This window comes from Cricetulus griseus (genome assembly GCF_003668045.3).
Source record: "Cricetulus griseus strain 17A/GY chromosome 1 unlocalized genomic scaffold, alternate assembly CriGri-PICRH-1.0 chr1_1, whole genome shotgun sequence".
NCBI lineage: Eukaryota > Metazoa > Chordata > Mammalia > Rodentia > Cricetidae > Cricetulus > Cricetulus griseus.
In genome coordinates, this window is record NW_023276807.1 from 131,559,514 (window position 1) to 131,631,602 (window position 72,089).

General features: G+C 42.9%; 2 long non-coding RNA genes across 3 annotated transcripts; one reads left to right on the top strand and one right to left on the bottom strand.

Moving 5' to 3' along the window:
• Nucleotides 1–2,172: 2,172 nt before the first annotated feature.
• Nucleotides 2,173–41,390, bottom strand: LOC107977499. Of its 2 annotated transcripts, XR_004772501.1 has the most exons (7): nt 41,030–41,390; nt 40,145–40,438; nt 39,069–39,972; nt 32,211–32,307; nt 11,286–11,411; nt 9,166–9,282; nt 2,173–3,493 (listed from the first exon to the last, which is right to left on the bottom strand). It is a non-coding gene; the product is annotated as an uncharacterized LOC107977499 (long non-coding RNA). The 2 variants fall into 2 exon arrangements; XR_004772500.1 differs by lacking the exon at nt 2,173–3,493 and having other exon boundaries at nt 8,796–9,282.
• LOC103158735 lies at nt 39,150–45,904 on the top strand. The gene is made up of 4 exons (XR_003480196.2): nt 39,150–39,259; nt 39,345–39,484; nt 40,833–40,940; nt 44,265–45,904. It is a non-coding gene; the product is annotated as an uncharacterized LOC103158735 (long non-coding RNA).
• The last annotated feature ends 26,185 nt before the right edge of the window (nt 45,905–72,089 follow it).

Here is a 72,089-nt window from a genome sequence, read left to right on the forward strand (position 1 = left end):
TGTTGGAGGAAGTATCTCTCCTGTCTGTAGAACAAGATGTAGAACTCTTAGCTCCTTCTCCAGCACCACATCTGCCTGCACACCACCATGATAATGGACTAAACCTCTGAAACTGTAAGCCAATCCCAATTAAATGTTTTCCTTGATAAGAGTTGCCATGGTCATGGTGTCTCTTCACAGCAGTAGAAACCTAAACTAGGACCACTTGGAACATCTATCTACTTCACAGACTCCTAGAATACCTTTATCAGGTCCAACACGGAGAGCTCTGAGCCTGAAACCAGAAAGCCCCCCAAATTTCCCGTTCTCCTGCTTTGCCTTACCAGAGAAGGGTCTGCTTATAGGCTCTACTCAGACAACTAACGACTCTACTGGCTTTGTGCGAGTGAGTAGCTTGATCACCTCATCTTTGGAAGACCCAGGACACTCTTTTGCATGGTTTCCATTGGGATCGCAAACTCTGGGAAAGGTGTCTGTGATTGTCTAGAAGCCAGGAAACCTATGCTGTTCATGAGCGTGTTAAGAGAAACACAACCAGGCTAGTCTCCCTTCCTAGCTGAGGAAAGCCATACATGTGCCCAGCACCTACTGAATCTGGATTCTACATGGCTGATGCCACAAACCCCCAGTTCTGCAGATGCTCTGAAGAAGGCATGGCAGAAGAGTGAATGAGAGTGACTCTTTTTTCTGGATGAACGTATTCCTTCTCATTCCAAAATGACTAAAAAAAATTTTTTTAAGCTGAGTGTGGTGGTGAATACCTGTAATAATTCATTTGGAAGGCTGAGGCAGAGGAATCATGAGTTCAAGGCCAGCCTAGGCTATGTACTAAGACTCTGCCTAACTGAATAAATTAAAATAACAAAACAAAATGGGTATCCAACCTTTTGGGTTCTTTTAACCCAGTGAGCTGCTGCAATTATCTTCAGTACTTTTTCCCACTCAACAGTGGGAAATACAATATATTCTTCTTCAACGGTAAGATACATAAGACCTGGGCTTGGACTTAGAAGCCGGCAATATTACAATGGCTGTGCCATTATAATACTCTCATTATGACTGGGAATGCATGGCATCAGACATATAGAATCCAGATTCAGTAGGTGCTGGGTACATGTGTAGCTTTCCCCAGTTAGGAAGAGAAGCCTAGCTTGGTTCTTTTTCTCTTGGCACTCTCACAACTGCTGCAAGCCCATCTTTATCACCAGCAAATTAAGGCTCAGAGAAAGCAGGTGGCAGATTCCAAGAGGCAGAATAGGAATGTAGGTCTGAGGGCTGCTGGTACTCACTGTCTCCAGTTCCTTCATAGTGATGCTATCAAACAGTGCCCTGCCAGAAAAGTCATTCACCAGGCACCGGGGAGGACATGAAGAAAGTCTTTAAAATACTATGCAAGCAGCCAGGCGGTGGTGGCTCATGCCTTTAATCCTAGCACTCGGGAGGCAGAGGCAGGCAGATCTCTGTGAGTTCGAGACCAGCCTGGTCTACAAGAGCTAGTTCCAGGACAGCCTCCAAAGCCACAGAGAAACCCTGTCTTGAACCGCCCCCCCCCCAAAGATACTATGCAGGTAACCGCAGACAGCAACTACTCCCCAGAGAACTGAGGAAACAACCAAAAGCATCGCAATGATCATGGCTTAGAGGATGGCCCTGCAGAGGTGAAACATGGACCTCTGAAGAACGAGTGGCTACTGTTTGTTGGAGCTGGTGTCCCGTGTTATGATAAATCTTTCTGCCAAAGCCGCTGGAGACCTACCATCACGTGTGCGCTTTACGCCAGCCGCCTGCCTGGTTAGGGCCCAAATTAATACACAGAAACTTGTATTAGGTTTAAATGCTGCTTGGCCAATGACTAGGATTCCTCATCTGTTAGCTCAGTCTTAATTATTATAAACATATATATTTTATTATTATAGATAAATATTATTATCTTATAGAGGATGCCTTTCACTGGCACCCTCTCTTGCCAGTGGCTCACATGGTGCCACTGGAGGAGGAAGGGGAAAAAGGGAACCCTTCCTGTTTCCTTTGCTTAAATATGAGTCTCCTTGCTATGTCACTTCCTGCCTGGATCACCACTTCTCTACTACATTTCCCAGAATCCTCTTTGACTCCTAGTCCCATCTAACTTGCTGTCTCATTGGCCAAACAGTATTTTATTTAACAATCAATAAGATAAACATACACAGAAGTACTTCCCCCATCATCCCCGGGCTCAAAAAGTACCCGGGTCTGGACTCCCAAGAAGCGTGGTGCAGGTGATGTAATACAGCAGGTCTAAGCTGGATTTGGCTTTGGGTATGGGAATGAGCTCCCCGCACCAGGTGATGTAATACTGCAGATCTAAGCTGGATTTGGCTTTGGGTATGGAATGAGCTCCCAGTGCAGAGGTGAGGAAGCATTGTGAGCACGATATCTACAGCAAAGGAAGTCAACAACTAGAAGGGGTCTGCTTCTTCCCTCAGCTGTGTGGCCACCCTCTAGTCCTTGTTGGCACAGCTGAACACAGTGCTAGCTGGCAAAACAGAGATATGGTATGCAGGCTCCTAATTTCAGTCTTATAAAACTGAACAGACAGGAGTAGCCATAAAGTTCAAAGCAGCTATGGAGTAGGAAGTCTAGGAAGCAGGATATAAAAATAAAACAATATAACACAGGTTCTGAGACATCTAACCTGTGGTGACCAGACTATAGGCACTATGAGTGAGAAATTAGTTCTTGAAAACACGTAAACCACTCACTACTGGGTTTGGGCACTGTTGGTGGACAAAGTCGCTTTTATGCCCTAAGTCTTCCTGTAGAGAGAGGAACCATTAAAGAGATGACTTGACTGTGATACACTGGGTAAGGCGCATGCATTTTTGCTGGCAGGTTTGTTGGAAGCTGTTCTCTTGCTCATTTACTGAGCCTCAGAAGGGTAGAGGATCAGAGGGACCATCCTATGTAGTTAGGGATGGGTAGAGTGGGCTAAGGGATGACAATACAGGTCAGCCCAGGTGGGGATCTTCCAGCTCAGTGTTATTGAAGATAGTTGCTGTGCTATGCTGTTCTCCATAGGGCGTGATGTTGGGCCTGCCTATGGCACTAGAACCACCTTTTCCTCTCTGGTTCCTGCGTCCCTTCTGGGCCTACTGTGACTAATGCTTGGAAGGTGTGTGCACTCAGAGTCTCGGCACAGATTCTTCCACAGCTAGAACACTTGCTCAGAGTAGACAAAAGTCTGGGCCCTGATGTCTGCAGTAGCCATCATGGATGCTCTCTGGGTTGCAAGGAATAAGGCACATCAATTCTTCTGAGCCCTGGAAGGTGACTTAGTGGTCTCAGGGACTTGGGTTTACAGACACAGAGACTGAGGCTTAGAGCTGAAGAGAAACCATCTTCCCCCAACTGGTTGGCTGGGCACAGAATCTTGTACATCCACACTGGCTCCTTGCCCCTCCTTCCTGTATGTGTCAGGGCCATTCCTTGACTCAGGGCACATGGCTTTTGTGTACTGTCAAGGAACCAATTGAGTTAAATTGCATACCTGCTTTGGAAAACATTTAGGTATTCTAGATTAGTTTCTTCTTCATTTAGAATAACATATAACAACATAATATAGTATAGTAATACAGCAGTAGTGGATTTTAAATGTTCAACAGTGCACGCATATATATAAATATATATTTATAATATATAATAATATAAACATACAAAATAGAAAACCTTTGAAAGCCAGCTTTCCTGGTTAATGTTTCCAATAAGTTGTTAGTAAAAAGTGACCTAGTAAGGGTTTTTCTTTAGTACTCAGCATAGATCAACAGTGAACTGACACTCAGTCATTCCCATGTCTTTAATCAGTGATTCTAACAGTCTCATGACACCTGGCATTGAAGCAAGCAGAAGTGATTGGCAGCAGGGTGAGGTCATCGGAAGTCTCCCAAGGCCTTGAGAACAGCTGGTCAGCATCACATTGGCAGTCTTATACCCACCCAGTACTCAGGAACCTCCTCAGCAGTCTCCTGACCTTGCCCAGATGAACACTGAGAGTGTGAGGCTCACAGCAGCTCATGGAGAAGTCCTGCACGATCAGGAAATCTCCTCTTGCTTAAGAAAGTTCCAAAATTTGAACCAGAATACACACACACACACACACACACAAATAGTTTGGATATATATCCAAAATATATATAGTTTGTTTGTTGTTTTTTGTGAGACCAGGCTGGCCTTGAACTAGCTAGGTAGCTGAGGCTGTCCTTAAATTTTTTATCTGCTTACCTCTACCACCATCCCTGGTGCTGGATGACATTGTGAGCCACCACATACCTTTTATGCATCAATGAAGACCGAATCCATGCAAACTTCATGCAAACACTCACCAACTGAGCCACATCTCCAGCCCAAGGGGGTAAAATGTTCATCTAAGAGTTTTAAATTATTAAAAAGTGACATATAAGCCTCACAAAGTAAGAAAAGAGTAACCGTTCAAAGTCAATGTAAGATAAGGTGACACTGGCAAAATGAGAAGAGCTTCTTATGCCCCCTGTGCTCTTACCTTCCCTTGGTGGTCTTCAGAGCTTCCCACCCATGAGAACAAGTACATATGTGGCTAACTCATGGTTTGTGGAATGGGGAGGCTACAAGTTTTCTTCTCATCACAAAAGCAATAAAACCTGGCTGTTAACATCTCAGAGTACTGAAAACATCATAAAGGGAACAAATCAATTATTATTTTGTTATTTTGTTTTGTAGATCATGTATTTTTCTTTGTAGATCATGTAGAATATACTATTTTCTACACAAAATATTACTTATCAATACCCTTTGGAAATCCTGCATTTTATTCTGTGTTAGGGAAGTCTCATAGTTTTCTTCATTATTTTCATTACTGCCTACCTCATCTTTGTTTTAAATACCTCTCTCTCTCTCTCTCTTCTCTCTCTCTCTCTCTCTCTCTCTCTCTCTCTCTCTCTCTCTCTCTGTGTGTGTGTGTGTGTGTGTGTGTGTGTGTGTGTGTGCTCGCGAACATGCACAAACAGGAGTTCATGTGCCCCAAGAGGCCAGAAGAGGACTTTGGACCACTGAAGGTGAAGTTACCTGCCACAGTGTAGATGCTGGGAACCGACCTTGGGTCCTCCCGAGATCAGCAAGTGCTGCTATCAGCTGAGTGCCTCTGCAGTGTTCCCTTTTTTTATTTTTAAGAAAAGAATAAAGAACTCCGACATGAACAGCTTTTCCTCTGTGAGGAAAGGTTCCAACAATCGAGACTTTTAAATGAATGCACATTTCTAACTCTCCACTTAGAGTCTTTCTCCGGAGTTCCAGCATTAAAGGTGTGTGCCACCAACACCCAGCCCAATATACAGTTTTTAAAATGGAAAATTTAAATGAATTTTAAAAATGTGTCCTCTGTTTATCTATTAGGAACTGAAGACTTAATGACCTAAAAGCCTCTTCAATGTAAAGATCATTACAAACAATAGAACCAGGCTGGCCAAATAGATCAATGAGTAGAGGCCTTACTAGCAAGCCAGTTAACCTGAGCTGGATCCCTGGGACCCACTGGAAGGAGAGAACCAACTACTGTGAGTTGTCCTCTGACCTCCTCACATGCACGGTGCCACATGTACCCATATAGACCCAAGATTTAAAAAGTAAAACTTTTACAAACAATAGAGCATATACTGGGAAGATGGAGAATTTATAAACACACTGACAAGAAATTACAGTCAAAGTAACTTCTATATCCACTAATTTGCTTGCCTGGGAAGTGTATATTCAAGGATTGAATCTAAAAAGAACTTATCACACTGAGTTTGAACCCCACCTGGATGGAGGCTTAACTACATGACAGGGTGGTAGACTGGCCCACAACTGTTTATACACATACTAGCACACTTTTGTAGGTACTGTAAAGTTTTCCTGCCTCATCTGAAAATCAATAATGAATCAAAGATATCAAACATGTACACTTTAATCTTCTGAAACTCTTAGAGTAATGCTATGACATAATTCTAGATATTGGTTAAAGATAAAAAGCTTTGGAATGTGAAGTCATATTGGAAACCAGGTACCAGGTATCAGCATTTCACTCCAAGAGTTTCTATTCCAGGTCTTGTGTTCCTCATTTGCAAAAGAAGGCTTGGATGAGAAAGTTACCTACTGAGTAATTCATACACAATAGATACTGGCTGGTTAATTTTCTTCTAAAATTGCTTTGATTCTGTGATTTGAAATGCCCATTATATGGAAGAGAAAATAAAGTGGTTCAGAAAGTAAGGAAAGAAAGGAAAGTAACTATGGCTCAAGTATTTGATATGAAATATCAAATTTGCTTACAAAGAAGAATTTCAGAATAAAGTTTTCCTTTGGACTTTCTTCCCAAAGAAAAACTTCAATAACTCCCCAAAGGAGGAGGACACTTAATTCAGACAGTGAAATCCTTATTTGTAAGAAGCAAAAGCAACCCAAATTCTTAACCACAGAAGACTGGGTGCCACTCTGAACTCACTTTAACATGGAGAATGCCACACAGCCCAGCCCAAGATGGCTGACTTATTGTCCATGCCACTGTGTGGAAATGTACATAGAAAGTGGTAGCAAGGGAGGAGCAGACACAGAACCACACACAGATGACAACCACAGAGAAGCACAGGAACAAGAATTTTCAAAGGTGGGAAAAGGACTCCTAGTCGGGGAAACAAGGAGATGTGCATACTTATTAACCTCATTTTCCTCAAATAAAATCCCCAGCTGTGCCTCTCCAGGAAAATAAAAAAAATTCCCATGAGTTCGAAGCTTTGTCCTAACTCAGGATGGTGTCAAATGTGAGTGGTTACATAAATAGATCGAGGGTCTCTACAGGAGACATCTTCAGTCCAGGCTTGCCCATGCTTGGCTCTTCCTCTGACTAAATAATGATTAATAGGCTGTAGAAATAGCATGCCAGGTACCTGTATTTGGTTATGGATAAATTATTTATAGTTGCCTGAAGCCAGTGTGGCTGTCTGGTACTTCTATGGCATTATCTTACAAAAAACAATATATATTAGAAAGATTATATATATGAAGGCATTTATTAAGATTCTGATGGGTGTTGCCATTACCAGCTTCCATAAGGTAAAAGAAAGAAACTACTGTGCAAGTAGCCTAGAAAAAAAGGCAGAAAACAAAGCTCTTTGCAAGATGAATTTCTGAACTTTGTGAGAGGAATCTTCATACAAACCACAAAATGTTGGCTTTTGACTAAGGTCCCAAAAGAAAAAGTCAGTTTCCTGTTTGCTTGGGGTTGTATTTTAATTTCTTTTTGGTCGTGGTTAGATATTTTTCAAGAACATATGGAAAAGGTCTTGGCAGGCTCCCTTGTCCCCACAGCATTGCAAAAGAAGTGTGCAAATGGAAATGAGACGGACACCACTTCATGACATGACAGAGGCCTCTCAGTGCCAACAGCTTCTCTGGGGGTAATTTACAGGGTACAACTCTAGAACTAGGAAAACAATGCTAAGGGACATTTTACAAAGCCAAGGGCCGAAAGCAAAGACCCGAGACAGCATCACACACACACACACACACAACACACACACACACACACACACACACACACACACACACACACACACAGTTACTTAAGATTAAATCTGACCAGGCTACTTACAGTGGTAGAGATAATAGCCCTAAGTTTTACAGTACACATCAATAGTTGCACTTAGCACTTTAAAGGGATCCTCTTATTTAACTCTAACAATGTTAGATGCTTAGAAAAATAAGGCATTGTTTAAAATCCCTAGCTAGCAGGCACTCTTACATTTTACACAACTCTGTCCATAGCCTAGAGCTGCGAGAATGTATTGTTTAACACTGATATTGTAATGATGGATGTTGGTTAAACGGATTGTGTTTTTTTTTTTTACCGCATAACCTATGCGTTCATCACGTAAGTTTACTTTATGAATAGTAAATGAGCATCCCATGAAATAATGAAACAGTAATATGATTTTACACTCAGTAAATATTTCACTACATGTCCTCTAGTAGAAATCCTGCCAGCATTTTATGCACAAGTAATTAAAGGTTTTGTAAATAATGTATTATTTACCTTCTTAGCCTTCTGTAACTGATAAAACCATAGGTAGAGTGGGCAAGAATGAAAGAGAGAGAACATGAATCATGAATATCAAGAACTAAAGTTGCAATAGCAGTCAAGTCTATGGCCACACAAACGTTTTAGAGGGTTTTTTTTTTCCAAAATAAATTTACAAACTTATAGTACAATTTTTTTTAAACTGACACAAGATAAAATGGAAAATACAAATAGCCATATGTCTATTAAAGGAATTAAATTTGGGGATAGTGAGGTGTCTCAACAGGTGAAGGTAGGTACTTGATGGCAAGCTGGATGCCCTGAGTTCAGTCCCTGCACCTCACATGGTAGTAGAGCAGAACTGACTCCCAGTTTCCCTCTGACCTCCACATGGGCACTATGACAATCACCAAGAAAAATAGAGAGGGAAGGAGGGAGTGAGAGAGAGAGAGAGAAATTGAATTTGCATTTAATTTTTTTTCTACAAAGGAAACTCCGGGTCCAAATAATTTGCTGATGGATTCTATCAAATATTTATTATAATTGAATCAAGGAATGAACAATGCCAACCTTAGATAAATTCTTTCCAAACATTTATTTTAGGAAGTCAACATATTTTAATTAAAAAGAATCAGAAACAGAATGGACATGGAGGCACACACCATTAATTTTAGCACTTTGGAGGCAGAGGCAAGCAGAACTCTGAGTTTGAGGATGGACTAGTCTATATAATGAGTTTCAGGCCAGCCAGAAATGTATATTGAAACTCTATCTCAAACAAAGGCACAAACAAAAATATGAGGGGGCCACTAGTATCTTTTATAAACTTAGGGGTCAGAGGGAATCTGAGGCAAGGTTTTGCTACATAGTTTAAGCTGACCTCAAACTTCTGACCCTCTAGACTCAGTCCAGAGTGTTGGAATTGCAAGCATGTACTACTATGCCCAACGGTCATAAACATTCTTAACAGCATACTGGCAAAAGTTAACTCAGCAATGCATAAAAAAAGCATCCACTGTGGTCAAGTTGAGTTAATCTCAGGAACTCAAAATGGTTTTAACCATAAAAAGTCAACACAGGAGCTGGAAAGATAGATGGCTTACTTGTTGTTCCTGTAGAGGACTGGAGTTGGGTTCTCAGCACCCATTCTAGGCAGCTGACAGTTGCTTGTAACTCCAGCTCCAGGGGATCTGATGCCTTCTTGTGACCTCCAAGGGTACCTACATTCATGTATACACATGACACATATATAAACAAAAATAAACCTTTAGAAAATCAATATAAGTCACTGTATTAAACAGAGTAAATGAGAACAATCACCAATACACGCAGACAAAAACATCTTGCGAATATGTCACACTCATTCATGAACAGCAACAAAGAGAAACTCTGAAGTTTAGTGCTAGAAGGGAATCTATTAAACCCCAAAAGACACAAACAGAATAACCTGCAAGTCTGTTATACTACAGACAGAATCCCAAGGCCTTGTTCCCCACATCACCAACAAGGCAAGAATACTTGGTCTTAAAAATGAATGTGTGTTAGTAGAGGCTGAAGACAGCACAATAAGACATGGAAAGAAAGAAAATACCTCAGAATCAGAAAACAAAAAGTAAAGTATCATCAGATACACAGATGATTTGAATGTTTGCAATCAAATCCCCGGGAAGGATGGTTGGAAGTTTAAGGCCAGCCTTGGTCACAGAGCAAAGTCAACCTAGGCTACATGAGATAGTGTCTCAAAACACCAAAATGACCAAATAAATAAATAAATAAATAAATAAATAAATAAATAAATAAATGTGTTAACTCATAGTTAGATTTTTCACTGGGACCATTGACTCCTCAATAAATGACACGGAGACTTATTACTAGTTATGAAAGCTCAGCAGACAGCTTGGGCTTGTCTTTAACTAGATCATATAACTTAAATTAACCCATTTCTATTAATTTACTTTCTGCCTCATGGCTTTATTACCTCATCTCCATAGTGTGCATTCTGCTTGCTCTGCATCTCCTGGCATCTCTCTCTTCTCCTTCCCAGCATCCTCTCTGCCCGAAAATTCTGCCTAGCTATTGGTCATTCAGATTTTTATTAAACCAATCAGAGTGACACATCTTCACAATGTACAAAAAGGTTATTCCACAACAATAACATTTAAGAACTTTCAAAACTGTAACGTGTGTGTGTGTGTGTGTGTGTGTGTGTGTGTGTGTGTGTGTGTGTATGCGCAAGTGTGCGCGCTTTGGACTGTGCAGGAATTTGTGGAGATCAGAGGCTGACAGTCTTGATGTTTTCCTTAATCACTTCTCTGCCTTAGGGTTTTTGAGACAGGGTCTCTTGTTGAGCCTGGGGCTTGCCATTTCAGAGAAGCTGGCAAGCAAGCCAGCAATTTCCAAGGATCTGCCTGTCACAGTCCCTGATGTTCTGGGATTACAGATATGTATTTTTTACTTAAGTGCTGGGAATCCAAATTCAGGTCCTTTTATTTGTACAGCAACCACTTTACCTAGTGAGCCAACTCCAACAGATTGGTATACTGTGTATGCTGTGTGTTTTGTATGTACATTATACTTACAGGGATGAATGCTGCTCTTGCCTTTATGCTTAATTTTTGACTGATTAGAAATAAGTAATGAGGCAAGTTGTGTAGAAACTACATGATGAATAAACTCTGCAGCACTGCTGTGATGTTCAGTGTGGCAATTCTTTTAGCACCGAATTGCTTTGGTTTGATTAAAAGCCATGTATAATTCTCATTACCCCCAAATGAAGTCATTCTCCTTACAAAGTGAAAATGCTTTAAGATAAAAAGTGATAACATTTGTGAAGCGCTTTACCAGCTGGGAGACATAAATGGCTATTAATTAGGGAAGTCATTGTCTGACACCTTCTTTACTCTTCTCCATTTAGATCTTTAAATTCATTGCTTTCTAATTATATAATTTATAGGAGAGTGTGCAATTTAGCTTTTTTTTCTGCTAAAATATCCAATGTGGTTTGAAAGGCAGAAGAGACCTGATGGACTAATAGGTCACATTATCTTTTTACAAATACAAGATCTGTGTGAAACTAATCATGTTTGAAGGGATACCCCATAGCACATTGCAAATTAATTTTTCCTAACCTTTGCTCCCTTCTTCCTGATGGGCAAGACCATCAAAGAGACATCACAGCATCATAATGTCTTCTGACAGGTCTGTTCCTCATAAAAATACTCACCCTGTCCATCCTGGCAGTGAAGAGCCTTTCCATGAATTTCATCTGTCCGTGTAATTTTGCACTGATTCTAATGAGGACAAATGCTGGGCTTTCCATGGAAAATGAATGGAGTGAAAACAAAAGACTCTAGGGAAAGAGGTAGAGAGTTTAAATAAATCAGGATCCCAAGGATAGGTAAAGGAAAGCTGTGGTTTTTCTTCCTTGTCCCCTCTAGAGTAAGTAAGATGCTTGTATGCGTCCAGTGGGATCCAATGGGCCCCTGCCTCTACTCCCTTAGCCAGCAGGAACCTACTGTATGGGTATGTGTACTAATGAGGGGGAAGGAGAATGTAAACTCAGAATGCTCAAATTGTTGTTTATACTAAGTCGTCATCCAATATTGTCTGCGCATTTTCTCTGAGCAGGTGGGAAACTGACAACCACAAAGAGGGAGAAGCACAAGGTGGACTTCTTCCCCTAGGAATTTGCACTCTGAGAGCTTGGACAGAGTACACACATGGCCTCCAGTCTGACAGTTTGGGTACCTGGATATCTCACTTGACAAATGTCTCCTCACAGAAAATAATGTTGGGACAAAGTTAATTGAGCTGCTGTGACTCTAGGTTATGGTATTCTTTCCACAAAGTAGTTCATTCTATTAATATTAAAATAAAGCTTTGAACACAGATTGATCCAAGGGAGGTCAATAACAGACTCTGGAACTGGGACGAGTATCGCCTTCTCTAGTCAATCCTCGACTCCCAGGATTTCACTGTTGCTGCATCTGGAGACTTGGGAAGATTTGGGTTCAGGATCCTGCTTCTTCAGGAATCCTTCCTGGTAGGCATTAGGTACTACATTATATTACCAGCGGAGACACATGTCACTGCTGCCTCCTTTTAGTCGGGGCAAAGATTACTTGGTGGGTTCTGCCCATAGCTTTTAAAAGCATGTTTCTAATTTATCCACTTCTGAGGGCTACAGTGAAGTCAGAACGCTGACCTAAGTGAAGATTCTGTTCCTGGAAAGGCAACATGGAAACATTCTACCCATTGAGATTCCAGAGACAGTTTGCTAGGAAGTTTTTAGGAAACTCTTCTTTGCCTTCACGGTGGCATACAGAGAGGATATTATCTCCTGAACTTGGGGTGTTGTTGCCTGAAGGTGCAATGTTTGAGCTGCTGCAACCATCATACATGCATTAGGAGACACACTATAAACAAAGGCCAAAGTTCAGAGGAGAACAGTCGAAGATGGGAAGGATGGTGGGCGCTCAATGATGTCATTAAGCCGCTTAGGATCCATGCCTACCTGTGGGATGACCCACTGCTGTACTTCTATGGTTCTCACTCGATTTTCATGACACTGTGCATGTGGGCAATGTTCGTTAGGACGTTATTTGCAGGTCGGGCTGATGAGGGAGTTTGGGGGCGGCTCACAGTATGTAATGATGACACAGAAAATGAAAGTCGATAACTCAGCACGGCACAGACTCCAGAATTATGTAACATTCTCAACAAAACACCTTGAACATGTTAATGAGGTCCTGGTCTTGTTTTTGTGAACTTAGTAGAGACGCCGTTGGCAGACATTTCTGCACATAGGGCTGCATGATGTTGCAGGTCGAAACTGTAATGGCAACCTCTTCAAATTTGTGATGTGACTTTTGGCAAGACACTTTGCAGTGAATGAAGAGTAAAACCTTAAGAACCTGTTTAAAAACTATTTTTTAAAATTACAATTGAAATTATATTTGACAAGTATAATAACTCGTTTTCACTCATCATCAATTCAATGCTGAAATTTCTTGTTCATGAAAATAGAATGTTCATTTAGTGTAATTTTCATATAAAATCATTCAAAACAATGAAAAGCTCTAAAATGTATTTGCACTGGTAGTGTCGGGACCTGGCGGTTAGCTTAGATGCCACTAAATTGTAATGTCAACTACAAATGGAGGCAAGTGTCTAGCATATATGAAGACAAATGTCAGCATCACCATCTGGGCTATGCTTGCTTGCCTCAATCCTTCCTAAATCTTGTATTCTATACTATCGTCTTTGACTATCTAGAACAGGACCATTTCCAGCACTTTCTCTGGGGAAGTCCATGTTCAGTGGTAGAATACCACCTTGGTTGCACTTGATGTGTCTCGCTAGAAGCCACAGGTCACCTCTGCTCCTGCCACCTAGTCAGAATCCCTAAGAAGGCTGCCAATAGAAGGAGGCAGCCTGCCCAATGATTACAGCAGGCTACTGAAGCCAAGAGGATGCCATAGTAGACTCAAGCCTTTCCTCGATGAATTTTTTGATGCTATAGATGTGACATAAATTATCTCAATTATAAATTCCTCAATTGTGTTTTTTTATAAACACACAGTATTCCATTCTTAATCCATAGGACATTTAAATTTCAGATAATGACAAGAAATGAAGATTATATTGTCTGTTAAAAAAAAAAACAAAGGAATTCAGGGATGGGGAGATGGCTCACAAGCATGAGGACCTGAGTTCAAATCCCCAGCATGCCCATGTGCATCTATTACCCCACCCACTGTGGGGGCTAGAGGTAGGAAGATTGCATGGGGCTTGGTGGTTGCCAGCAAAGTTCAAGGTTCAGTAACTGACAGACGTTGACAGACATTGTCTCAGGGGAATACAGTGAAGAATGAGAGCAGGCTACCCACTCCTTCCTCTGACCTATACAGGTGTGTACAAGCACTCTTACTAGGTGCCCCCCACACACACAGATGGGGGGGAAGAATCCTAATGTAACAGATGCCCTTGGTATCTGTCTCCTTCCCTCAGCCCAGATCTGACAGAGCTGCACAGGTGGGGCTGCTTCCTGGAGAGTTAAGTCTTAGGTGGTGCTAAAGATGAGTTGTAAGAATGGTCTGAGAGAGATATTCCAAATGGACACAGCCTGGAGAGTATGAGCCCCCTTCCCTCCCTTACACGTGGGAGGCAACTAGAAGAATTTAAAACCCTCACCTGCTCAAGAGGACAACTCAGGGAAAGTTTCCTCTACAATTTCCCAAGTTTGTAGCACCAACAGCCCACTGCCTTTAGCAGTGGCCTTGGCCTTGACTGCACAGCCCCATTTTTTTCTCTGCCATTTCCTCTCATTCTCAATACCAACTCCTACTTCCTGAGATTACCTCCCAATTAAACCCCCTGGACCTGAGACCTTGTCCCAGCCTCTAATGAAGAATGCATACTAAGAAAATTAATGTTCAAATTATTTTTATGTTGCAGTCTTACCGAGTCTAGGAAGTGGACTTACATGCATCTGCCAAAAATAAAAAATAAGCTCTTGTTGGCTGATACTTATTTATTAAAGAAGAAGAAGAAGAAGAAGAAGACAGCATTATCTGGATAGGCAGCAGTAATGCAGGCTTCCCGCTGTGCCTCTGATGACAGCTTCAGCCCCGCATGATGTCTCATCAACAATGCAGGCATCCTGGAACACAGCGCCAACAGCGTTCCGAAAATACTTCGTAAATTGCCTGTTTGGAACTTGAAATGTATTTTCTGAGTGAAAATATTACATTACTCTATAGAAAATGTCCCAAATGGCAAAGTATAGCCCCATGCAGAGAATTATTCACTAGCATCCTGATTTTCAAGATAAAATAAAATAAAAAACCATGAAGGCCTGGGCTCCCAAAGATTCATCCCTTGCAGGTAGCTGGGCCTTGAGGCTCCTGGGTACAGGAAGGACAAAAGCCATTGTCAGGACAAATCAGTACATATCAATCATGGCCTGATACTACTGTGGGGAAATAGATCTGTAAATAACTATATTGGGTTAGACGGGGTTCCCGAAACCAAAGCTTGATCACTAAGAACCTTAGACCATGACCTTATCCAGAAAGAGGGATTTTACATAAGTAGGTGTGAATTAGGATGAGGTCATGCTGGCTTAGAGTGGACTCCAATTCCAATGAAGACAGACAGAAACACACACACACACACACACACACACACACACACACACACACACAGAGAGAGAGAGAGAGAGAGAGAGAGAGAGAGAGAGAGAGAGAGAGAGAGAGAGAGAGAGAGAGAGAGAGAGAAACACGATGAAGACAGAAGTCAGAGTGGTGCAGCTACAAGCCGTGGAAACAGAAAGATTGCTAGGAGCTAACAGCCTGGCCAGAGACAAGGGAAGGATTCATACCCACAAACTGAAGGGTAGGCAGGGCCCAGCCAATGCTTGATTTTAGGTTCTAGCGCCTGGAACTACAAGGAGACAAATTTCTGTGACGTTATGTTTCTGGTGGTTTCTTGTCCTGCCAGGCCCTGCCACTCTTCTCAGCCCCAAATAAACACACAAAGACTTACATTAATTACTAAACTGTTGGCCTATGGTTAGGGTTTCTTATTGGCTAGCTCTGTCTTAATTATTAACCCATAACTACTAATCTATGTATTTCTACATGGCCTTATCTTACCAGAGAATGCCTGGTGCATCCTATCCTCCTGGTCCCTCCATGGTGTCTCTGGTGGTCTCTCTCTGCCTACCTTTCCCAGAATTCTCCTTGTCTCCTAGCCCCACCTGTTTTCTTGCTTCTTGTTGGCCAGACAGTGTTTTATTCATCAACCAATAAGAGAAACATATATACAGAAGGACATCCCCCATCAGTATTAAGTCATCAACACCATGGGACAATTTCTTATGGCAGCCTAGGAAGCTCAGAAAAATTCTGGAAGCTAAGCTGGGGCTTTGGTTGGATCAAATAATAAATCATTCTCAAATATAAGGACCCTCTCCTATTTTCCTGTTTTCAGGGTTGCATAGTCAGTTCCTTGGTTCTGGAAGCTGTCAAGAGGCTGGATCAGAAGAGAATTCCTCATCTTACTTTGAAATGTAATATGATATGTTAAATAAGATCTAATGTAAGCCATATTGAAAACCAGGGATCCATTCTAAACACTTGTGGAAATGGGAATGATGCTGACATACTGAAAGCCTGGTGAGTGACTGACCTTGAGTTCCTGCCTTAACTTCCCTTGATGACGGACTGTGATGTGGAAGTGTAGGCCAAATAAAACTTTTTCTTCTGTGATACTTTGAATGTAATTGCCCCCACAAGCTCATAGGGAGTGGCGTTATTAGGAGGTGTGGCTTGTTGGAGTAGGTGTAGCCTTGTTGAAAGAAGTGTGTCACTGTGTGGATGGTCTTGAGGTTTCATGTATGCTGAAGATATACCCGGGTCTCAGTTTACTTCCTGTTGCCTGAAAATTAAGATGCAAGACTCTCAGCTTCTTCTCCAGTACCATGTCTGCCTGCATACCACCAAATCCTGCTATGGAACAAATCTCTGATACTGAAAGCAACCACAATTAAATGATTTCCTTTATAAGAGTTGTCGTGGTCATGGTGTCTCTTCATAGCAATAGAAACCCTGACTAAGACACCTTCCTAAATTGCTTTTGGTCAGTCTTTTCTATCAGCAACAGAAAAGCAAACCAGAATAAACTTCATTAAGAAATGTGCACCTTATCCTTCACAAGACACTCATGCATGTAGAGGGATGCATGTGTGCACCCCTCCCATACAAGGGAATACCACCACTAGAACCTAAAGCTTGTGGGTTAAAAGTTCATATTCTGAAATTTCAATTTAAAAGTCCACTAAAGGGGTACCCACATTGCTCTGCTGGGACCGATTTACCTAAATAATATTTGCAAAATAAATTCCTTCTCATACCACTTAGCTGTGTCTCTCCAGGTATCACAAACCCATTCACACACAATAATTTAGTGTCTAAATCTCTTCCTGCTTCCTTTCAGTCCATTTTCCAGACTTGGATATACACCAGGGTCCTACACCATCAGTGTTCGAGACATGCACAGCATTCTAGAACTCTTGACTTCTTGCATAACACCTGTAAAGTGCTATAAATGAGGGGGAGGATAGGTACTCAATTCAAAATAATTCATCTGTTCCCAAGGATCTACTATGATTAGATTAGCCATGTAGTGTGACCCACTCCAGGGAAGATTTTGTCTGTTCTGTATCTGTTACCATTTTTTTTTTAACCATTAAGGAAATATGGATCAGGCCCCACCCCTCACCTGGGCAGTGCTAGAGAGCTTGTATGGGTGAGGGAGAGTTGTCCCCAATGGTGTGAACATGGGAGAGTCAGTCCTACCTCTCACCTGGGCAAAGTGGGAGAGCTGGCCCTGCCCCTCACCTGGGCAGTGATGGAGGACTGGCGCTGGCAGTGTAGGTGAGAGAGAGTTGGCTCAGAAGGCATGAGCACAGTAGAGCTGGTCCCACCCCTTTCCAGTTACCATGGGCAGGAGAGCTGATCCTGCCCCTTACTTGGGCAAAGCCAGAGAGCTGGCTCTGGTGTCATGGGTATAGGAGAGTGAGTGGGCTGAACAATTCAGCTACCACCCAGGCCCCCATCCAGAGCTTTGAGCTGGCCCACTCCAATGCCTGCCCTAGCTCTGAACTACTGGAGCTTGTGAAGGGGCTGGTCATGCAGAACTAAAGCTGCAGGATCTCCATGACACAGGGCACCAACAGTATTGATAATGTGGCAGAAGCCAGAGGCCTCGAATCAGACCAATGATTCATTGCAATGGACATTTGCAAGTAAAGATATTTAGGCAAAGGGGTATACTGTGTGACACACAGCAACTTCCATGGGAGGTTTTGTTTTGTTTTGTTTTGTTTTGTTTCATTTGTTCTGTTTGGGGAGAGGGTAGGAAGGGTTGAGGGCAGATATGGAGGGAGGGGGAAATAAGTGGGATTGGGGTGCATGATGTGAAATTCACAAAGGATCAATACAAAGTTAAAACAAAGAAAATCTGGATCAATGCATTCTTTCTCCTGCAAGTGAGAAATGGTAGTCCTATAATGACCTGGGTAAGCTTGGTTCCTTGTAATTGAACTAGGTACTGGAAGCAATTGCAGCCATCTCATGTAATTTTTGCAGCTGAAGAAACAGTATTGAAACACAGAGGTACAAATCTCCTTGTTCCTCTATACACAGTTCCAATCCAACTTTCATGAGGGTCTCATACTCCCAAACTCTAAAGGAGTCCAGACAGTTAATATCTCCAGAGGGCTATTTAAAATTGGACTATAGAAACATCCTTTGTTAGTACTTGGGTGCCCTCAACCTAACCCCATGAACCCTGCCTGACTCCCAAGCCCCTGATCTCTCCTCTTTGACAGACAACAAGACGTGGCATGTACAGTACGGGCTCCTACTCCTCTCATCAGATCCTGAGCAAGGCAAAGAGAAGCAGTTACAAAACAGAAAATTGACTGTGATGAATACTCTTCGGCACTACATCTGATATGATTAACAATTTATTTTGGCAACACCCAGGATAGATTTCATATGGTTTTCCTGAATTCAGTAGGATTCCTGCCAGCAGAACCAGGAACACTAAGAAATAATCCAGGCTGAGGCAGGGGGTAAAAAAGCCATCTTGCTGTGTTTCACAGCCGTTGCTCAACCCCTCCATTTCCAACTGCTCTTCCACTGTTGTCTTACGAGGCTGGAGTTGATGGATGGATTTATAATGAGCAATGTAGATAGCCCTGAGGACATCGCTTTGCAAGAAGAGAGAGGAAACATGTGGCAGCCAAATATTTTGCAATATACAAGTATTCTTAAAATATGAATGTTCCATCCCACTTGTCAGCCTTAAGGAGCACAAATGCTACATGCCGTGGACTTCCAAAGTTAACTGTCTAACCAAAATCCACTTTCAAGATGAAAGAAAGGTTCTCTCTGTCTGAAGACTCCTTTGACAGAGCAGTTGGTCCCTTCTATTAGGGACCTTCACGGACATGACATTCTTTTTATTGTTCTTGTTTTCAGCCTTCTAGCCTCGATTCCTCCTCAGGGTGAATTTAAAAGGAGGAGCTGGGCAGGCATCCCCAAGTTCGTCTCCTCTCTCTCTATTTTCTTGGCAATTTGTTCACTCACAGAGAACAGAGGTCCCCATACGTCTTTAACATGTGGGAAGTCAGCAGAAGCATCCTGGCTGAATGTGTCTTGTCTACTTGCTTGGGCATGTAAGGTACAAGAGTTAGACACTCTTAGGAAGACACTCATAGCTGTCAGCTCCCTCTTCATCTCTCTCCTCCTCTCTTCCTTTGTCTCCTTCTCCTTTTGAGATGAGAGGGGAAGTCTCACTATGTTACCTCGGCTGGTTTTGAACTTTTGGACTCAAACAATTCCTTGTCCTCAGCTTCCCAAGTCAGAATACGGACATATGGAGTGCACCCAGCAGCCATGTGTTTAATATTAACATCATCAGTGATAAAGACCCTCTACCTGCCTTCCTCTCGTCTTTTCTCTCTCAGCTACTTCTCAAGGAAGTAGGAAGTGAGGAAGAGTGGTGTTAAATGTGGCAGATTCCATCCCATACGATAGGGGTTTTGTTGGAGTTGAGTGTTTCCTCCCCATGAGTTGCACTAAATGAAAATAACGTCTTTGTATTGAGCTTAGACTGGTAAACAGCCTTCCAAGTTGGAGGGCTGATGTGGAAAAGCAGTTGGTCTCCATGCTTCATGCTAGCTGTTACACACTCCCTTCAGTAACACAGAGGAGCCAAACCAGACGATATTTCTTTCACCCAGCCTGTGGCATGGATTCTAGGGGTCGTATTAGCATATATAAAAGCTTACCTAACCAGACAGCAGTTAGATGGAGTTGAAATTGGCACATGACTCTGTTTTGATCTTTAATTGGGAGGTTAGCCAAGAAGGGCATGGCCACTATTAAATTCAATGTTCATGTTAGTGAGGAGGGGGATGAAAGCCAAAAAAACAAAACATGTCTCCCAACCCTGCTTGACCTACGGCAAAGACTTTCATCAGTCAGTATTTGAGCTAAGAGTGTAGTCAAGATGTTCTATTTTCAATGAGATGCCAATAAATAAGGACATGTATCCACATCTGTAAGACGAAATCGATAGAGTAAGGCCCTGCCATTAATCTTTCTAAAGCTTTCTTGTCATGCATTATCTTTAATCTTTGGTGTTTGCCTTGTGAAGTAGATGTTATCTCCATTTTAAGACCTTGGCAAACTGAGGCCTCAGAAGATAGAATAAAACTTGTTCAAACTTAGCCCAGCTAGTATGTGCTAAGATTTGGTTCAAACCTATGTTCTATGTCTCTCTTTTTGACTGACAGCTATCACCTCTAAGTCTATATACTTTAAAATGCAATGAAACTCTGACATTTCTGTAAGAAGTAAGGAAAAGAGATGGGCTTGACACATGGGTTTATTATCATGACTTTCTTTATTTGTACATGAGATGGAACCAGGGCCTCATACATGTTATACAGGTAGCCTACCACATTCATTCCACTATCTTAAATATTACTATTTTTGAGTATATATATATATATATATATATATATATATATATAATGTGTGTGTGTGTGTGTGTGTGTGTGTGTGTGTGTGTGTGTGTGTGGTGATGCCTCACTACAACACAAGTGGGAAATCAGAAAATAGCTGTCTTTCTCTATTACTTAATTTGTGTGTGTGTGTGTGTGTGTGTGTAGGCTTGTGAGTGAGTATCTACATGTACATGGGCACACACAGTGGATGTTTTACTAGTCTGTTTTCTCCATTTACCATATGGGGTGTAAGGATTGAATTCAGGTTGCCAAATTAAGTGGCAAGCACCTTTACCAGATGAGCCATCCTACCAGCCCAAGAGGACAACTTTTGGAAACTGGTTCTCACCTTCTGCCTTGTTTGAGAAAGGGTCTCTCTAGTTGTTTGTGCCACTTTGTCATACTCCAGGCTAGGAACTTCCAGGCAATTCTCCCGTCTTCATCTCCCATGTAGCTATAGGAACACTGGGATTACAAGTGCATGCCACCATACCAGCTTTTTAGGACATTCCAGAGGTCCAAATTCTGAGTTGCTAGAGCAAGTGCCTTTCCCCACTGAACCATCTCTCCTGCCTGTGACTAATGCATTTATGGGCTATGATACACAGTAATGAAGACCGTTAACAGATAATATATTGGAATAATATGGCATTATGCAGAAAACACTGTGACCTACTTCATTAATCTTTGTCTTTCAAATTTAGAAACAACACAGTTAGGACATAGTTAACTGTGCTGTGTGTGGCCAGGGAAAACCTGGTATCAGTTGAGGTCCATTTCACCCACGTTCAAAGAATATTTATGTATTGACCCCAATAAATGGAATCTTAGCACTCCAAAGCACAGATATTCCAGAGCTTTGGTGTATGAAAGGCAAGGATTGTTTGAACTCTAATGAGAGTAACAATGCAGTTTCTGATGAGACTGAGTGGAGTCCTGGAAAACAACTTGGTAAAATGAAGAGGAGGCACAGATAGGATTGTCCGTAGAACAGGACTGACTAACTCCATCTCTGCCCTCTGTTGTTCCTGGTCATCTTCCCTCATTCCCCAGTCCCTGGGTGCTCATCTCTGCATATGCCCTACCTTCTTGCAAAGCCGTCTATCTGAACCATGTGTTCTTCACCATCCATATACCTCAAAAGCTGAGTCTATCCCTCTGTCTCTAAACTTTGCACACCAGTGCCATTTCCAGATGGGTGTGGTGACTAAGGTATTTACTGGAAGAGAAAAACCCAGAAACACACATAGTTCTATATGCTTGGTAAAGCCCTTTCACTGGGGGGGGGGTAATTTACTTGGTGTTCACAATTGCTTTGAGGCAAGGATGATCCTGGTCTCACCTTGTGGATAAGGAAATTGAGGCTCTTAGAATCAGGATATAATAATAAAGGTAAGACCAGCAAAACCATGGTCATCAACCACATGTGTACAGGCTTCCCTTCTTGATAGCATGTCCTAGGCTTCTGCACCAATGGCTGCTGAGGATCCATGAGAATAACTCAATAATGACAATAAAATAAATTCCCTTCATTGTAAAGCTATTTTTTTTAAAAAAAAACCATAAAATTATATTAAGTCTATTGAAGCTAATGTTGAATTCAAATGCAATAAAGTAACTGTGTAAATGCTTTGCTGAAGAGGACAGAACCCTAATTAAGAAAATTGTTAAAAGGATGGAGCACATGAATGTGTCTATTACACAGGATTTACTAGGACTCATTGTACCCACAACCATAAAGTGGGAGCAGCTGTTGTCTGCAAAGTGGGAGGTGCTTCCATGTTGCCTTAGTCCTTTCTTCCTTTGTGAAGCGTTTAACTGATGGCTTCATCACATTTTCTGGGTGTCAGATTCTATGCTTGCAGGTAGGTTGTCCAGTTTGAGCCTTCTTCTCTATAAATGACATCTTTGTTTGAAAAGCCTTTTGTGGGAAGGGGCATTTGGCTTATGATAGCAAGTTATAGTCTATCATTGTGGAGAACTACATGTAAGCACTTAAAACAGACCATCACATCTGCAGATGAACAAAGAGAATAAATGTGACTTTATTTATTTATTTATTTATTTATTTATTTGCTTGTTCTCAGCTAGCTTTCTCCTTTCTTAGAATGTTCAGGAGTCCCTGCCAAGGGAATGGTGCTGCCCTCAATGGGCTGGGTTTTCCCAGGTTAATTAATGATCATGATAATTATCCACAGACATGTCCACAAGCCAACCTCTCTCCTGTGTTTGGAGCATCATTGGAATACATTTGAGTGAGAGAACTTACCTCTCATCCTGGCTGACTTCCAGACCCTCCAAGAGAGCTTACATGAGGGCAGTCAGAGGTCCTTTCTGTAAGCAAGTGTCATGGTTCCTATTGTTTGTCAGCTTGACAGGATCACCTAGGAGACAGACTTCAGGGTGTGTTTGTGAGGGATGATGTAGATCATGTTAATTAAGGCAGGAAGACCCCAGTTAAATGTGGGTGGTGCAGACCCTGGGCTGGGCATTCAGACTGAATAACAAAAGAAAACAGTGAGTTGATCTCCATCATTCCTCTTTCCCCACTTTTTGACTGCAGATACCATGTGAGCAGCTCTGTAGGGCACAGGAGCCAGTCAAACATGGCACTGAGGGGAAGTGAGATGGGTGAGTCCTGAGATGTTTATATATATATAAAAAAAAAGTGATTGGTTGCCTAGATCAAATCAGATGAGGTCATTGCAAGAATGGCTCCTGGTCCCTAGGTAAAGCCTAGGGTGCCTAGGATAGGCTGACCTTCAAAACCATTGGCTGGCTGTTCCCCCGCCCTGCGTTTTTTTTTTTTTTTTCCTTTAAAAGATGCTTGCTGTGTAGTAATAAATGAGTTCCTGCTTCACTAGACTCCCTGCTGCGTCTGATTGTCTCCAGGATTCTGGGAGGCTGAGAAGGGGCAAGCAGCACACTTACTCTTCCTTGGACCCTGCTCAACCTTCCATGGTTGGGCTAAGACCCTGCACAGCTTCTTCAAGCTCCTGCAGCCATATCTTCCCCATCATGACCGGCTGTGCACTCACTGTGAGTCAAAACTGCTCCTTGCTTCCTTAAGCTACCCTTGCAAGTGTTTTGTCTCAGAAACAAGAAAGGTAACTAATATAACAAGTAATATCTGGCACCAGGCTTCATACACTGCTTGACGCCCACCACCGCTTTCCCCATCTTCACAAATGGCATCACTAAATGAACTTCATTGCCTCAAATTCTAGATAAATTGGATGAGCTGGTGTGCCTCAAAATTTTAAAACTGGCAGACCAAAGACTGGGAAGATGGTTTAGTTGGTAAAGTGGTTACTATTCAAGCACTCAGACCTGAGTTCAATTCTCAACAGCCATGTAAAAAGCTCAGGGGCAGCATGAATCTGTGAACAGTGAAGCAGTGAAGGGACCAGCTCCCCATTTCGGCAGTCATAACAGCCAAACACGTATTTGTCTGACCTTGTCTTAGTCACTGAGGTTAGATGCCTGTCCCTTTCGGCAGCCATGACAGTAACACATGCTCACCATGACCTTGCCTTGGTCACTGAGAGGTCAGATGCCTGCCTCGTGGCAAGGAACCAATCAGAAGTTAGCTGGTGGTGCTATGCTTTATGGCTCTGGGTGTGCTTTATGGACAAGCACACAGCAATGACTCGCAGAGCATAGCAACCACGCTAGGAGGGCCTATGGGCCATAACAACCAATTGGCCAATCAACACAGGGCAAGCCCTCCAAGCCTGACCCTGTGTGTACCCCTAGACACTCCCCTTATGATGCCCTACAAGATCTCTATGCAGCCGGTTCGAGCTGTCTTTGCTAGTCATCTGCCATGGCGGGTGGGTGAAAGACCCGAGCTAACATGGGGTTAGCTTGTTAAACAACAATAAAGCCTCATGCAGTTTGCAGCAAGTTTTCAAATCCGCCTGGTGATTAGGGTGACCTCGGTCCTGGGCTGAGACCCCCGGAGGCCTGAGTTTTCCAGGGGTCTAACACAGAAACAGAAGAATGTTAGGGGCTTCTGATCAGCTGGTCTTGACAAATTGTCATGCTCCAGGTTCTTCTGTGAGACCCTGTCTCAAAAAAATAAGGTGGAAAGCAATAGAGGAAGACACCAGATGTTGACCTCTGGCATGCTCACACATATGTACACACAAACATATGCATACATATTAGCAATACACATGTTAAAGAAGAAAGTGGGGGAAATAATAGAAAATAAAAAGAACAGGATAGCTTGTTTCTGCTGAAAATGGACATTTCCCCCTCTGTAATGATCCAATATGCTACAAAGAAACAAGATCTGGAGTGACAGACAATGGCTTGAGTTTCACCTCGACTTTTATGCTGGTTTAGTTAGTGTTTCTGAACCTTAATCTCTTATTCAAACTGTGAACTGGATCATACTGTTATCATATTGTAGAAGACTACAAACTGCAGTGTTTTTATATAGGTCAGGAAAACTAGTGCCTGACCACTTTTACCCACATCCGGGACCCGGAATCTTTCTCTGTTGTGGGGCGACGGATACAATGTAACCAGCTGCCAGAAGCTCTAGCCTCCTGAACATCCGCCTCCTGATGGAGCTTTCCCTCAAACTGAGCCAAGCAAACATTTTCTCTCTTAAGTTTCTTTGGTCATAGAAACAGGTAAAGTAAGTAAGACGGGAACTAAAAAGTTCTAAACCCCCTTGGTGCATTCAGGGCAATTCAGAGGAACCCCAAACTTGAGAGCTCCTGGGAGATCAGGTGAGGATCTCCTGGACTGTATCACAATTCAAGTCCTCCCTTTGCCCTGTCCTGCATTCTTCACTTTCACAGATGACCATCCCAAAGGAACTCCTCCAAAAAAGCAAAACAAAATAAATAAAATAAACAAATAAAAACTCCTAGACACAAATCTTTGTCTGGGAGACTGTTTTTCTGGGAAACTCAAACACCAACACTGGGTAAGCAGCAAAAGAATTTGCTTCAGCATAAGTGGCTCCCAGGAAGACTGTCAAGACTGGTGTGGAGAAGAGGTTGAGGAAGAAGGCCCAGATTGTCCTGGAGAATGGCTTCCTGGAGATGTACAAAGGAAGGTGGGACTCACAAATTGGGGGAAATTATTCAAATGTAAACAGGAGATTAAAATATGTTGAACTCATGGAAAAAGAAGCACAGTTGTGGTAAAAGTGATGGAAATGTCTGGTAATGAAGCCTTGCAAAGAACATTTTAATCAGAGGTCTGTGTGGGGTCATCACCTCAGCCACTGACAGTTGCCAGTGTCTGCAGAGCAGCAGCTAGGGGCTGCAGAGCCTTGTCCTACCCTTGGAAACACCAACTTGAAGTTTCAGTACAGGTGATTGGTAAATCTTCCGTGGTCGGTCCCACACTCAGCTCCCCTCGGGCTCACAACTAGTCCTTACCCCCTCCACAGAGCTTCAAGTTCCTGTGTCCAAGTAACTCCACTTTGACACTCAAAATCAGAGTGCAAGTCTTGACTTTGCCCCCAAGTCCACCTCCCCACCACTTTCCCACATCCTGGGACTCCATGCATTCTACCGGTGACTTGTCAGTTACATTAGGGAAGTGGTCCTATGGCTTTCCCTTTCCTCTATCTGCATTGCCACCTGCTGAGTCACCAGTTGCCCTTAGCACACTCTCGCATGAAGTTTCCTGCTCCTGTTTTCCTTGCATAATCTATTCTTACAGGATCATAACCCACCTTTTATAGCAACTGGACTTCAAAGCAAATCTGCATTCCCTGACTGTCTGACTTTCACAGGTACAGTGCTCCCGTTCTGACTTGGGCACACCGCATAACCGTCCTCAGCCTCCTTCAGTGTTCTTCCTGTGACTCTACCGCTGGGTCACACTCACCCCCATGCCTTTGGCACCGTTAGCTGTGGGCTACGCTCACACTGTGTGTCTGGCTCCTTTTCCCAAGCTAGCCTCAACCCAAATGCCACTTCACCTCTGAATCACACGCCATTGTCTGTCTATTGTTTCCTTCAGAGCATTTACTGCACTCTGAGGTTCCCAGCTAGTTCATTCAATGTCTTATTGCTCTTCCACTGAAATACGTGTGCTTGTGGGATGGTCCCAGCTTGTCTGCTGTATTCACATCTGTTGCTCTGTGTTCAGAATAGTATCTGGCATATAGTAGGCATTCCATAAATATTTCTTGTGTGAATTAACCTCATTTGTCAACTTGTTTTCTTTACATAGGTCTGCAGCACAGATTTTTCTTTAAGCTTAGATACATATATCCTCAACAGGTCTAAGAAAGAGTTCAGGAAGTCCGTGAACTGCAATGAAAAGAACTGCATATTTATTTTCACTAAATTATAGCTGAATCCAAGTCATACTAACATTAGTGGTGTACATGACTTCTTGTTTTGTTTTGAAACAGGGTTTCTCTGTATAGTCCTGGCTGTCCTAGAACTCACTCTGTAGTCTAAGCTGGGGTCTCAAACTCATAGAGATCTACCTGCCCCTGACTCCTGAGTGCTGCGATTAAATATGTGCACCACCCCTGTCAGGTGGTATATACAATTTTATCATATATATATATATATATATATATATATATATGATGTTCTCATATGGAATTACATTTATCAGATACCCCAAACATTAATTTTGTTTACCATTACTTCAAAAATATGATAGTTATCAACTTGCTGATAAGTTGGTGTACAATGTATTAATTAAAAATTACAGGGGTAGGGAGGTAGCTTGGTACCTAGCAGTCACAAGGCCCTGGGTTCAATCCAAACCATTGCAAAATGAATAAACAAAAAACAAAACCCATAGAGTATTACTCCATAAAATAATAAATTGCATGACTAGTATTAAGTTAATGTATTTCTATTGTAATCCCATATATTTTATATTTAAAAACACCAATCTGAGAAGGATTTGATGGGCCTCATCAGACAACCAAAAGTTCCCCACAAAAGATGGAGAGTTGTATTATCCAATATCACAGCTACCATATGAGTGCCCTGTGGTCCCAAGTGTCATATATATTTAACTGTAAATGATTAAAATTAATTTACAATTCCAGCTCTGTAGAGGCACTAATGTCATGCTTCAAGTGCTGAAGAGCATGTGGTTAATGGCTGCCATGGCAGACAGAGGACAGCCATACAGAAGGTGTTGAGTACTTAGAAAGCTCTGCTGGATAGGGCTGCTCTAGGATCCTCACATGATTTGGCTTTTCACCACCACTCCTATCCACACACCCCATCTCCAATATCATGGACCACATAGTAAAACAGTAATATTAGGCCTGAAATGGGAGCAAAGAGACTTTCTGTCCAGAGTCTTACATATAAACTTTTGATGCAGTTGAGGATCAGTCTCTCTAACCCTTATTGCACAGAGTTGAGTGTGCCAGGCAGTGTAGCAAGTTTGAAGCTCCTTGACTTATCATGGGATGATAACCCAATGAACTCTCCATAAGTTGAAAATATCATAGGTAGAAACATCTTTTAGGTTTTCTACCTTCAAAAATGTATCATAAGCTATTAAACACCTAAGTTCAAGTCAGTGGAGCATCACCTTGGGTTTCTTGGTGGCTGGGATGCAGCTGGCTGACACCACCCCTTGCCCTTCATCACTAGACTATTATGGAACACACTGCTACCCCAGCACAAGAACAAAACTCAATATTGGTGATAGGCTTTCTACTGAGAGGGTGCTGCTCTCGGAATACCTTAAAGTTGAAAGGTGTAAGTTGAGGAATCAGAAACTGTTAGTATCAATTTTACATCATTCTCAGTTTTCTGTCTTGATCAAGAGGAAACAACCAAGAATAACTAAGGGTGGGTGGAGAAATTCAGAATGGAACAAGTAGCTTGAGAGATCTTCCAGCACATAATCCCTGGGCTTATGTGGAAAACTATGGCCATACAGTGTACATTATAGGTTCCTTGACAGTTGAGCCTGGAAAGAAGGTCTATTAGATTCCAGAAAGTTTAGAGTACCAGCAAGGACTCAAGATGGGCTTGAGTCATCAAGGAAGACAGTTAACCCTATCTAAGCTGGGAGAGAACAGACCATAGTGGTCCAGAGAGACAACTCAGCAGTGAGCTTCCTCCATCCAGTCTGAGCTACCAGTTCGGCTACTCCACAAATACCAGAAGAGTCATATCTATGGGCCAGGACAATTCAAGGGACCTCTCTCTCTCGGTGACCCAAGTTCTTGAGCCTCCCCCATAGCTAGACCCCGTCTTATAGAATAACAGGAAAGAGTCCTGATGCCTGGAAAAATTGACTCACCCACAAAGACAGAACTTACTGGAATAACCCAAGTACAAGTACACCAGCTGGACCAAACTTTAGTCCATTGGCACCTCTGTTAGTCATCAATGTGGGCGTTGGGGGACATTTGAAGACTGTGGGTCAGTTATAGGAAGTTCTACTGTTACCATTTTATTTATAAATACTTGAGCTGGTGTGAGTAAGCCTGAGACTACTTCCTTCTAAATCCTGCAGACCCTTGATTGGTCAAAACATGGCCAATCAAGCCTTTAGTCCCTGCACTTAGGTAGAGGCCAGCGGATCTACACAGTGAGTTCAAGGCCAGCCAGGAATACAACAGTGGGACAGTTTGCAAACAAAACAAACATGGCTGACGGCATATTCTGATACATGATGGGGGCAGTTTTTATAACTTTTCAGCTAAAGGGAACAGGGATTAGTTAACTACTGGACCAGTGATCCAAGGTCCCCATGCCCTATGTGCCTTCTTTTATTCCTATGCCAAGGAAGCCCAGGGGCCCTGGTTTTCCAATCCCCACCACTGCCCTTGGTCAGCCTTGCATTTCAGGGGCACTCTATCTATTTGGTTCTGGACACTGGTGAAGTCAGAATCCTAGTCTCCAAACAAGAGATAACAAAGAACTTTGTCTACAGGTGCTGAGGTACAAGTGTACACCCATTTAAGACCCCCCCTCGTCCTTGCTAGTGTGTAAGAAATGTGTAAGAAAGGAGATTGAAGGAAAGGGATGGCTTGGAGACCAAGGTCAGCAGGAGGGCAGAGCTCGATAGTTGACAGCTTGGAAAATCTAGGAAAGTTGAATGTTTCAGATGAGTTCCTTTTCCAAGTGTAACACCACTGGTTCTGTTTCCATGTCTAACTCATTAGAGCATGGAGACTATATTTAATCAGCTAACTGATTTAAGTGTGTTTGTGTGCATATTTCCCTATGTTCTGCCTGTACAAGGTTAAAACTCTCCATCCCATTCACAGTCACCAGGAACCTCAGATGACCTTAATTTGAGTATGGTCTTCCCCCTCTGTAACTGATGCTGAACTTTGATTGACATTGTGGTGGTGCTGGGATGTTGGACCTTAAGTGATGACTGGGTTGTGAAGGAGAATGTATGCCTTTCTGAAGCATGTCTCATGAGACAGGAGTAGTTATCATGGTAGCAGGCTGTAGATTGAGGTTGTCCCTGTGTTTTGACTCTTCTGCATGTACTTGCCATTTCTGCTCCTACCATGTTACAAGGCCCTTGCCAGAGAGGCCATCATGCTTTTGAACTTCCCAGCCACCCAAACTGTGAACCAAACATTTTCTTTCCTTTTAAACTTACCCAGAGCTGGATAGTTTGTTATAGCCACAGAAAACAGACTAATACAAGGGGTTTTGCAGATTTCATTAGTTAAGAGGCAGTTATATGAGCTCATAGTCCCTAAGTATTATTAAGATCCTTAAGATAAGAGGTGACCACACAACTCAAACCAAGGAATGCCAACATTTGACAAGTTTAGGATGAAGCAAGGAGAGAGACAGGGCTTGCCTAGCATGTGTGGGGTCCTAGATAATCCCCGAACCACTGGTGGGAGTGGAGAAGCACCTGGGACTTTACTAACAATGTCTTTGAACACTCCAGGCTCAAGCCCAGGTTCCTAGCTCCACTGCCCAATTCCTGGCCCAAGGAACTTTTCATCTAAGCTCCTTGTCTCTCCTACTTGGTACTCTTTTATCTCTCCAGATAAAGACACATGACCCCAAACAATCCCTCAGGACACTTCCAACCTAGTCACCTGCTCTGCCTTTCTGGAGAGTCAATTATTTTCAGGTTATTGTCAGGCTTCTTTCTTTTTCAAGACAGGGCTTTGCTGTGTAACAGTCCTGACTATCCTGGAACTCACTTTATAGACAAGGCTGACCTCGAACTCACTGAGATCTGCCTGTCTCTGCCTCCCAAGTACTGGGATTAAAGGTGTGTGCCACCACTGCCTGGCCAGGCGTACACACACACACACACACACACACACACACTGCTTTTCCCAAGAAAGGGAGTGTCTTAACTAATTAACCAGTTACATGAAACCCAAGCCTTAAAGGGACTTCTGCAGTACTCACTGAGTGACAATAGCTCCCGCCTGCCATTCACCAGCCTCCACAACTTTCATGGTTTGCTTGGTTCTAACTATAGGTTATTTAAAAAATTCTCTCAGAAAGAAAAATGTATGAAAAACCTTGTCTTCTTCCCAGTCTCCTCTCCAAGGGTCTGATGGAGTCTTAAGGATTTCCTGAGGAAATGTTAGATTATAACTGCTTACAAGGAGGCAACAAAGTAGCACAGAACATAAACATTGCTACAGGCTTAAACAAGAACATAGTGTGGACATCCACAGGGAATTCCAGTAGGGATCCCTTTTAACAACACAACTCACACAATATTTTTTTAAAATTGTTGTTGTTTTGCTTTTTGTTTTTCAAGACAGGGTTTCTCTGTGTAACAGTCCTGGCTGTCCTAGAACTCACTTTGCAGACTAGACTGGCCTCCAATTCACAGAGATCTACCTGCCTCTGCCTCCCAAGTGCTGGGATTAAATGTATGTGCCACCACCGCCCAGCTAATATTTTTATTTCATTTATTTATTTATCTGGACATAAAGTATGTGTCACCATGCATGAGTAGAAGTCACAGGACAGCTTGCAGGAGTCAGTTTCCTCCTTCTACCAGGTGGGTTCTGGGAACTGAACTCAGGTTGTCAGACTTGGAGGCAATGGACCATATTAGCATCCCTGGTTAGCCTCTAACTCTGCATAACCAAGGAGGATAAGCTTGAAGTCCGGATTCTGCTGCTTCCACCTCTCAAGTGTCAAGGATTCTATGTGTGTAGATGGCACCAGCTTTTGTACAGTGGTGGGGAGGGAACCCAGGGCTCCATGTACACTAGGCAAGCAGTCTACAAATTGAGCCACATTGTCAACTCCATTCATATAATCTTAAAGAACAGTCTTTACTGCCTGCTGCCATTTGCATGGTTTACAGTTTTAAGGAGATGTGACGACTCAAGGCTCGGTCTTGGGGAGACATAGTAATTAAAGCATAAGAATAGGTCACAGCATTTCACATGGAAAAATGTCTCCAATGTGGTCATTATGACATGGGTTTGGATATGCCACCTCATTCCACGAGACAGAGTTGGAAGGAAATGGCTTAGTCATTGGGGAGGTGGAACTGAATCCCAGGAAAACGTAAAACACATGCTTGGGAGATCACCTTTGAGGACTCCACATGTACCTCCCACCAAATATGCTGCCTCGATGCTGGGTTACTCACCTCCACTTGAGAGAAGAGACATGACATGACTGCTTTCCAGTTAACAAGCTCCAGATCTTACACTTTCCTGAGGTTTTGGCTTTGCTGGTCATTCAGGCTAGAAAAACAAAACAAAACCCAAATACTTTAAGGGGAGCGGCTTCTAGTTGTTTATTATGATGAACCAGACTCTAAGGTGCCTCCACAATCCTCGTCCCCTGGAATGCACACCCTTGCATAATTCCCTCCTCTTGCGTGCAGCAAGGCCCTGTGACTTGCTTTAGAACAGGGAAACATCTGGAACTTCACTCCATTATGATTCTTTGACATTACGCAAGAGGCTTTGTCTCTGATCACTCTGTGAACTCTCACTTCTACCGTTCTATATTGAAATGAGGCAGAAGATGACAGCACACCTCTCTGTCACCAAGTACCAGATGAGACTCAGCAGTGGGTGATAGCTTCATTGCAGCCTCAGAGGACTGGGGCAAGCTGCAGCGGGATGCCTAGTGACATTGATCAGTTATCTGTACTGCAGCACTGAGTACTGAATACACTTGCCTCTGCCAACTTGTTCCTTGATCCTGTATTCTTGCACTGGGTTTACCTCTCTGAGAGTTTGAAACTATTGGTCTTGGTTGTTTTCAATGCCCCTGTATATTATGGCACACAGTTAAGGACACTCTTTCCCTTCAGATAGAACTGCCAGGTCACACCATCAAAGAAGAGACACATGTGGTCCACAGTGGTTTCTCCTTTTGCCCACAAATGGAGCCAGCCTGAGAGTCTTGGCAACAAATGATTCTCAAACCCTTCCTCACAAGGGAGCATGTCCTAAAACTTGGCTCCAAAATCCTATCTGATTGTGATGGTCCTATAGATTGAGACTTTGGGGAGGGGGCATGGTTGTAATAGGATGTCAGCACTAAACATATGCATACTATTTGATCTAGAAACTCCCTTTCTAGAAGCTTATTCAAGAATATAGCTAGATAAGTGTCCCAAAATGTAGAGCCAGGGTGTGTGTTAGAACACGGTGCCTAAGAACAAGAAAGCAGAAAATAAATGGATTGTATCAAAGCTCCAGGAGGTTAAATAATGTAGAACCCATCCAAACAACAGAAGCCAGGTTGCTATCTAAAACTAGGCTGTCTGTGTACTTATAAGTTTTTCTCACAGGATTGTGTATACAAAAAGTAAAAAGAAAACATACAAGAAAATATGTAGTCGAGCAGTGGTGGTATACGCCTTTAATCTCAGCATTCAGGCAGCAAAGGCAGGTGGATACCTATGAGTTCAAGGCCAGCCTGGTCTACAGAGCAAGTTCCAGGACAGCCAAGGCTACACAGAGAAACTCTGTCTTGAAAAACAAAAACAAAAAACCTTGAAGTAGTGTCATGTTCTTCCCGGCTCCTTATGAAGTGTATACGGGTGGTTTCGAGACAGGATTTCTCTGTGTAGCCCTGGCTGTTCTGGAAAAAATATGTAATGTCTCCATATCCACAGATGTGTTTACATGTGTGTCTAAAATTAAAGCACACACTGGTTAAATATCAATAAAACCGAATATGCAACTGTTAGTATCTGAGTCACAATCCCATGTCTTACATTTTGGGCAATCATTTTTTGGCTATATCTTCTGTATTTCTAGAATGTTTGCTTGTGACTTTTGAAATTTAAAAAGTTTAGAATGTGGGCTTATTGTTGCTGTCATTTTAAATGGTGTTAGCTGCTTCTAACTATTGATCTCCAGGTAGGCGCGGTGTTGTGAATGGAACAGAGATCTGTGTGCATTTCTGCCTGACACTGAGGAAGCCATCTTGCCATATCAGCTCTGCCTCTTCCCACTTCAGACCCGCCGAGAGTTTGCTACAAGAGTGGGGCTCCAGCTGACACCCCTTTTCTGCCCAAGCTCATGCCACTGACTCATATGTCGACACCATGCTAGTTTCAAAAGATGTATTTTTACCACAGCAGTGTGTTCATATCAGTCCCCAAGTGCTATACAGTGAGTCCAACCTGCATCACGCAGCCATACCTCTGTGCTGGATACTAGTTGCAGCAAGCTTTTTTGTCTGACTACCTCTGGACTTCCAGCCTGCAAATAATGACCTGGAGACTTATTATTAATTATGAAAGCTTGGCCTTAGCTTAGGCTTTTCCCCAAATAGCTCTTATAACTTAATTAACCCATATTTTTAAAATGTACATTCTGTCATGTGGCTTGGCTACCTCTTCTTAGTACGGCACAACCAATTGGCTCCGAATCTGCTGGCAAAAAATCTTGAGCCTAGATTCCTCCCAGTTTCCTTCTCTGCCTGGAAGTCCCACCTAAACTCTTCCTGCCTAATTATTGGCCATACAGCTTTTTATCCATCAATCGCAGCAATGGATCTTCTCACAGTGTACAAATAACCTGCAACAACTAGTGACACATAACTTTTTTGTTTAGGTAGTCAAGGAGTAGAAGGCTGGGAAAATACAACCATGTATCCTACATAAATCACAATTGTCACCTATTTTTTGAAAAAAAATGAGAAAATAGCATCTGCTATGCATTTTAACTATTCATTTAGAAAATAAAATTGTGCTGCTTAATGAGTAGTTTAATTTGCCTTTTTTTCTTCTTCTGTTAGATTCTTCCTAGAAGTCCTTTAAGGGTGAAAGATGTAGACAGTTTGGGAGAGAAGAGATGGTGCCACAGAGGCTAAGGTTCAAACTCTTATTCTTATTTTCCAGCTAGTGGCACTATCTGGAGACTCTGGGGACAACTTCAGAAGTTGCCTGTACCTGGCAGAAGAGGTGGAGGTGGACTTTATAAGGTTGGAGCTGCCCCTCCCCTCTTTCTGGTTACTCTCTGCTTTTTGTCCACCATGATGTGAACAGCGGCCACAGCTCTCCCACTGCCCTGAACGTGCTGTTCTGACACCATGCGTTAAAAGAAATCCTTCCTCCCTTTGGCTGTTTCTGTCAGGCATTTTGTCACAGTGCTGCAGATGTAACTGATGCAGTTAGGGTGAAAAGGATGTGCTCGATGAAGAAATCTGAGAGTTTTCACAGATCGAAGGTCTTCCACCAGCCTCCAGCCAGCTCCTCATCCATGTGTCCAGATTGTATGTCAAAAGGACATTCATTCCCCCAAAATAACATGAAGTAGGCCACCTCAGCTAACACTACTGTCCTTGGGAGCCCAGTTGATGAACAAGATAGACAACGTAAGACTCCTGGATCAGAGATTCAGGACAGGTCATCACCGACAGTAACAGCAGTGGCCATCACACCAGTACCTAGCAGCTCCCTGTGTGAGTTACTTTTCTCATCACCATGACAACGTACCTGAGCAAACAACCCAAGGGAGGAAAGAGCTCTTTCTAGCTTGTAGTTTCAGAAATTTCATTCCGTCATGGCAGGGAGGGCATAGTGGAACAGAGTCATCTACACTGTAGTGGTTCAGAAGCAAAGAGAAAAGAATGAGCCAGAACACAATATAGACCCCAAGCAGGGCTCAGAAACAAAAAGAAAGGAATGGATCTACTTCCTCTCACTGAGCCTCATCTCCAGTATTACTCCATCTTTAGTGTGTGTGTGTGTATGCGTGTGTGTGTGTGTGTGTGTGTGTGTGTGTGTGTGTGTGTGTGTATGAGAGAGAGAGAGAGAAGAGAGAGAGAGAGAGAGAAAGAGAGAGAGAGAGAGAGAGAGAGAGAGAGAGAGAGAGAGAGAGAGAGAGAGAAAGAGAGAGAGAGAGCGCTGTGTGTGGATGTCCATGTTTGGGACGTCAGAAGAGGGTATTAGATGCCCTGGAACTAGAGTTACAGGTACTTGTAAGCTTTCCAATCCGGGTACTAGGAACTGAACTCAGGATTTCTGGAAGAACAGCAAACACGCTTAGCTGCCCAGTTGTACTATCTTTAAACTATGGCATCACATATAAATCAAAGGGTGGATACATTCATTAGGTCAAGAACCCCTCCCCCATCTATTATCTCTGGAAGCATCATTGCCAGCATAGAGGTGCCTTGACAATCTCCTAAGTGTGCCTCAGTCTAATCAATGGGATGGTTAAGACTAACCACAGCTCTCTGTCCCCATCTCTACAAGGGGTGGGTAAGAGTGACCCTTTCTCCCACCGGGGGTTGTGACAGAAGCAGAATCTGAACTCGGGGAATCTGGAGCTTTCACAGCAGAATTTCACAGGGAAATTCTGACCTTTGCTCTGCAGCGAAGTCCACCTTGGGCTCCCAGGCTGCTGGAAAAAACTCTAGGGCAGTGGTTCTCAACCTGTCCAATGCTGGCACCCTATAATATAGTTCCTCATGCTGTGGTGACCTCCAACCATGAAAGTATTTTTTTTTTTTTGCTATTTCATAACTGTAATTTTGCTACTATTATGAACTGTCACATAAATGTGTTTTCTGATGGTCTTAGGTGACCGCTGTGAAAAGGTCATTTGATTCCAAAAGTGTTGTGACCCACAGGTTACATTCTGTTCAAGTAAGCTGGTCATTATCCTCTTGCACAAGACACACAGACACTAGACACCTCAAAGAGCCAGCCCTCATTGGGGCTCTGTGCCAACACAATCCTGATGATTACGTTTTAACTCTTGAATTGGCTTCTCAGAGTGCAGAACACAGAATAAAGTAGTGTAAGACATTCTTCTGTTGTTCAATTTTATTTTAGATTATGAAGCATCCAGGGCCAATCTTTGACTTCCCTTTATCCTCACCACAGCAGCCTCAGGTGAGACTTGTCCTTTGCCCTTTCTACAGCTTCCTCGAGTGACCCTTGCCTGGTTTGCTCCTTGAGCCCAGCCTCATACACCTGCCTTTCCCCGCTCAGCATCCCTCAAAGCTCAGCTGCTCTGAACTTCATTCTCTTTTGACTCTATCCTAACCTTATTACATCCTTATTCATGGTTACCACACTTATTGCTCTGTTCTCAGAGAAGTTATTGATATTAACTCAGTTGGTGTTTGTGACAACCCTAGAAGGCAGTACTGTTACTCCAATTCTTCAGAGGAAGATTTTTGTAGATACTTTATTAACATCTTTAAAGTCTACTGTTAATATTATTGTGTGTGTGCATGATATGTGGGAGGGGTTGCCTACGTCATGATATGCATGTTGAGGTCAGAGGATGATGCTATAGGGTTGGTTCCTTCAGCCTTTATGTGGGCTCAGGGAGGGAACTCAGGTTGCTAGGTTGCACAGCTAATGCCTTTACCTGGGAAGCCATCTTGCCAGCCTTGGTTTCATGGAACTGACTCTAGAAGTGTTTCAAGGTTGTAGAGGAGATCAGGGCCTGAGTCTCACTACTGCGGTGGCCCACCAGTGGTCATCATCTCAGCACAATGAACACACCATCCTCTCCAGACAATCTCCCAGATTTCGCATGTATGGTTAGAGTGCAGGGAATTTCAATACCTTGGCTCAGATTCACTCTGAGTGACTGACTGGTTCTTATCTCTGTGTACTCACCACTGTCTATAGCCCCATGTCCAGCATCTCCAGAGGGACAAAAGTGTGTTGCTGACTGGCTACAGAGGACTGAATGGATGGATCGGGGAACCTAGAAGTGTTAAGGATCACTTAAATAGTCCAGTGTTCCTGTACCACAAACAACAGATGTATCTGGGTCTTAAGTTCTAGGATGAATCTATGTTTTAGCAGGCCAAAGGAAGAACATGAACCTGGACATTCAACCCAATAGAAGAAAATAGAATTGGATAGGTTTGGGGAAAGAACAGACTTGGAGGAGAAAGGGGGTGTGGTATTAAAACAACTCACAAGAAGCTCCCTGTCCTCAGAAGTAAACTGAACACACAGTTAAAGGTGATAAAGCAGATGGAAAGGCCAGATGCCTGACCCAGTTCCAGGAAGTGATGCAGGGAGGAAGTGGGCAGCAGGCAGAAGTGGTGATGGTCATGACATCCTCCACATATGGACAACACTGTTCCTGGACATATTCGCTCTGATTTTTTTTTTCTTTATAGTACAACTCTGTGAATTGGATTTCAGATGATTACATCATCAGTTTACAGATGATAAAGCCAAGTAATGGAGCTTTTAAGTAACTTCTCCAAGGCCATACATCTTGGAAGAGGCAAAGCTGAGGTCTGAACCTAGACAGCTTGTTCTGTCTCTACCATCCACAGTTCCCATGTATCGCCTCCCTACAGTTTTGATTGCCTCAAGGCAGTGGCCCTGACAAATAAATCAACAATCTAGGCTTGTTCTGGTTTTGTCATGAGAAAACAATTACTCCCACTCCTCACAGACTTCATTCCCTCTGAAGTCGCCCAGAGTAGAAATTCTGGAGCCATTCCTCCCCATCTTGCTAAGTGCTGGCTGAGAATAGACAGAACCCTTAGGGAGAGAAAACAATTCAGCTGTCCAAAAACTAAACAAAGGGGGGGGGAAATGAAGGTAGTATGCTAAAATGATTAAAAAGCATTACTACAAATACAACGTGTGAAGCTTGCTCATACTAAAAACCAAACAAGAGAATGTCTATAGAAGAAATAACAGGGGCTGGGGAAATGGGTCAAGCATGAGCTCCCATGTTTGGATTCCCAGGACCATGTAACTGGACATGGTAGCTCACCTATTATCTCAGACTTCCTAAGACAAGATGGGAGATGGAGACAGGAGTAGCCTGGATCTTGTGGCCAGCTAGCTATATATGCATCAAGGAACAGGAGACTCTGTCTAAAAGATGTAGAAACTGGGGACAAACATGCATGCACACGTGGTAGAAAAATGTTAACAATTATTGAGTCTGACAGATGTGCACCAATACATCCTTTCAGGTTTTCTGATGTAGCTTTTAAGAGTTTGGGGAGAAAGAACCTAGAGTGGAGAAAAACAATGATTACTTACAGACTGTCCAGAGAAGGTCGGGAACCTCTCCAATGCAAAGCCCTGTGGGGATGACTTAAGAAGCCCAGTCGTGACCACACGGGGTTGGATGCAAATAGTTTCTCGATAAAACAGAAATACAGAACTGGAGGGAAGATGGGACGGGAGACTTGGCAGCCATTCCGACAGAGACAGAAGTGACAGCTGTAGAGGTAATAAAATGCCTGGAATCATCTGTAGAGTCTAGAAGTCCAGACTTGAGATCTTGGAACAAGTGTGGTCCTGTGATTTCTCTAGAAACAGCTGGGACCAATCTGCTACATTTGGAACACTTGCTCCACTGCTCACAAGCCATCGGACCTCAGACAAGTTTCTTCACCTTTCTGACACTGTTTCCTCTACTAACTACTCGTGGAATCTCCATGGAGACTAAGGAGGTCAGCATATGTGTGGTGTTCAATGCAAGGGAGGGCCTACAGTAAACAGTCAGCAAAAGTTGCTATCACTTTCATCTCTCAGAGAGAAGGAAGGATAGGGGCAAAAGGGGACTTGTCTGCCACCCACTATAACAGTGAAAACATCATAGCCCACATCTCCGGTAACTTTGTTTACAATTACATGTAGGTTCAGGGTTACTTAATTTCTTTCTTTTAAGTAAAATTGTGTGGCCCCGGGTTAGTGGAGATGTTAATGAAGTTAAATAGTGAAGGCGATTATGTGGCAACATGGAAAATAAACAGTGAGCTCTCTGCCTCAGCATTAGGCTCCCGTGATGCTTCATCTTTGCCTGGGTAATTATCTCTCAACAGCAGACTCTTACCCAGCAGCAAGGGATAATTCCATTAACATTCCCACCTAAACACAGTTTTCCGGGCTGCTTGGGGTCCCCAGGCCACTGGCTACATTACAGGGGCCTCTTATCATCCTGGAATTAAAACAAGAAAGTAAAAATTATTCAGTCACATTAATTCTTTTTCCCTGAGCAAACCTCTGCACAATCTTGACTCATTGCTCCAAATCATATTGCTGCCAAGAATATTATCTGTAGCAATCCAGTGCTCAATTCATTATGGGCTGGAGGGCCAGAACATACTCACCCGTGAGCTTGGTTGCAACTGTCTGAGAATAAGAAATAGTGGTGGGGTGTGATGTGGCCTCTTGAAGGAGGAAGGAAGAGCTATATTTTTTGGAAAATGTGAAATAGCACAGTTGTGTTCTGGTAATGGAATCCAGACCATGTGTACATTCAGTAGACTGGAGAGCAGCATAGAGGCTTACAAACAGAGTGAAGTCAGGACATTGTCCTACTGAAACGTGACTTGAATAAGCACTGTCCCAACTCAGGCTTGGTTTCCAGGCAGGCCTGTCATGGGGTCTGGGGCTGCTGAGTCCTGTAGAGAGTGAGAATCATTAGCAGTACTACCACAGGTGCCAGGAGCCTAGGGCTCCCCAGCACCTTCCCAGGCAGTGCTCAGTTAGTGAGTACAGCACCTCTCCTCCCCCACTCCCAAGCATACACCCGCCTCCACATCACAGATGAGAACCCTTAAGCCCACAGAGTGAAGAACACCTGACATCCCACATCAAATATGGTGGAGAGAGAACTTAAATGAGTCTGGGAGCGGGGGTGGGGGGGTGGGGGGTGGCTGCTTTGAGAAAAGGGAAACTTTGTGAATAGAACCAGCTCCAGTGTTTCCATCGGTAAATGACCTATCTCCCAGAAATGATGGGAAGTCAGGAAGTCTGGAGAACATGGTTTTGTTTTTTTTGTTTTTTTTCCTCCAGAACTGACCCCAAGATGACCTTTGTTTTCCTCCCCACTGTCTGTTAACTCCTCAAGTCTGGATTCTGACGGAAGTGTGAACAGAATGAATGAGTGAGTGAATGAATGAGGTAAGATGATGGCTACACCTCTCACGATGCTAATGCACAGTAGGCCCTCAAAAAGGGTTTCTTAGAATTTGAAAACAATAGTTACTTACCAGCTCTGACAGCAGATTGATCCAGGAAGGGTCAGAAAGTTGACTTGAATTAGGTGTGAAGGTTGGTTGGAATTCAATTACCCATGGCCCTCCAGTCTTTCGTGCCAGCCATGATTTATGGAGGCTGACTAACGAAGGCTGGGACTTGTAGCATTGCAATCAGCCTCCCTTTGGAGGAAGAAGGCACTGGAATTATCTAAGGAGCAGTCTCAGGCCAGATGGCATTTCTTAGGTTGGAAATAGCCTTGTGACTTAGCCACATAGCAGCCAGGCTTAGACTTAGACACAAATAACATACACAGTCAAGGCTCAGGAGTCCTCACTCCTATTTTTCTTCACAGTCACCCTGACCTAGTAGCCCTGCCTGACACAGATAAATGATCTTGGGCTGTGTGTGATTAGGGCCCTGGCTCATGGATATTTGGGGGCATCCACTAGCTGAAAGGGTCCATGGAAAGACAAACTTGCATCAGTTAAAGTAGGAAATGGATTCACCTCATCAGCTCCACTTCTTTGTCTCTCCAACACAGATTTCCCTTCTCAGCCTCACCTTAAATCTTGTCTAACCTTGTTCCAGCCATGCTTGAATGCCTTAAGTACAAGACCTAGCTACATCCCACCCTGCCCCCCCCCAATATTCTTGGGATGGGGAGGATGCTGGGGAGATGGTTGAGTAGGTAAATTCCTGGGATTTAGTTGAGATGCTCAGCACCCAAGCAAAAGCTTAGTATGTCTGCATACATCTATAATCTCAGCTCTGTTGAAACAGACACACAGAGATTGGTGGATTCTGGGGCTTGCTGGCCTGCCAGCTTAGTGAAATCAGTTAGTTCCAGGGTCAGCATAAGATCCTGTCTCAAAAGTTAACTTAGAAAGCAATTAAGTGAGGTCTCTGATGTCAACCTGTGGCCTCCACACACTCTAGAATGAGCGCGCATGCCACCATACACACACACACACACACACACACACACACACTCTCTCTCTTTGGGACTTAGTATCTGAGAACACATTTTGAACCAGGATGTTTACAGCAGTTGCACAGCTATAATCCCAGCACTTGTGAGGCTGAGGCAGGAGGATCTCAAGTTCAAAGCCAGTTGGTTACAACAGGGAGAATCTGTCTAAAAACAAAACAACAGCGACAACAACAAACCCCCCACAAAGTTATTCTTTCATTTGATTGTTGCTGCCACTGCTGTTTGCATACACTAATAATCCATCTTCAGTATTTTCTAACCCCCTTGCCCAGCGGTAGTACTGTCCAGTGGGTGAGGCCAGAGCAGCCAAGGCATGTAGCCATCTGGACCCTGATCTCTGCTACCCTTGCATTCAGAGCTCCAAGCAGTCTGTAGCAGATCCTAATTTGCAAGGTTGGCTTATGAAGAGAGGGTAAGGAGTTCAGTAGCCGCCCTTTGCCCCCTCCTCAACCACATTGTTGAATGAATATAGCTGAAAAACAGCCCAGTGTTGGGAGAGTCATAGCATCCATGTGTCTTTGTAATGTACCTGTCTCTACACAATAGCCCACTTCCTCCTAATAAAAAAGTAATATACATGCAACTTGACATGCGGACCTTCAAGCTTACAGAATGAGCTCGAACTTGAAAGGGATCCAGCATATAACAGCATGTATTATTTTTAGAGCATTACCTAGTCATTTTGATTAATTCTCTTAGAGTACTTTCCCCTGAAGCTCCCTGGGGAGAGGAGGGTGTGTTGCAGTGGGGGTAGGGGGTGGGGGGCCGATGTGAGAGACTAAAAGGACTGTAAAAATATGAATTTAACCTCGATGATGAGTTGACATGTTTAGAACTGTAACATGGCAAATCATTGTGAAATCTTCTAATGGGTGCCCGTCCCCTGACTAACAAGTCCAGCATCCAAAGCACACAAAGAAATCATTGAAAGACATTGGCCTGTGTCCAAAAGGCCCAGGCTAATGTTTCACCTAATCTCTCTCCTGGTCTCTCCTGCCTACTGCCGGCCCCACCCACAGGATCCGCACTGGAGAGCTCGCTAGCAGCTGCTCCTCGGGCATTTACACCCTCTCACCCCCTGGCAGTAGGAGGAAAACCATTATGAAGCCAACAGTATATAAAAGGGGAAAGATGAGTGGCTGGAGGGGGTAGGTGGGAGCTGATGGAGATAAACGCCTGTCTTCTCATAGCCTTGCTATGCTTGGGGCGGGGCTCGGGAGGAGGCCCAACCCGGGCCAGAGGTGACCCTGGTTCATATCCCCTCCCTCCAAGGGCACTGCAACTTGGGGTAGAAGAGCCTATGAACTGGGAACAAAATTTTTTTGTTGCTGTTGTTTTGCTTTTTAAAAGTTCAGTTTGTTTTTAATTCTTTTTATCTTGGCTCTATCTCAAGTCCACAGACTCCAGAACTTCACAGGCACAGGGTGGGGTAGGGTGGGGCTGAGTGATTTCTTTCTTTTTTCTTAAAGGGATAGAACCAGGATGCTTCCTTGAATGCCTGTCTGTGGTTTGCTCAAATTCGATCACAGTCATTCGTAAAGGCGCTGAGCAGGCAAGAGTTCTTTCTCTTTGAAAGTGGCATTCACAGAGGTAGCATCGACAGATCGAAGGGTGGAAAGGAATTTTTCGGCGACTCAGGGAGGAATTTGGACCTGTAAGATATTTCTGACGTTAATTATTGATCATTTCAGCTGTCCAGAGTTGGCCTTGAGCTTCTAGACTTGCTAAGCTGAATAAAAAGAAACAGATCCTTTTAAAAACTGGGCATTAGATGCATGTGTGAACTTTTTAGGAGCTATCAAAACATGCCTGGAAAGCCTCATACTTAGCATAGGTGCTGCCCAGGGTTGGGAGTCACACATGCCCAGTTGGGATCTCAGCTCCACAAGCTTGTGACTGTGGTCAATATCTGCATCTCCCCTGGCCTCAGTTTCCCCATCTCTAACGAGGGCAGTGATTCCATCTGTCTAAGAGATCCTTTGGATGCACTAGCTCAGGGGTGCTTATGGCTTCCCATGTAGCCCCTTTCCTACAACAGAGGACAGGAGCTTTGCCAACAGGGAACAAAAGAAAAGCTCAGCCCTTCCTTGCAGCTTTGTGTGGAGTGAGAGGTAGCTCCAGACACACAGGGCCCAGACAGCTTATGGCTCTTTCTCGTCTCTCGTGTTTATATATATTTTTTAAACAAATATTTCTGTAGCACTCACTATGTGATAAGCACTTGACAAACACTGACTCATCCCATCTTTCACCAGGAGCCGATGAAATGTTCAAGCTTGGGATTCTCATTTTGCAGTGGAAGAAACAAAAACAGCTATAGTCCAGGGACATGTACATAACAGGGCCTGACCAGTCAAGATTTGAACCCAGGCAACCTAAGCCCTTGCCTTTGTGGGGATTGTGGGCAAGCGTTTATTTGGGAAAGCTAACTGAGACCAAAGCTATCTGGGTGAAATACCCAGGCTAGCTCTGCACAGTCTAGAAAATAATAGTATTGAAATTGCAAAAGTCTCCACTGATAAACTTTCAGAGCCGAAACCTCGAGAGACCAGATGAGGTCAACCGAACAAACAAGCTGATTCCAGGTCCTGTGGCTTGCTGCCCATCTCTCTCCACTCCCACCCTGGAGAAGGCTGCAGCCTCCTCTCAGGTTTCCCCCTCACCCCCTTGGCTCTGTGAGTGTGAATCTGCTGATGGTTGCAGCTTGAGTAGGTGGAATGTGGTGGGAAGGAAAAAGCATTGGAGAAGTCAAGAATAAAGGAAACAACTGGTTTTTCAGTTTCAGTAATTATAAAATCAGTAGTGGTCCATGGCAGACATTGCAATCCTGTTTCCTAGACTCTGTCTCCCACCCTCTTTCCAGCTAGATATGGTCACAGGACTCAAATCAGGCCATTCAGGTTAAGTCTTCCTTAAGTCCTTTTGTCCCCCACTCCCTTGGGCAGTCCTCCTGTCCATGTCTCTCTTTGAATGAATATGTAGCAATTGGTTGTGTAGGGATTAAAGACATATGTGATAACTGGGGTATGGAGGTACAATGCAAATATGACTGAGATCAAATGCATTATGAGAACCGGGGTGCAGGACCTGACATATTTAGGCTGTGAAGGGAAAGCCAGGAACATCTCAGACATCAGTTCTGCATTGTTGAGCTTTTATACCACCAAAGTTCAGAGTTTTGCTGTTTTCATCCAAGGATGATGCTATCTACAATATCATTATAGAAAAGTTACAAAGATACAGGAAAAATTCTGTACCTATTACACAGAAATAACCAAACTTGTTATTTCAACATATATTCTTTCTCTTTTATTGTTTTTTTTTCCAAAAATACAGAATAGAAACTCCATTTGCAAGTGATTCTTCCTGGTATGCTGTGGTCACCTTTCTACCTTAGTTATGTCCATCTTTATCACATGGGTTTCCAAGAGTTCTTTAATCCCAGATTGCCAAATAGCTGTTGCTTTCAGTTTTTTACAATTGTTAACAATAATTGTTTGCACATGTTTGTAAATTCATCTTTGTCTGATTATTTCCTTTAGATTGCTAAAATTGTTGGACTAAAAACAATGCGTGTGTGTGTGTGTGTGTGTGTGTGTGTGTGTGTGTGTGTGTTGTGGATGACGATGTACATACACTCAGAGGCTAGAACAGGGCATCAGGTGTCTTCATCTACCATTCTCTTTCTTATTGCTTTCAGATAGGGTCTCTCACTGGACCAGAAGCTCACTGTTTTAGCTAGATGTGACTTGCCAGTGAGCTCTGGGGACCTGCCTGTCTCTGCCTTCCAATGCTGCAGTTACAGGCATGCCCAGCTACACACTGTTGATGGAGTTTCTGTTCCACCTGGTCCTGCCACCCTTCAGGCCCCAATAAATACACACTTTTATTAATTAGAAAACTGTTTGGCCGATGGCTTAGGCTCCTTACTGGCTAGCTCTCTCTTAATTATTAATCCATAACTACTAATCTATGTATTTCTGCTTGGCCTTATTTTACCAAAGAAGGCTCCAGCATGTTATTCCTTCAGCGACTACATGGCGTCTCTCCCTGGTGGCTTCTCTCCCTCTCTCTCTCCTCTCCCCAGAATTCTTCTTGTCTCCAAGCCTATACTTTCTGCCATACACACATATGTATGGACTCTTTTCTGGAAATTATACTCATTCTTTCTTCCATTGGCAACTCTCAGCACTCAAATTACTGGTCAGGGAACAACAACAAAATACAAAAACAAAGGTGAGAAAATCTCATTTTCTTACTTGGACACACATCTGGGTGCATCTTTCTTGCCTTGAGGTGTAGTTGTGCATCTGTGGTCCAGCTGGTGAAATGTGAGCAAAAGTGATGGAGGCCTGGCCCTGAAAACCCTGGCATGTCTGTGGCCATAACGTGCCATTGACCAGTTGCATGCCAGGGGTACAACCAGAAAGTACGTGGTTTTGAGTAGGGCAAAAACCCTGCTTGTCTGTGTGGAAGTAGACCCCCCCTCCACTTCCAGCCCCTCCTAAACGTGGATGTTTATGGGGATGGGAGATAGCAGTTGACATGGTTAATCTACCCATAGATTAAAGCTCTGGAGTAGCAGATAGGGTTATCCTCGTTAATGGGAAAAACAAACACAAGGAGGCAACTCTCAAGGACCAGACCAAGACTATGGAAACAAACTAAGGCACAAGGTCTCACCTGAAAGAGCCTTTCAGCTCTAAGGCCACCTTCCTTTTCCAATTAGAAACTACTATTGGCATTTTATATATCAGTATACATCAATTACATTCTACCATGAATCTTCAACAATTTTTTAAATGAGTAAAAATTCCAGAAGAAAGAGGCTCGGTACAGTGTGTCATCAGTTGGATGAGTTTGGTTCCTACCTTACTTAACCTGTCCTTAGGATAGGAACTATGGCATCAGTCGGTCTGGTTCCCATCTAGCCCCATACTTATGAAACAGTGAAGCTTGGCCAAGTGGTTGACCTTCTAGAAGCTATGTGTACAGAGGGCTGGAAACCACACTGGATATACAGCAGTGCTCTAGAAGAGGACAGTGAGAGGAGAGTTTCTCCATTTCCCTTCAAACAAGACTCTGTGGCTCCTTCTGGTTCCTTTGTCCCCCAGAGGAAGACAGGGGGCAGCTATTTGGAGGGATGAGGTAAAGGTAAGGATAAGGACTTGGACTAGGGCCAGCTTTTGTCTCATTCCCTCCTCTTCTGAGGTTGACAGAGACCCCTCTTTTCCTCAGTGACAATCTTGCAGACCACTGTTGTCTCCTACAGTGCAGCTATTGTCCCAGGGGCAATCCTTTCTATAAAACTATAATAGTGTGTGCACATAACCTACATGGTCTGTTTATATTAACTAATCTTTACATTGTTCATAGTACCCAATGCTGTGTAATTGTTACATGTTTTAGGGAATGATGGCAAGAGTACATATTCAGCATAAACACATGTTTTTAAAAAGAAAACCCTTCCAGTCTTTGGTTATTTTGAAGGCCAACTGTACAGGACAGAACATGGAAACTGAACTCTGGACCAGAGTACTTAGATGAATCTGGCTACCTGCCTCCCTACAAAACACCAGAGACAAACCCCAGCCCATGTGGCTGCCAGAAATGTTGGTTCTTGTTAATGTTATTCCTTATATGCCTGTCACCACAGAAAGACACTGGAAGAAATAATTGTCTTCCCTCTACCACGGAAGCCAATACCAGTGTCTCCTACAAAGACAACTGGCCTAAGCCCTGCTCTATCATTGAGGTTGGATGACACTCATTTCAAAAAGGAAGGAGGGAGGGAGGGAGAATTGAGGAACTGGAGAGATGGTTCAGTGCTTAAGAACACTTGCTGCTCTTGCAGAGGACCCAGGTTCAGTTCCCAGCACCCACATGGTATTTAACAACCATCGGTACCTCCAGTTCCAGGAGATCCAATGCCTTCTTCTGGCCTCCTCATACATCCATGCAGGCAAATAGCCATACACACAAAAATAAAATAAACAAATCTATTCTTTTAAAGAAGAAAATAAGTTCAATATCTTGTGTCTTTCTTCAAACCAAGTGTTTGTCCCAGAACCCAAGACCCCTGCTGCCCCTGCTGTCATTCAGAGCTGGGACTCTGTTGGGTTGCTGGAGAAAGTTCCTTAAACTCAGCAAGTTTCAGTTTTCTCTTCCACTAGGGGCAACGTGTTAAGGAAAACTGCTAGAAAGCTTCACCTCCTTTGGACAAGCAAATGCCATGAACATTAGCAGTCATGATACTTATACATGGCCTCCTGTCTGCTTTGCTGTCTATGATTTCTATGACTAATGGTCAACTGTGGAGTGAAAGAAGAAAATTTTAAATCCAGAAATAAGCAATTCATTGGGTTGTAAATCTTGTATGGTTCTGAATAGTGGGATGGAATTGTGCTTAGTCTTACTCCATCTCACTTGGGACATAGATATCCCTTTTATCCAGTGTTTCCACACCGTATACATTGCCTTCCTGTTTAGTATCTGTTCTTGTTTTCAATAGACCTCTGTGTTATCACAGTGCTTATATGTTCAAATGACCCTTTAAACTTTATGTTTTATGTGTTTGAGTCTTTTGCCTACATGATGTTTGTTCAAGAGCAGGCCTCAGAGGCCAGAAGAGGGCATTGAATCTCCTGGAATTGGAGTCACAGATGGTTATGAGCTGTTATGCGGGTACTGGGAATTAAACCCAGGTCCCATGAAAGAGCAGCAGTGCACTTAACCACTGAGCCACCTCTCGAGTCCTCAAATGGCCAGTTTTGAGAAACAGAGACTACGTTCTTTTACTGTGTGATCCATCCATTCATTTCCTGTTTTTGAGTCAGGATCTCGTGTAAAGCAGGCTAGCCTTGAACTTACTGTGAAGCCCAGGATAACCTTGAACTTCTGATCTTTTTGCTTTCATCTTCCTGGTGCTGCAACTGCAGGCTTGTGACATCATGGTAGGCTTCCGCAATACTGGATGGAACCTAGGGTATGATGCATGTAAAGCAAGGACTCTACAAACTAAGCTGTATGCCCAACCTGTGCCTTTTTTATGAGGTAAATTTTATTCTCATTATATATGCACTGAAGAAAACAGCATGTATAGAGTTGGGTACATGCACACAATTTAGGAAGTTCGTGGACCATGTTAAACTTTTCTTAATTAGACCTAAGTCCCTCCTAACTCCCTAAAAGTATTTTACTCCAAATCCAGTCCTGTAGGTTTTGCTACGTGGGTGGGCTCCTCAGGGAGGTTGCTGGAAAGGGGTGGGATTTGAGAGGTTAGCATCTGAGCAGGAAATAGAGGCAGGAGTCTCCTGAGAGGGCGGGTCAGTTCAAGGACCCAGCAATCAGGCAGAAGAACTGTGGTCCTAACTTGGATTTCCCCCTCTGGAAATAGAGCCGTCAAAACACTTTCCAAGAGCTCTGCAGAAAATGTGAAGTTCATTGTTGCACTCCCAGCTGCAAACCCATTAGAACAGCCCCGGGGGCAGGGAGCAGAACCTTCATGCTGAACCCCCTCCCCCACCCCCAACTGCCCTTGTACCATCCCAGATCCAGCAAGTCGCTTCACCTCTCCCTGCCCTCGCCTGTAAAATGCAGATAACAGGCTAACCTCACAGGGCTGGTATGAGGAATCACTAATAAAATGTGATAGTGACACACCCAATTTAAATGCAAACGGCTGTAAAACAACCAAAAGCATATTTAAACATTTCCACTGCTGGTTGGGGTGGGGAAGGTGGGGTGGGGGGGACAGCGGCATTAGGACTTTGAGAACAGAGCATTTCTTTTCCTCTGGTGCACATGTCAGTTATGCATCTGTGCTGAAGTAGGTTCTGGGAAGAAGGGGGGATTCTTCTGGATCTCCTAAAAATTGGAAGGAAGCCATTCCAAAACGCATAAAAACCATTGGGGAAGATTTTACATCACCGACCTCTTTATATATTATTTACAGAACTCTGTCTTCAATGGAGAATGCTGGGAGGGAGCGTCAGGAAACTGGTGAGACGCATCACTACACCAGAAGGGCTGAAGAGCTCATCTCGTCTCAGGCACTATTCAGCTTTCTTTCCTGTGTGTTTCTTTTCTATCTCCTTTTGACTCTCTAACTTTTTTCTAGGTTCATCTATGTTGTCCCAAATGGAAAGGTTCCTGGATTTCCTTCTTCTTAAATGTTAGATTAGTATTCTATCACACCCACATGAATACGTACAAGCATCTACACACACACACATGAACACATACAAACACACACACACACACACACACACACACACACATCCTTTATCCATTAATCACAAAACAGACATGAGGTGGTTCAAATATCTTAGCAACTGTAAACAAGGCCTCACTGAGCAAAGCAGTGCAGATGTGTGTGTGTGTGTGTGAGACATTAATGTCCTGTCCTTTAGACATATGTGTCCTTTAGACACATGCCCAGAAGTAGATTGCAGCACCTTATCTTGGTTCTGTTTTTAATTTTATGAGGAATTCTTGTATTGTTTTCCATGGTGGCTATAGCAATGTATATTCTCACCAATATTATCCAAAGACCCCCTGTACATACTTGCCAACATTTGTTGCCTTAAAAAAAAAAAAAATCCTAATGGGAGTGAGGTAGCATCCTGTTTGTGGCATTTAATGTGTCTGCTCGTTGGTGCCTGGGATCTTTGATGTGGTATTTCTTTTGGGGGTGGGGGGAGTTCGAGGCAGGATTTCTCTGTGGCTTTGGAGGCTGTCCTGGAACTAGCGCTTGTAGACCAGGCTGGTCTTGAACTCACAGAGATCCGCCGGCCTCTGCCTCCCGAGTGCTGGGACTAAAGGGATGTGGTATGTTTTTTATCCACCCATTTTGCTTTGTATATCAAACATGCATTTCTTTCCATGGCTGAGCAGTATTTCCTTGTGTGAGTATAGGGCAATTTATTTATCCATTCGTTATGAGTGGGCATTCAGTTTGTTTCTGGGTTCTAGCTGTTATATAATTACATAATATAATAATAATGCAATTAGTATAATAGTGCATAAAATAATACAGTTGATGTGAATGTTCTTATGCAAGGATTTCTGCGGAAAGGTGTCTCCCATCTCTCGGGTAAATATTTAAGAGGAGAATGATGGATCAGACTGAGTCATATTTTACTTTTATAAGAAATGACAGGATTTTTACACAGTGGCCGTGCATCATCAGGTACCCCCTCCAATAACGTACAGCGCCACCTATACTATAGCTTAGTTTCTGATAAAGCCCTGGCTCCCCTCCCTCTGACACCTTGTGAATCAGGCCCTCACTATTGTATTTCTCCCAGCATTCTTGGCTTACCAGTTCCAACCAGAATGGCCACTATACTCTGCCTATTGTGTTCAAGGGCTTTTCTAGCTCAAAATGTCTAATTCCTTCATATTTCTGCTACAAACCAATTCTAATGGCCAAAGACCCACATGGTCAGATTTATGATAGCAACAAACCCACTTTTGAGTACCCTATTTCCTGCGTTAGTTATTTGTCCTGTGGCTGTGAGAAAATGCCCCAAGAAAGTCAAAGAAGGAAGGCTCAAGACTCTCACATCAAAGGTGTAGTCCACTATGATGGCAGCAGGGGCTTGAGGCCATTGGTCACATTGTGCCTGCAGTCAAGAAAAAAGGGGAGATGAATGCTGTCCCCCAGAACACATTTTCCTTTTCTTGAAGTCCAGGAACCAAGTCCACGGAATGGTACTACCCACAGTTAGAGTGAGTCTTCCTCATGTCAGTCTAACATAGGTAATCTTTTGTGGACATGGCCAGTAGCTTTTCCATAGTGATCAAGTTAAAACAAAATTAATCACCATAGTGCCTTTAGTGTTTCATCTAGGAAATCTTTGCCTACTTCAAGATATTCTTTGTGTTCTACCTTCAATTTGTTTTGGTGTACATTATGGCATAGTGTCTTCTCAAGTCAAGTTTTCTTTTCCTCGTTAAATTATATAAATTGAATGTATGTGTATAAAGTCTATTTCTAGACTTCAGTGTGTTCTATTGATCTGTTTGCCAATTATTGCATCAATACCATACTGCTATAATTATTATAAAAAATAAAGTCTTTATATTTGTTATCTAATACTGTATTCCAAATTACCTAAAAGCTAGTGGTGCAAAACAACATGAACTTAGCACATCACAGAAGTTTGGGGGTTGGGGATCTCAGAAAAGTTAAGTTTGGTGGTATATCTAGGGGTCTCAGATAAAGTTCAGCCATCTGAATGCTGAACTAGCACTGGAAGGTTTGCTTCCAAGCTCACCAGTGTAACTGTAGAAGCAAGCATTTGCTCTTTGCAGGCCATCTTAGGGTCTCATTTTCTTTATCAGGTTCTCATAGAGCTATTCATGACAGAGAGTGTGGCTTTCCTCTGAACAAATAAAGGAGAGAGACTCATAAAATCATATATCACTTAATCTTTGAAAAATACTGCCACCTCTGCCATACCGTCTTGGTAACCCAGAGGGACCCCATACAGTGGGGAAAGGAACTGTACAAGTCTAAAGACATCAAGAAGTGGAAAGGAGCACTTCTAGGTCTTAGACTAAGGTCAAGTGAAGAAGAGGGATCACCGGGACCCTCTTGTCGACTCTTTATCAAGGACTTGAAGTCCTATGATGTGTGTCAATTGATCTAATTTTTCCTCTTCAATATCATTTGGGCTACGTAGGTCCTTTGTATCTTCATAGACATTTTAAAATCATCAGGTCCATTTATTTATTTTTTTTAATTCTCACTGGACTTTTCATTAAGAAGGCGGATTGGGAAATGGTGCCGGCATAACTGGATGCAAACATGTAGAAGACTACAGATAGACCCAAGCCTTTCGCCTTGCACAAAACTTAAGTCAAAATGGATCAAAGATCTCAACATAAACCCAGCCACACTGAACCTATTATAAGATAAAGTGGGAAATACCCTTGAATTAATCAGTACAGGAGACTGCTTCCTGAACATAACACCAGTAGCACAGACACTGAGATCAACAATTAATAAATGGGACCTCCTAAAACTGAGAAGCTTCTGTAAGGCAAAGGACACAGTGAAAGACAAAATGACCGCCCACAGACTGGGAAAAGATACTCATCAACCCCACATCTGACAGAGGGCTGATCTCCAAAATATACCAAGAACTCAAGAAGCTATTCTCCAAAACACCAAACAATCCAATTAAAAAATGGGGTACAGAACTAAATAGACAATTCTCAATAGAGGAATCTAAAATGGCTGAAAGACACATAAGAAAGTGCTCAACATCTTTAGCATCAGGGAAATGCAAATCAAAACAACTCTGAGATACCATCTTACTCCTGTCAGAATGGCTAAAATCAAAAACAGTTTATGCTGGAGAGGATGCGGAGAAAGAGGAACACTCCTCCACTGCTGGTGGGAGTGCCAACTTGTACAGCCACTTTGGAAATCAGTATGGCGACTCCTCAAGAAAATGGGAATCAGTCTACCACAAGATCCAGCAATTCCACTCGGCATATACCCAAAAGAAGCACATTCATACAACAAAGACATCTGTTCAATGATGTTCATAGCAGCACTATTTGTAATAGCCAGAAAATGGAAGCAACCTAGATGTCCCTCAACTGAAGAATGGATGGAGAAAATATGGTACATTTACACAATGGAGTACTACTCAATGGAAAAAAAATGGAATCTTGAAATTTGCAGGAAAAATGGATGGAACTCGAAGAAACCATTCTGAGAGAGGTAACCCAATCACAAAGAGACAAACATGATATGTACTCACTCATATGTGGATTTTAGACATAGAGTAAGAGATTACCATCCTACAATCCACACTGCCAGAGAAACTAGTAAACAAGGAAGACCCTAAAAGAGACAAACTTTGTCCCCTAGAGAAGGGGAAAGGGTCCCCACCCCCTGAGCAAATTGAGAACATGGGGAGAGGGGGGAGAAAGCTACGAGAGTGAGAAGGGAAGAAAAGGAATGATACAGAGGTCATGAGGAAGCAGAAATTTTGAGTCAGGTGTAGAGTAGAAGAAAGGACATATGATAGGTAGGATTTTAGTTGTGGGGAGTGGTAGATGAGGAAGGGAGGGAGAAGGGACTAGGATCATCATGTAATTCAATCTTGTTTGTAATTCAAATATATAAAAAAATAAAAAACTAGAAATAAAAAAGAAATGCCTGGATTAATAAAGCATCTGGGAAGATGTCTGGAGTTGATTAGATCATAAGGGCTCTGGCCTAGCAAATGGTTTAACCCACTGATAGACTCAATATTTGACTAAACTATTGGAAAGTAATAGAACTGTGGAAGGTAGAACCTGGTTAGAGGAAGTAGGTCACACACAGTCTCTCCTTAAACTTTTAACCCCCAGGATTCTCCATGACCTCTCTCATCTTGTCTACATGTTCTACTACCCCCACATCCCTTAATCCCCTTCTTCTTCCTCCCTCATGTGTCCTTTCCAGCTCCCGACTGCGGCATACACTCCACATCAAACACACCAATCTTTAAGTTTGCAGAATGTGGTCTAGGAGTGTACATCCTCCTATATAGGAAAATCACATTTAAATATTGAAGGTATCGAAGGCTTGCACTAGCAGCTCACTCTCAAATCATTTGGGGGGGCATTCTTTATGTTATTCTTATAAAGTGACATTATTTTATTTTATTAAGCCATATAAAGTAAAAATCAATCAAAGGTTCACAGCATAGATAGAATCAGCTTATTTTTTTTAAAAATTAGGTACCTACCTTAAGGTGGGTTCTGGGAGGAATGGGCCCAAATGTCTCAGAACAAACTTTTTAAAAAATATATTTTTATTTATCCTCTCTCTCTCTCTCTCTCTCTCTCTCTCTCTCTCTCTCTCTCTCTCTGTGTGTGTGTGTGTGTGTGTGTGTGTGTGTGTGTGTGTGTGTGTGTGTAGGTCAGAAAACAATTTGTAGAAGTCAGTTCTTACCTTTCACCACGTGGGAAGTGACTTTACTTCCTGAGACATCTTACTGGCCCTCATGATATACTTTACAATCCCTCAGAAAGTAAGATCACTGTCCATGCTCTATATTTCTAGGTATCCCAAACATTTGAAGTGAATCATAGAATTAATAAGTAGTGCTCTGAAGTGGTCAAGGGTGCTCTCATCTATAGGGTTACAACCTCACTGTCAGGCACCCTGGGGTCTTCCTCTTAACCACAATAGACCTCATTTTGGCCCAGTACCTGTTGCCTTGGATAGTTACCTGAAACTGTAGAATCTCCAAGAGTCAGAAAGCATCTTAAATACTGTAAGCCATTGGGACTGCAGAGATGGCTCAGTGGTTAAGACTGCTCTTCCAGAAGACAGAGACTCAGTTCCCAGCACCTATATGGCAGCTCACACCTGTCACTCCAGTTTCAGAGGGCCTGACACCAATGCACATAAAAATAAAAAATACTATAAGCCATTTCCAATCAATGAGAGTTAGGCCTGGCACACGTGCAACACAGTACAAAATGCACATTTTATAAGACCGTGTCCTCATCTGGTATTAACAACCTGCTGAGGAGAAGTGATGAATCAATACACAGGAGAGACACCATCAATTATAAATTCCAAACATAAGTAACCCTTTACCACTTACCTCTCAATTAGTGCACTTCTCCTTACCTTTTCAAGGTGTTTCTCAGCTTTCTCCTAATCACTGTTCTAGGTCCTTGATAATTCCTTTATTGAATCTTCATTTTAATTTTTATTGTAATGATATATAGCATGAAATGTACCACTTCATCATTCCTAATGCACCATTTGGTTGCAAATGTAAGCTCATATTGTACAACCTGCACTACCTTTCTAGAATTCTGCCATCTTCTCCAGAGGAAACTGTATGCATTAAGCACTAATGCCATGCTTCCTGCTCTCCCCAACCCCTGGCAATAACTTTCTGTCTCTGTGAATTTGATCACCTGTAGAAGTGGAATCAAAACCTATGAGTCTTTTTGTGGTCACAAAGATAAGATACATAACATGTGTTAGAGTTCTCATATTATCTCTCTCTCTCTCTCCCTCTCTCTTCCTCTCTCCATCTTCTTCTTCCCCTTTTCCCTTTCTCCCTCTCCCAGACAGGAACCAAGGTTTCAATATAAACTCCAGATAGCTGGAAGTTGCAATGTACCTTAAGCTGACCTGGAACTTGAATTCAAGCTCCTACTGCTTCAGCCTCCTAAGCCCTGGGCCGGGCCATGATGGCCAATGATCTTCTACTTCTTCAAATGTGAATAATATTCTGTTGTTGGTCTCTATCATATTTCCTTTATTCGGCCTTACAATAGGGCTGAGTTGATAGACACTCAGGTTGCCTCTGCCTTTGGGCTATTGTAAACAATGCTTCTCTGAACATGGGTGTGCAATATATGACAGAGTCCTTGTTTGAGGATGGTTACATGATAGACAGATATATAGATGAGATAGATAGATAGATAGATAGATAGATAGATAGATAGATAGATAGATAGATAGATAGATAGGGCAGAAGTGGAAGTGCTCGATTGGATGACAATTCTACACTTTGTTTTTGAGTACTTACTGTATAGTTCTCCACAAACACAGACAATTTTAATTCTCCTCAGCAATCTACAAGCATACCAAATTCTCTGAGTCCTCACTAACACTTGTTCTTTATAAACAAATAAACAAAACCCAAAATATTGTTTTTTATTGGCTTTTGTTTTCTCTTAATAGTCATTTCAACGGATAACTCAGTGGGATCTTTAAATGCCACTGTTAAGAGTTGAACTACTTTACTATCCAAAAGACATGTTGAAATCCTAACCCCTTGGTACCTTAATGTAGAATCTAAATTGCAATAGGGCTGTTGCAGATGTAATTACTGAAGTTTCAGTCATACTGAAGTAGAGAGAGGACCTCATCTAATGTGACTGGCATCTTTACAAGGAAACACATCTGACAATAGAGACACACAGAAGAATGGCATGTAAGAATGATAGCACAAAGAGAAGCTGTGTGGCTGCAAGCCAGGGAATGCCAAATAGTGCCAATAAACCACCAGAGGCTGGAAAATGGCAGGAAGGAGACTCCTATAGGTTTCAGAGCGAGCATGACCCTGCTAATACCTTGATTTTTGCATCTCAGTCTCCAGAACTCTCAGGCAATGTGTTTCCGTTGCTTTATTTGTGTGTACAGTGTGCAGTGTGTTTGTGTGTGTGTGTGTGTGTGTGTGCACATGTATGTACAGTTGTGCATCTCTGTGTGCACACTCAGAGTCCAGAGAAGGATGCTGAGTGTTCTGCTCTATCACTTCTTACTCCCTTGAGAAAGATCTTTCACAGAACCTGAAGCACCTCATTTTGGCGAGGCTGGCTGATGAGCAAGCTCGCAAGATCTGCCTGTCTCATACTCATGTATGGCTATTGCCTGGCTTTTAAGTGGGGACTGGAGATTCAAACTTGGGTCCTTATACTTGCACAGTGAGTGCTGTTATGCACAGAGCCATCTCCCTAACCCTCTGTTGCCTTAAAACACCCAGTTCGGAGTCTTTTACTATAGCAACCCTAGGGAATGAATTCCTCTACATGACTTTTGATGCCTACTTACTCTATTTACTCATGGTTCTCAGAGAGCCTGCTTCCTGTACCTCCATTCTTCCCTTCTGCTTTCTTCCCCAGCTGTGCTTAACACTTCCATCCAACAAAGATGAATGACATCCTCCTCTGTGCTGGCCACTGTCCTCAAGCTGGTGATGTCAGCAGCTCTGTTTTTTTCTTGAATCGATAAGTCTGGGTATTTTTCTTTAGTGTGGCATCTACCTTGTCAGAACATTTAAGGAAAATATGGCATAATTCTGTCGTTATCTCTACCCCCATTTCCAAACTCCAAAGAGACCTCCCTCCAGTTTTAGCCTTGCTTAAGAACTTTCTCAAAGAAAATGGCACTTTTAATTTCACGGCTTCATTTCATTAGATGGAAATTGCAGTGTGTTAGAATTATGGAAGTGGGCTCTATTATAACCCACACTTTCGCCTCAAACATGATGTGCCACAATTTCGTGTGTGCTCTGATCAGTATTTACATGAACTTCGGAGTGAATGATTTGCAAAATTGATGTTATTAATTTTTATTTCCCGTTTTAGCTCTCTGGCTGGCTGCTAACCTGAGGTCAGGTGGCACCTTGCTTGCAGATTCAAACTACATGCCCAAAACCTTCTCAACTGAATATCTGTTAGGAGAAACAGTGCAAACACGGAACTCGGGTAGTGTGAGCAGGACCAGCTGTGCCGGGACAGCCCAGGTACCGAGCCAAGGCTTGGATGTCTGAAAGTATCCCCTCTGGACATGCACCACGTGGTGAAGCTGTCTGCACTGAAACTCAGCACCAATCCCACAATGCACTTTCAATGAGCCTGTAGCTGACTCTTGCCCACTACGGTCTGAAAGTCCCTGGTGTGTAGGTTCTCTATTATATTAACCCCTACCATGGGCAAAGATGTGAAGGCTTTCTGTCATATCCATCAAAGCACAGTTCATATATTGAGCTTAATCCTATTGCTGTCTGAATATAAAGATTAATTTACAGTTGCCATAATGTAGATCCAATAAGGAAGAGAGAGGAATTTACACTTTGCAGATGGGTCGGCAGAAACCCTACACACACCTGAGTAAACAGAAACTCCTAGATTCTGATAGATTTGCCTAGGGTCACACATCTGGGGCAAGAAATCAAGGCCCTGACCCCTGTGGCAGACCTTTCACCCGAAGACTCTTGGCAGTAGAACCCACTGAACACAGATGATAGGTAAGACTGAGGGAAGTGGGCCAGGGAGATCTGTTTCTCTTCAGCGTCCGTTCGTTCCCTCCCATCTCAGATGGGGCGTATTCCTTATTCCTAGGACTCAAGCACATGTCCTAAGAGGTCACCCATCAGAAAAACACAGATTACTCCCAGGCCAGAGCTTTTGCCAGCTGTCTTTAGAGCTAGGCTGACCTTCCAAAGGGTGCTGGATCCTTTGAAGACAAACTAACGATTAAAACTGACTTCCTGAACTGAGAAATAATTATTTTCATATGTGAACATGGGAAAAAAAATGTAGGTAGTGACGACAATGAACAAATGCAGGCCGAAAAACACGATCTTCTCTCTGCCAAGAGGATTCTTTCGGGATCCTCTCATATTTTCCATGTATTTCAGCAGCACAAGAGCTCAAGGCAAGTTAACTAAAACAGAAGAAATAACACTTAAAATTTGCTAAAACACAACTTGGATTCATATGCAGCCCGTCCAAATGCTAGGTCTCCTGGAATCTGCATCATGCTCTTGCAAGTTAAAAGTGTGTGTGTGATGTGTGTATAAGATGTCGAGGTCATAATGAATATTTAATATTTGTGCATGCCTATGCCAATTCTATACTTATTAATGCTTATCTGATACGGAATCAAAGCAAGTGACTGGCTTACATCTGATTTGCCTCCTCCATTCTAATAGGATGCTAGCTTTGACCTGGAAGGTTGCTCTCCTTAGTCTCTCCCACCTAACACCCTGTATACTTGTCATTGCTATCTAGGGTAACCATGTCCATTCTTTTGACAGTTTCTTACTCCTACTTTACTAACTTCATAAAACTCTAGTTCCAATTTCTATAACACTCACACTGCTGCTTACTTTTCAAAAGCAACATGCCAAGCAACAACAAAAACCATGTATGTATTCATCCACAGCAGAGTATTCAGGAACCTTCAGCCGAGATAAGTTTCAATTCCAAGTTGAATCTCAGAGCTGTACAACCAATGAGGGATTTGTAGGCACAGGCAACAGAAGCACCTAAAGTCAGGTAGCACAGAGGGCACGAGCCAGGTGGGGCTAAAAAGGCTCTGTCCAATAGAAACCTTTTTGACAATGGCCTCTGCTGCAGATACCAGTAACATATAGCTGTGGGATGATTGCTATGTGGCCACTGTAAGTGGAGAGGCTAAATTTTCAATGGAATTTTAACTGAAAAAGGTCACTGTGTGAGTGACTGACCATGGGACAGTGAGAGAGATACTCAGACTCAACTGATCGTGGCTAACCTCAAATACAGGCTCAGGGGGCTCAGGTCTTCTGATTTTCTGACAAGTAGGTTTTGTTTGTTTGTTTGTTTGTTTTTGTTTTTTTCAGGACAGGGTTTCTCTGTGTAGCTTTGGAGCCTATTCTGGCACTCCCTCTGGAGACCAGGCTGGCCTCGAACTCACAGAGATCCACCTGCCTCTGCCTCCCGAGTGCTGGGATTAAAGGCCTGAGCCACCAACACCCAGCCACAAGTAGGTTTTTTTAAAATGAGAACTTCATAAATACCAAACTTTTAAAATACCAAACAAGTCAAAGCAAGCACATCAGTGGTTCTATTTTGGCCAGTTGTCATCTAGTCTTTCAGTTTGGGTCTCATCCACTTGCTCCCTCCTATAACTGATCCCTTCTTTTGGGCCACTATCAGCCATTTTATAGCTTAGTCACTCCTCTCCTTGCCCACACAGTTGGAATATCCACCACTCTGTCCTTCTAGACTCTCAACTCTGTCTTCAGAATTTGGCTTTGACCTCCCCTCAAGAATCTACTCTTATCAACAAAAAGACTCCAGTTACCCGCTCCCCTTATAACTGACCTTTCTCAAGCCTCCTCCGGAAGACCTCCCTGTTACTCTCCTGGCTCTCTCTATAAAAGCCCTACACACTTTAGAGTCTGAAGAATGACCGTTTGCCTTAGGCTTCAAGTTCTCAGAAGCTGGGTTTATTCATGGAGTAGTGTTCTCCAAACTCTCTAAAACAGCAGTTCTCAACCTGTGGGCCTCGACCCCTTTGCGGTTGACTGACCCTTTCACAGGGCTCACCTAAGGCCATCGGAAAACAAAGATATTTACATTACAATTCATAACAGTAGCAAAATGACAGTTATGAGGTAGCAATGAAAATTTTATAGTTGGAGGTCACCACAACATGAGGAACTGTATTAAAGTGTTGCAGCATTAGGAAGGTTGAGAACCATCACTCTAGAAAACGAGACCTAGTAACAAAAACATTTTACATTGTGGCTTAGTCCACACATTCTTTCCACCGATACCTTTAAAGAGAGTGTCCCCAAACCACCCAGCTTTCCCACTGTGCCATGCTCCCTGATGTTTTCTCTATTTTTATTTTTCTATTTCTTTCTATATTGATGTCAAGAACCACTAGTGGAACCTAGTCCATAGTCTGGAATCTTACTACCAGGAGTCCAGTTTACACTGACATCTGATGAGTGTTAACCGACTGACCGGAACACCCATGGCCATTTCCTGTAAAGATTCTCAATCTCCACCTGCATCTCCAGTCTGGCTCCGGAAAGAGTAAATCATAGACAGGGCAAGGAGAATTCTCTAATCTTTCTGGTTCCCACTTAAAGAACTCCATTAGACTCTGACTACTCTTTATAGGAAATGGTTTACATTTGAAAAAAAAAAAAGACGGATGTCTATTTTCCTTGCGCAATATATTACTTCCTGTGATTCAAAATTCTTTTCACTGGTAAAGGTCACATTCTAATTCATGCATGGCATCTGAGTATGTTTTGTTGAAAAGGGTGTGACTCTCAAAACATGAATGGGGTTTGCAAGTGGATGGAAAACAAAACAAAACAAAATCCACCAAACTTAGGACATTGACAGTAGGGTCAACAAGACTGGAACAGTGAAAAGAGATGCAGAAGACACCAGAATTCCCTGAACAATAAACCCAGCCCACCTGACTCTGCCTAAGAAAGGGCAAGATTCCCATGGAACACCTGGACAGGTACACAGAGCTTGGACTAGGTGATTCCTGTGAGCTACAAAACATTTTATACAAAACTTTGATAGGTTAAAAAAAAAAAAAACAAGCATCAAATCTGTTGTGAACAAAGACAAAAAGTGAAGTTTGTCCTGGAGACACTAATTGCCCCTTACAAAGAAATAAGAGACATGTGGCCATTCTTCCTCTCTAGTGTAGTGGATAGCAGTTCGGGTACAGGATCCTACTGCCTCAGTTTACCTCCCCCTTCCTCAAAGAGGTGTGACTTTGTGTGAGTGCTGAGTCACTTTAGCTATAACAGAGTGTTTGTTCATCTGCTTGTTTGGTAGCTCTGAGGCACAATTAATGTAAGGAGACTGCAAAGCAACCATGTCATTCGTGTGTGTGTGTGTGTGTGTGTGTGTGTGTGTGTGTGTGTGTGTGTGTGTGTGTATGTGCTCAGTGTGGTCGCTTATTAAATGAACTGTCTAAGTCATGGTGAAAACAGTTCCTCTGCCCTTCAGTTCAGGGCAGGGGAAACAGAAATCAACCTTAGAATAAGGGCTTCTCTCTTCACCATCTTTCCTCCTCCTGGCCAGTCAACCCTTGCCATGACAGTTGAGTGGCAACAGCGGACCCCACTACTCAGAACTTGGTGGGTGGTTTTTCCAGTTTCTTATTGCAAAATTCAGGTCTTCATCCCTTTCCAAGAGGAATCCTAAACAGAAACAGGGCTACTCTCTACAGAGGAAAGCACAAAAAGGGACAGTTAGAAGAAATGCTAAAGCAAAGATCCCTATATACAAAGTCCAGAGATCCACCTACTTGCATCCATCTCTTGCTGAAGTAATGGCCAAGAAGGATCAGAAACCGGATGTAGAAAAGCACCGGAAGTAGAAAAGCTGGACGAAATCAAACCATTGGAGCTGTCAGGTGAGGAAACAAGTTTAAGCAGACATCTAAGAACTTCAATGGCTGCTGCTCAGGCTCTGCAAGCAACCCACTAAGCAGACTGTGAAGCCTGTGACGGTTTCTGCTCCCAAGTTGGTGGAAAATGCTAACGTGGCGGATCAGATTCTTAAAGATCCAACCAGACAGTGGTGGCCCACACCTTTAATCTCATTACCTGGGAGGCAGCAGTAGGTGGATCTCTGTGAGGTCGAGGTCAGAGTGAGTTCTAGGACAGGCTCAACGCACCCCCCCCCAAAAAAATTCCATCCAAAACTCTAAAATAATAATAAAAAAAGAAAGATTGTCTGTTTGCTCATCTGGACATAGTTTTGATGTCCAGGGAGATGCTGCATAGATACCATGTGAAAAATAGCCAGCCACTTAAAAGGAAGCTAAGCATGGTATCTGAACATCCTCCACTGGGGTACAAAAAGGGAAATACACAAACCAGAGCTGCTGGTGATACCTCAAGACCAGACCACCCAGTATCAACTCAGAAAGAGAGGGTTCAAGAGGCTAAACCCAGTCCCCTAGGTATATCAGCATACCAAACAAAATTTGGGGAGTAATTAAAAGTAATAGGGCCAAAAGGCTTAAAAAATGGCTAGATAAAGCTGGCACAAATGAATGATTATATGTGCAAAAGTCAATTGAAAGGGTTGAGATTAAAAGCAAAGGGAAGGGCCCTCTAAGTATGTCCCCAGCTAATCAACTAGAAGCTAAGTAATGCATCTCCCTTTCTTTCTTTCTTTCCATATGTAACCCAGGCTGGCTTGGAACTCACAGTCCTCCTCCCAAGTGCTGGTGACATGCTTAGCTATGGACAGGGTCTTCCTCTAAAATAAAAATGGAGGGTCTGGAGAGATGGCTCAGCAGTTAAGAGCACTGACTGTTCTTCTAGAGGACCTGGCTTCAGTTCCCAGCACCCACATGGAAGCTCACAACCATATAACTCCAGTCCCAGGGGCTCGAGTACCTTTTGGTTTCCTTGGGCACTGCATACATGTTCACAGACAAAATACCAACACACATAAAATAGAAATAAATAAATCTCTGGAAAATAGAGGTAGAAATTAAAAACAGTGATCTGGGTTTAATGAAGAGCCCATGGATTCTTAGTTTCCTGGAACTCTGAATACAGACACTTTATATGGGTGTATATGTATACATCCTTGTGTGTATATCCACATATTGGATGCTCAAATCCAACACACACAGTTCCTATCCATATGTATTCAAGAACTTTCTCTTTTTCATTTTTAAGTTCTTTTATTTATTTCACAGTGCTGTCGGTTGAACCCAGAGCCTCACACACACTCTAGGCAAGCATTCCCACCACTGAGCTACCCGGCCCCCTTAAACTCTTTTAACAAGGGAGATCCAAAAGTGAAAATGTCAACGGTACCAACTGCCTATACACATTAAACTAGACAACAAGCCACACCCTGGACAACAGAGATTATCTACAAACTCGAGCCTTCACTCTTGTTCCAGAAGATAAGTGGCTTAAACAATCACAAGGACAGGCCTGAGACTGAACAGGGGCCTCCAAATTGGGGCTGTGAACATCATGGGGACATGGGGAGGCAGGGGTGCACTGTAATGTCAGCTGCAGTTTTGAGACAGTGGGAAATTGCAATCCGGACCAAATGGAGCTCCTGGTTTCCCAAACTGCTCTCTGCCCTGTCTCATGTGTGAAGCCTCCTCTGGCATGCAGCAATTCGAGGTACAGAAAGATGGCCCCTGGTGGCCTCTGGCCTTTCAAGGTCAACTCTGCGCTGGCCACAGCTATGGAGGGACAGGAAGTGGGCTCACAGGCCCAGGGCTGGCTTGCTTTTGGTTTCTGTTTTCATTCCTGGGCCTGCATAAGTCTCACCGATTGTCCCTTCCAGCTTCTTCGCACATGTCTGTTTTCATTTTCCCGTCTCACCCCAGCTTCCTTCCTCAGCATCTTCAGGGTCACTCTGCACTTCTTTCCAGCTCCCCCTCGTCTCAGTCTGTTTTCTTCCTATTCAGGGCCCTTCCCAGACCCTCCTTCTCGGCAATGCTGCTTGAGCACTGTCAGAACCACTCAGGTTAGGGACCAACAGGTAGGAACAATGTACAATTTCTTTGGTGCTGGAGTTGGGGGGGGGGCAATGGTGAGCTTATAGATATTGGTGGGTGACTACTAAGAGGGGGCATCTTAGTCCATTTGCTCCTGTGACTAAGTGCCATAGAATAGATAGATAGTGTGTGTGTGTGTGTGTGTGTGTGTGTGTGTGTGTGTGTGTGTGTGCGCGTGTGTGTACACATGTGCATAGGGTATGGGAGGTCAGAGGTCAACTGCTGGCGGTGTTCCTCAGGAGTCATTCACTTTTCCCCTCCTTATTTTCATGTATGTATGTGATATGCATGTGTGTGTATCTGTGGTGTGTGTGTGTGTGTGTGTGTGTGTGATGTGCATGTGTTTGTATGTGTTTTTGCATGTGCATGCAAGGCTGGGGGTCCAAAATTGATCTCAGGAATCTTGCTCAATATCTCTCCACCTGTTTCATTGAGGCATTGGCTCTCAACTGAAGCCAGAGCTTACCTTGAAGGGACCAGCCTCCTGTTTTGGCAGCCATGACAGGCTAACACATGCTTGCCTGACCTTGCTGGGCTTGCCTTGGTCATTTGGAGGTCAGATGCCCACCTCATGGCACAGAATCAATCAGAAGTTAGCTGGAGGCGCTATGCTTTATGGCTCTGGGGGTTCTTTATATACAAATGCACAACAGTGACGCACAAGAGCATAGCAACGCCCTGGGAGGGCCTATGGGCCATAACAACCAGTTGACCAATCAACACAGGGCAGGTTGTCCAAGCCTGGAGGCACACCAATCCTGAAACTGTGCGTACCCCTAAACACTCCCCATACTCTGCCCTATAAGATCACTGTCCTGTGGTTTCTCAGGGTCTTTCTCCAGCCATCCGAAGTGGTGGATGGATGAAAGGACCAAGTTAATGGGGTTAGCTCGTTAAACAACTGCAATAAAAGACTCATTGCTTTTGCATCAAATGGGCCTTTGGGCACAACAACCTAAGTAACTAGTCTCACTTGCTAGCTTGTTCCAGGAATCTCCTGTCTCTAAATTCCAAAGACAGAATTACCATGGAGCCACTGCTCCCACTCAGCATTTATGTAGGTTCAGGGATCTGAACTCTGCTCACTTTAACTAATGAGCCATCTCCTTCCAACCCCCACTCCCTTTTTGAGACAGTCTCTCATTGGCCTGGAGCTCAACAATTAGACTAGGCTGTCTGGGCCAGTGAGCCCAGGGGTTCATCCCTCACTGCCTCCTCAGCACTGTGCTTACTACCATAGCCACCGCACCTGGCTTTTTTACTTGGGGTCTGAGGTCTGATAGATAAGCTCTTTACCAATGAAACCCATCTCCCCAGTACCCAGGGTTGGTACTTTTTGATGAACAAAGCTTTATTTAGCTCAAGATACTGGAAGCTGAGAGCCGCAAGGCAAGAGGCTTCTTGTTTTTGGGGACTCCACAGTGCAGGGAACCACATGGTGAAAGGGGAGCATGAAAAACAGAGACTATTTGACCTTTCTGATAGACCTGAGCTAGAAGATAAGTCATTAACCCATCAAGGCACGAATGGGTAATGTGATAATCAGGCACAGTTCTCCTGACCTAGTCACCTTCTAAAGGATTCTCTGTTCCCTCGGCTGGGTGCCTCACACTGGGGATTCAATTTCACAGTGAGTTTGGGGAAGAGCATTGGAAATGTGAAAAGAATCTCCTGAATGTCTCTGCTTCCTTATACTCGGGTGAGTCAGGCATGAAAGCCGCCTGCATTCCTTGACTGTTGACTCCTTTACACTATGGTTTTGTCATTTTCCTCCGTTATCACATTGCCCTATCTCATGCCCCTTTGAAACTTTTTGTGATTCTATGAGAACAATCCAGGGAAATATTCCTACATCAAGAGTCCTACCTACAAACCTTTTGGTCATGTAAGTTAACACAGAGGCTCTGGAAATTAAGATGCCACCGTCTTTTGCAGAGAATAGGTCATTCTTCACCCTACTATATGGAAAACTTGCCAGTTCTTTTAAAACCACAAGGGGAAAAAAAATAAAGCCTTAGGTAGAAGAAAAGAGTCTAAGAATACCTGTATGTTTTTAAAGATTTATTTTTGTTGTTGTTTTTGATGTGTGTGTATCTACAGGTATACTTGTACATGCATGAAGTTGCCCATGCAGTCCAGAAGAGGGCATCAGATCACCTGGGGCTGGACTTACAGGTGGTTGTGGGCCCTGTTGAGTTTTCCCCGGCCCCCAATGTATTGTGTTTGTAATATCAGAGAAAGATATAATTTTTAGTAATATGGAGACAAGGGTCCCTAAAGTAAAACTGCCTAGGTCTCAGTAAGGCCACAGGCATGTTCCTGCAATGTGTCTGGAACCACTTAAGAATGTTGTAGTACATAGGGGCTGGAGAGATGGCTCAGTGGTTAAGAGCACTGGCTGCTCTTCCAGAGGATGGGAGCTCAATTCCCAGTACCCACATGGCAGCTCACAACTGTCTATAACTCCTGTTCCAGGGGATCCAACACCCTTGCGTGGACATACATGCAGGTAAGATGCCAATGTCCATAAAATACAAATAAGAATTTCAAAAAGGAATGTTGCAGTAAAGGGTACACACACTGCAGATCACAGGACTCAGGTCCTGGCCCTAACCTATTAATGAATATATCTGCCTGGACACGGTCTTGTTCAGGAAACACTGGGTTGATGGAAACCAACTAGTTAGCATTCTCTAGGAGACCACAGTGGCTAGATAATGATGGGGTTTCTACCAGACAGAATTGAGTTCACATTGCAGTTCATTCATTCATTACCAAAGTGACTATGATTGTTAACCTCTGCAAGTATCCATCCTTGAATAGGATAATGTCTTCTATCTCACAGGACTGTGGTGAAAGATCGATGAACTATTCAGTGTCAATCACAGTGGCAAGTAGAATGGCTGCTGTCCTCGCTGCCATTTTCACTGCTTTTATTATTGCTCTTACAGTTGCCAGTATAATTACTGAATAATAATCATTAGAATTTTTAATCGGTGTCATTCAAACCACATAAATTACCTGAATGATTTTCAATTTGAAAAAAGAAAAATCAAAAGTCAGTGAGGTTTCATAATTTTGTGGGTTGTGTTAGTTCCCGATAACAGTAACCTTGACAAAAACAAAACAAAAGCAAAAACACTGCAGCTGACTGAATGCTAGCCACACTCTTTGGTGATGATTGCCTAATCACTCGACCTCTTCTCTTCTCTTCTCTTCTCTTCTCTTCTCTTCTCTTCTCTTCTCTTCTCTTCTCTTCTCTTCTCCTCTTCTCCTTCCTTCCTTCCTTCCTTCCTTCTTCCTTCTTTCCTTCCTTCTTTTCTTTCTTTCTTTCTTTTTTTTTCCAAGGCAGAGTTTCTCTGTGTATCCCTGGCTGTCTTGGAACTCCCTCCAGAGACCAGGGTGGCCTCAGCCTTGGAGATCTGCCTATCTCTACCTCCTGGGATTAAAGGCATAAACCACCACTGCAAGGCTATAACTAGATTTCTGTCAAACCAACTGACACTCCTGTGGAAAACAAGAGTCATTCTTCTTCCCAGTTATTTTTTTAGGGTATAGAGTGATGTTACTTAGTATAGTAGATATTATCCAGGTTTGCTTGTTTAAGGTTAAATTTTATTTATTTTTATTTTATGAACATTGGTGTTTTGACATGAGTGTCTGGTCCCCTGGAACTGGAGTTGTCATGTGGGTGCTGGGAATTGAACCTGAAGTCCTCTGGAAGAGCAGTCAGTGCTTTTAACCACTTAGCCATTTTTCCAGCCCCTTAACTTTAAATTTAAATTTAAATTCAAGTCCTCAGCTATCATAACTGCATTTCAGGTACAAAAGAGTAGCGATATGAGTGGTGCCTACCATATTAAATGTGGTATGTGGTTACTATATTGAATGTGGCTTGTGGCTAATGGTTGCCACATTGGATGTGTGGATCCAGTATGGATCTCCATCATCTCTATCATCATAGAAAGTTCTACCAGATACTGTAGATAAACAACCTATGTAAATAAATCCAATTATTATTTAATAAATCTAACTTACCTCCGAGAAACTAGAATTAGGCAGTTTGGTGAATGTTTCTTGGAACATCCAGTTTTACCCTTCCTTTCATTTCAATTAGATATTTTTATTCTTTTCTTCATAGGTCTTCATGTTTTTGTGTGAACACAAATTCTATACAGACGCTTATACAAGTACCTACCCCTCTCAGGTAATTTAGGGGTGATGTTAACAAATACAGGGAGCAAATATGCCTAAGGAACTGCTTTTCTAATTAATCGTGACCTTTTAAAGGTCTTTATTGCAACTCACAGGTAAAAATATATTTTATATTGCAATCTAACACACACAAACACAGCTGAGAATAATCATACAATAACACTGGCCCCTCTCATATGCTATTAATTCTGATTGTTTTCTATAAGAACTTTCCGTTTCCTCTTCCTATTCTTTTCCTCCTCTCTTCCTCCTTCTCCTTGTCCTTCTTCTAGAGCTGTAATCTAAAGCCCAGGGATGAGGGGTTTTTTGGTTGTTTCACAAAAAGGATTAACCATTGTTTGAATAGCACTTAGCAACAGCCAGGGAGGTGTGATAAGTAATCTCCACTGTTAACATGGTGAGGTGTAGTATCACCTGGACACCAGCCTCTGAGCATGCTTGTAGAGGATTATCTTGATTAGATTAAACTGGGGGTGTGAAGACCCGCCCACAGTGGGCGGCACCATTCCCTGGGCTAGGATTCTGGAGTGAATCAGGAGAAAGTGATCTGAACAGAACCATTCCCTGCCTTATGACTGAGGATGAGATCTGACCAGACCCTTCAAACCCCGTCCCCTTGGCATCCCAGCTATGATGATGGACTCTACCCTCCAACTGCAAACCTAAATAAACCCTTTTCCCTTAGGTTGCTTAGGCAGGGATATTTTGCAACAGCAACAGGAAAAGTAACTAAAACAGATGGCAAATTCACCTGTTTCTAGAGTGGGCAAATGAATGAAAATGGCTGTGTGGGGACCTGAGAAGACAGAGAGGCTATGGCCTTTAAAAGAAAGTATGGTTTTCTGCTGGTAAACTTCCAATTGCATAAGAGACATCAAATATCCATTTCTGTGCAGATTGCCCATTTTCCAAGTGTGGCAACAAATTCTTTTGTGGTTTTTTGTTGTTATTGTTGTTGTTTTTTGTTTGTTTGTTTGTTTGTTTTTGGAGACAGGGTTTCTCTGTAGCTTTGGAAGCTGTCCTGGAACTCACTCAGTAAACCAGTCTGGTCTCGAACTCACAGAGATCCACCTGCCTCTGCCTCCCAAGTGCTGGGACTACAGGCATGTACCACCACCACCCCATATGGCAACAAATTCTTTAAAATTATGAACACACACACACACACACATAAATTATGAACACATCCACTTGCCAACCAAAGCCGACTATTCTCTCAGCTGATATTGGTCTGATTAAGTATTAATTTTCAACTTTTAGTGGTAAAACAAGGTTATTTTACCTATTAAAAAATGAGAATCTTCCCCAAATTCATAAGGCATAATCCTCCTCTCCTCTTATGACTCAATGGGGAAGAAAGGAGTCTCCTAAACTGATGGAGGAACACACGTGAACATAGATATTTCTCCTGGAATAAAGCTGTTACTGTCCAGTTGGCCAAGAGCAGATGGAATTGGTCATTCCAATAACACAGAGTCCTCAAGAAACTGGCTTCCGTCTGTGTCATTAGAAAAGCCCTGCTCTGTCATGAATGGCCCCTGGGCTTTACTCCTTGAAGAGCCTCAAGCTACACTACACCAGCCAGAGGTCTAGGAGCAGAGAGCCCAGGGTACAAAGGTCCATTCATTACGTTGACCCATCTCTAGATGAAGCACACTGAATTCCAATGATGATTCTCACTACTGTGCAGTTAAAAGGCCTTGGCCAGGTTTGCATACAAGAGCTCTGGGTTTTACCTAAACCATGTTAAGACCATTAATATTCAAACATTTTTATGAGTAAATGTTGAATCCTAAAATAATTGAAGGTTCGTGGGGTTTATAGAAAAATTGCAAAGAGTTCTTACATCTTTCAATCAGTTTCTCCAGTGTCGCATGTCGAAATCAAGGACCATGTGGAAAAACTTTAGGAAAGTCTCAGTACCACATAAGTCTTTAATGAGATGCTTTGTTTGGATTTTTTTTTCCCCAATAATGTTGCCTAGAATACAGGGTAGCTTCCACATTGCATTTAGTTCAATTCTTTTTTAATCTACATCAAAAGGTAATTTTATATGGTTTCAGCTAGTGCCTTAATTATCAAACTAGCAGCTAAAGAAGACAAATCATATTGTAATGGGGCCATTAAGCTCTGGTGAGGCAACTGTGTTGGAGACTCCCTCATCTGCATGCATGCACAGCCAGTGTGGTGCTAATATCGTCTAGACAGTAAAATATCACCATACACTTTTGGCATCTGTTCATTTTCTAGCACAGTGTGAGGTATGAGGTAAGTGTACAGGATACACAGGCTGAACAGCTATTGTTTGGCCATGAACAAGGATTAAGAACCAAGAAACTTGAAAAGAGGCAGAACAGCTAGCTAGCTACTTCTCGTTCAGAAATCTCTGTCTAATCTATTCAACACTATCTTGAAATTATCACTGTTTGCAATAGTTTGCTAGGTCTACTGCAACAAAGTGTCACATATAGGTTGACTTAAACAGCAAAAGTTGATTGTTTCGTAGTCCCATTGGTGGGGAGTCTGAGATCAATGTGATTTTATTAACTTGGGCTGGTTTCTTCTGATGCCTATCTCATTGATTTAGAAATGTCTACCTTCTTGTGTCCTTGAACAGTCCTTTGTCTGTTCAGGTCTGTGCCCTACTTGCTGTCTCTCATTAAGGACACTAACTGGATTGTATTGAGACCCACCTAAATGAACTCTTTAACTTAGTCACCTTTTCAAAACCTCTTAACTACATTTATTTACTTATATTTTTCTTTTGGAGTGGGGAGGGTGTGTGTGCCATGGCCCATGTATGAAGATAAGAGGGCATTTTTCAGGACTCTGTATTCTTCAACCAAAATATAAGTCCCAGAGATCCAACTCAGGTCATCAGGCTTGGTGGCAAGCACCTTCACCCACTGAGCATCTTAATGATCCTTAGTCACCTTAGCACTTTAAAGAAATCATCTTCAAATAAAGTTATGTTTCTGTTTTAGAAATTCAACACAATATGCTGGTGGTAGTGCAGAGGCAGGAGGATCTCTTTGAGTCT